The sequence below is a fragment of the Microtus pennsylvanicus genome, chromosome 2, assembly GCF_037038515.1.
Source record: "Microtus pennsylvanicus isolate mMicPen1 chromosome 2, mMicPen1.hap1, whole genome shotgun sequence".
Classification (NCBI taxonomy): domain Eukaryota; kingdom Metazoa; phylum Chordata; class Mammalia; order Rodentia; family Cricetidae; genus Microtus; species Microtus pennsylvanicus.
In genome coordinates this window covers 152,258,985-152,319,932 of record NC_134580.1, presented here as the reverse complement: position 1 = coordinate 152,319,932, position 60,948 = coordinate 152,258,985, and the positions used below count along the sequence as shown (strand labels likewise).

The 60,948-nt window shown below is 47.6% G+C and overlaps 2 protein-coding genes across 3 annotated transcripts; one reads left to right on the top strand and one right to left on the bottom strand.

Moving 5' to 3' along the window:
- Positions 1-762: 762 nt before the first annotated feature.
- On the top strand, positions 763-33,090 carry Tcfl5 (transcription factor like 5). 2 transcript variants are annotated; one of them, XM_075963328.1, is made up of 6 exons: positions 763-1,376; positions 2,223-2,406; positions 2,819-2,981; positions 10,821-11,064; positions 14,102-14,243; positions 32,838-33,090. In XM_075963328.1, exons 1-6 carry the CDS (start codon positions 763-765, stop codon positions 32,958-32,960), a joined length of 1,470 nt encoding a protein of 489 aa, XP_075819443.1. In that variant the 3' UTR covers positions 32,961-33,090. The 2 variants fall into 2 exon arrangements, with proteins under 2 accessions (XP_075819443.1, XP_075819442.1); XM_075963327.1 differs by having other exon boundaries at positions 10,818-11,064.
- A 509-nt stretch (positions 33,091-33,599) lies between these two features.
- On the bottom strand, positions 33,600-58,883 carry Col9a3 (collagen type IX alpha 3 chain). The gene is made up of 32 exons (XM_075963326.1): positions 58,786-58,883; positions 58,182-58,250; positions 57,097-57,132; positions 56,488-56,559; positions 55,720-55,773; positions 54,695-54,730; positions 54,488-54,511; positions 54,205-54,258; positions 53,476-53,529; positions 53,166-53,207; positions 52,104-52,160; positions 51,653-51,706; positions 49,582-49,635; positions 49,251-49,304; positions 48,974-49,027; positions 48,458-48,511; positions 47,688-47,741; positions 46,302-46,355; positions 46,138-46,191; positions 45,685-45,729; positions 45,530-45,583; positions 45,100-45,153; positions 44,500-44,553; positions 44,307-44,378; positions 42,531-42,566; positions 41,902-41,946; positions 40,799-40,831; positions 40,470-40,616; positions 40,254-40,308; positions 39,583-39,765; positions 35,727-35,804; positions 33,600-34,321 (listed from the first exon to the last, which is right to left on the bottom strand). Exons 1-32 carry the CDS (start codon positions 58,849-58,851, stop codon positions 34,131-34,133), a joined length of 2,043 nt encoding a protein of 680 aa, XP_075819441.1. The 5' UTR covers positions 58,852-58,883; the 3' UTR covers positions 33,600-34,130.
- Between the last annotated feature and the right edge of the window lie 2,065 nt (positions 58,884-60,948).

Below are 60,948 nucleotides of genomic sequence, written 5' to 3'. Positions count from 1 at the left end.
AGCTGATTTTGGCCATGCTGTTTTACCACAGCAATAGAAACCCTAACTAAGATACTGGGTATAGAATACAGCGATGCAATCTTTGCTGGGTATAAAAGAGTAGTAGCTCAGCAGGTAAGAGGCCCAAGCTCTAATCCTCAGCTTGACTAAAAAATAAAAAAAAAACTGGAGTGTATGTGGCATGGTACTGCACATAAAGCACCCAAAGTAGGTGGACTCCAAGGCCTAGACTGGGCGCAGTAAAGAGCGTGATAGCACTACAGAAGCATGACTAGGAAGGGGCATGATTGGGTCCACAGGGTTAACTGGTGCATGCATGCAGGAGCTGGCACCAAGTAGCTAGCGCCTTGACAGTGGGGGGGGGGGGGGACGAGCCTGAGCCAGACATTGGGCCAATGAGCGTGTCTTAAGAGGGAGGGCTCGAAACTGGGCGTGGCCACACGGGGCTTGACCTGGCCAGGGTCTGAGCACAAAGGTGTAGGGCACCCAGGACCTGGGGGGGGCGGGGCAAGCGGGCGGGCAGTTGGCAGGGGGGCGGCGGGTAACGGAGGGGCGTGGCCAAAAGGGGGTGGGGTTACCGTTGTGGGCGGGACTGCGCAGGCGCACTGCTCTGGCGGTGTTAAGCGGTTTCCCTCCCCCAACGGCGCGCCCGCGGTGGCCGGCGCGTCGTCTGCGGAGGCCGCGACCCCGCCTCGCCGCCCGCCCGCGTCTGCGTCGCCGTCCCCGCGCCCGCGCCCCGCCGTTGGGCCGCGCCGCGCCGGCATGTCGGGCCCGGGGCCGCGGGAGCCGCCGCCTGAGGCGGGCGCGACGGGCGGCGAGGCGGGCCCCGAGGGCGCGGGCGGCGGGGACGCGGCGCTGGGCGAGCCGGGACTGAGCTTCACGACCACCGACCTGAGTCTGGTGGAGATGACGGAAGTGGAGTACACGCAGCTGCAGCACATCCTCTACTCGCACATGGAGGCGGCGGACGGCGAGCTCGAGGCACGCCTGGGCTCCGCGCTGCTAGCCGGCCCGGGCGCGGGCTCGGGCGCGGCGGGCTCGCTGGCGCCGGCGCCGCCCGTGTACCCAGTGCTCTGCCCGCCGCTGGCGGCCGACGCGCCGTGCCTGGGCCACGTCGACTTCCAGGAGCTGCGCATGATGCTGCTGGGCGAGGCGGGCGCCGCTGAGAAGACGCCCGGCGGCGCGGACGGGACGCGGACGCGGACGGACGGCACGGTCAAGGAGGGCGCGGGCGGCACGGGGCCCGACGGCGCGCCCGAGGCCCGGGCCAAGCCGACCGTCCGCGTCCGTCTGGAGGACCGCTTCAACAGCATGCCAGCCGAGCCGCCTGCGCCTCGCGGTGCCGAGCCCGGCGAATCGGGTGTGGCGCTCAACAAGTGCGTGCGGGGCGCGGGGGCCTCGGGGAGGAGGGGCCGGCTCACAGAGCCGTCTGAGGGGTCGTTCTGGGCGCCTGCAGGGTCTGGGTGGTACCTGGAAGGGGCTCCTGCAGGACCACCTCTTGGGTCTGGGAGGATACCTGGACGGGATCCACAGGGCTGCTTGCCGTGGCTGCGTGGACACCAACTTTCCCTAAAGATCTCTAGGAAGTTCAGTGCAAAGGGGCAGGCACTCTGGGTGCTAGAGAGGTCTTATGCCCGCTTGCTCTACTTCACCTGAGGGTGATTCTGAAAGCTGCACACCGTACAAGCGCTGAGTGACAATTCTAAGGAGTACCTTGGGGCTGCATTCCAAAAAGGAGAGGAAGAGTTTGGGGACGGTTCCCTTTGCTCTCCTGTCTCCTTCCTGAGTACCATGGAAAACTAGCTGCTCTGGCCTCCAGTGCAGACTTGGACCTGTGGAAGGGAAAGGCAGGAGTTGTAAGATTAAGCTGAAACCTGTGGCAGTTCCTGGCCCGCTTAGTGCCCTTCCAGGTAGTTGTTGAAGACACGGACTCAGCAGTTTTCCACTCACTCAGGCTCTGGCTGTCCTGGTCTTGCCTATCCTTGCCAGATTTTGGAGGATGACAGAGATTGGTGTCAGGGAGTGCTGCAGGCGGGGAGGAGGCAAGTGAACTCCACCACCATCGCTGGCCAGTGGATCATACTGGCCATGTCCGGGACCGCTTGAGAAGCAGGGCGGAGTCTAGCGTGACCTGATAGTGGTGGAGTGGGTGATGGCAGTGTTTTGGGAGCCTCTCCACCACCTATTCCTCAGGTTTCTGGGTTTTTCTTTTGTCTTGGCAGTTTGGTAACTCTTATTCGGCATCCATCTGAATTAATGAATGTTCCTCTTCACCAGCAACAAAACAAATGTACGACCTTAGTGAAAAATAAAACTGCTGCTGCCACTACTGCTTTGCAGTTCACCTACCCGCTGTTTACAAGTGCCTGCTCCACTGGTGGGAATGCCAGCCTTGCACAGACACAGGTAAAGCCTTTCGTTTGTGCTAAATGCAGAGTTTGTAGTTTACTGCCATCTTGTCCCAGGATTCTTATTTTTAAATAGAACTGGTTACCTTTTTAAGGTTGAAATATTTGTATTGTTGAGCGTTATTAAAAAGCCTAGTTGAAATGGCTGGAGAGATGATTCAGTGGTTAAAAGTTTATTGGATCCAAGATTGGTTCTGCCTGTTACATCCAGCTTTAGGAGGGGATCCCTCTGGCATCCAGAACACCTACAGTCATGTGCACAACCCACACATATACACAGTGAAAATCTTTTAAAAAAAGGAAATTTTTCAGAAGTCTGAGCATAATTCTATTGAGTAGTTTACTTGTTCTGTAAAGAGCTGACACAGCTACATGTATTGATAAAATTCCTGTTACTTAATATTTTCCAGAGTTCTAGTAATTCATGTTCTATACTGGAAGCTGCCAAGCACCAGGATATTGGATTGCCTAGAGCATTTTCTTTCTGTTACCAGCAAGAGATTGAGTCCACCAAACAGACAGGTGGTAGTAGAAACAAAGCCTTGCCCGAGCAGGTTTGGATTAAGGTGGGAGGTAGGTGATAAATCAGGTGGTGGCTGTGTGTGTACGCTTGACAGTCTGTAGCTGCAGAGTGTTTAGGCTTTGGTGGCGTGGACAGGAGAGGCCCTTTCTGTACACGTGTAAGAGGTCTTAGGGGTTTACTCTACACTTCCCATCCTCAGTAGTCTCCTCTTTGAACTTCCTTCTGAGTTTTGAACATCATGGTTTATTCAAATTTGGACACTTTAAACTTGGAAGCTTTTTCTTAACCGTAAAATAACGACAGACACACAAGGTGCCGTAACCCTGTAAGTACTTTGTAGTTTATTTTACTTCATACTTTGTGGGTGATGATGGAGCCTGAAATCAGCTGAAAGCTCCAGAGAATAGAAATAACACTGTGTCGTGGGGGTGGCAGGACTCAGCAGAGGCCACTGAGTGATCGGAGGTCTGGGGTAAAGAAGCTGTCATCAGCAGATTGCTTCCTTGATGTTCAGTTCAGCCTTTCCCTCCTTGGAAAAGGTTATCATTTTTTTTAATTAATTTTATCTAGTTTTTTTTCCAATTTATCTATTCTTATTTTATATACATTGGTGTTTTGCCGTGGGTGTTGGGTGCCCTGGAACTGGAGTTACAGATTGTTGTTAGCTGCCATGTGGTTGCTGGGAATTGAACCCAGGTCCTCTGGAAGAGTAGTCTTAACCACTGGGCCATCTCTCCAGCTCTAATTTTATTTAGTTTTTACACACCATTCCCAGTCCTCAACCCTCCTCTCCTCCAACTCGCCCCACCCTCATCCATTCCTCAGAGAGGGTAGGACCTCTCCTGGGATGTCAACTAAGTCTGTCCCATCACCTCCTTAAGGCAGGATCAATGCTCCCACACCCTGAGACTGAGCAAGGTATCTCTCCATAGAGAATGGGTTCCACAACATCAGTTTATGCATTAGAATTAGGTCCTGGTCCCACTGCCAGTGGCCCCATTACTGCCCTACCACTGTCACCTGCCATCAGGGGCCTCATTCTGTCCTGTGCAGGTTCCCCAGTTGTCAGTCTGGAGCCAGTGATTTCCCCCTAGCTTGGGTCAGCTGACTCTGTGGTTTCCCCACCATAGTCTTGACCCCTTTGCTCATATTATCGCTCCTCCCTCTCTTTGTACTCTGGGAGCTCAGCCCAGTGCTTAGCTGTGGATCTCTGCATCTGCTTCCATCTGTTTCTGGAAGAGGGAGCTAGCTTCACTGGGGTTGTGGACTGCAAGCTGGTTATCCTTTGCTTTATGTCTGGTATCCACTCATGAGTGAGTACATATTTGTCTTCCTGGATCTGGGTTACCTCACTCAGGATGACTTTTTTTTTGTAGTTCCGTCCATTTGCCTGCAAATTTCAAGATGTCATTGTTTTTTATTGTTGAGTAGTACTCCATTGTGTAAATGGACCACATTTTCTTCATCCATTCTTTGCTTGAGGGCCATCTAGTTTGTTTCCAGGTTTTGGCTATTATGAATAATGCTGCTATGAACATTGTTGAGCACATGTTCATGTGGTATGAGTGCGCCTCCTTTGGGTATATGCCCAAAAGTGATATTGCTGGGTCTTGAGGTAGATTGATTCTTAATTTTTTGAGAAATTGCCATATTGATTTCCACAGTGGCTGTACAAGTTTGCATTCCCACCAGGAATGGAGTAGTGTATCCCTTACTCTACATCCACTCCAGTATGAGCTGTCATTAGTGTTTGTGATTTTGTCTGTTTGTGATTCTTCTGTTGAGACTTCTGTTTAGATCTCTACCCCATTTTTTAATTGGATTATTTGGAAGTTTGGTGTCTGGTTTCTTGAGTTCTTTATATATTTTGGAGATCAGTCCTCTGTCCGATGTGGGGTTAGTGACGGTCTTTTTCCATTCTGTAGGCTGCCATTTTGTCTTATGACTTTATCTTTTGCCTTACAGAAGCATCTCAGTTTCAGGAGGTCCTGCTTATTAACTGTTGCTCTCAGTGTCTGTGCTATTGGTGTTATAATCAGGAAGTGGTCTTCTGCGCCAGTGCGTTCAAGGGTACTTCCCACTCTTGTCTGTGAGGTTTAGTGTGGATGTCTTTGATCCATTTGTACTTGAGTTTTGTGCATGGTGATAAATATGGATCTATTCGCATTCTTCTACATGTTGACATCCAGTTATATCAGTACCATTTGTTGAAGATGCTTTTTTTTTTCCATTTTGTATTTTTAGCTTCTTCGTCAAAAAATCAGGTGTTCATAGGTGGTGTGGGTTAATGTCAGGGTCTTCAATTCGATTCCATTGGTCAATCTGTATGTTTTTATGCCAATGCAAGCTGTTTTCATTACTGTAGCTTTATAATATGCTTGAAATCAGGGATGGTGATGCCTTCAGGTGTTCCTTAATTGCACAGGGTTGTTTTGGCTATCGTGAGTTTGTTGTTTCTTCACATGAACTTGAGTATTGTTCTTTAGAGGTCTGTGAAGAATTGTACTGGGATTTTGATGGGTGTTACATTGACTCTGTAGATTGCTTTTGGTAAGGTTGCCATTTTTTTTTTTCAAGTCAGGGTTTCTCTGTAACTTTGTCCTGGAACTAACTCTGGTAGACCAGGCTGGCCTCGAACTCACAGAGATCCGCCTGCCTCTGCCTCCCTATTTTTAATTTTTTTAATGCTGGGATTAAAGGCATGCGCCACCACCGCCTGGTAAGGTTGCCATTTTTATTGTAATCCTGCCTATCCATGAGCATGGGAGATCTTTCCATTTTCTGATATCCTCTTCAGTTTTGTTCTTCAAAGACTTAAAGTTCTTGTCATAAGGTCTTTCACTTGTTTAGTTAGAGTTACCCCAAAATATTTTATGTTGTTTGTGGCTATTGTGAAGGATGATGTTTCTCTGATTTCAGCCCATTTATCATCTGTATATAGGAGGGTTACTGATTTTTTTTTTAAATTAATCTTGTATCCTGCCACATCACTGAAGGTATTTATCAGCTGTAGGAGATTCTGGTAGAATTTTTGGGTCACTTATGTACATTATCATATCATCAGCAAATAGCGAAAGTTTGACTTCTTCCTTTCCGAATTGTATCCCCTTGATCTCCTTTTGTTATGTTTAGGAATGGTTTTTGTATCCTTGATCTCTCTAAGACCTTTATCTTGAAGGGTTGTTGGATTTTGTCAAAGCCCTTTTAGCATCTAATGAAATGACCATGTGGTTTTTTTCTTCAGTTTGTTTATATGGTGTGTTACATTGATGAATTACCGTATGTTGATCCATCCCTGCGTCTCTGGAATGAAGCCTTGAACAGGGTAGATGATTTTTCTGATGTGTTCTTGGGTTCAATTTGCCAGTATTTTATTGAATATTTTTGCATCGATGTTCATGAGGGAGACTGATCTGTAATTCTCTTTCTTAGTTGCATCTTTGTGTGGTTTGGGTATTAGGGTAACTGTAGCCTCGAAAAAAGAATTTGGTAGTGTTCCTTCTGTTTCTATGGTGTGGAACAATTTGAGAAGTATCAGTATTAGCTCTTCTTTGAAATTCTGGTAGAATTCTGCACTGAAACCATCTGACCCTGGCCCCCCTTTTTTTTTTGGTTGGGAGGCTTTTGGTGATTGTTTCTATTTCTTTATGTGTTATAGATCTATTTAATTTGTTTATGTGGTCTTGATTTAATTTTGGTATGTGGTACTTATCCAGAAAATTGACCATTTCCCTAAAATTTCTAATTTTGGATAGTACAGGTTTTTGAAATATGACCCGATGACTCTCTGAATTTCCTCAGTTTCTGTTGTTATGTTGTTCTTCCTCTGATTTTGTTAGTTTGGATAAAGGTTTATCAACCTTGTTGGTTTTCTCAAAGAACCAACTCTTTGTCTCATTGATTCTTTGTATTGTTTTCTTTGTTTCTATTTTCTTCATTTCAGCCCTCAATTTTATTCTTTCCTGACTACTTCTTTTTGTTCTAGAGCTTTCAGGTGTTCTGTTAATTCACTAGTGTGGGATTTTTATGTAGGCATTTAGTGCTGTGAACTTTCCTCCTAGCACTGCTTTCATTGTGTCCCAGAAGTTTGGGTATGTTGTGCAATCAATTTCATTAAATTTTTGGAAGTCTTTAATTTATTTATTTCTTCCTTGACACAGTGGTGATTTAGTTGAGCTTTGTTTAATTTCCATGTGTTTGTGGGCTTTCTGAAATTAGTGTTGCTGTTGAATTTTAACTTTAAGCCGTGGTAACCTGATAAGATATATGGGGTTATTCCAATTTTTTTTTTGTATCTGTTGAGGTTTGCTCTGTTACCGAGTATGTGGTCAGTTTTTGAGATGGTTCCATGATGTGCTGAGAAGGTATGTTCTTTTGTTTGGATAAAATGTTCTGTAGATATCTGTTAAGTCCATTTAAGTCATAACATATGTTAGTTCCCTTATTTCTCTGTTAAGTTTCTGTCTGGCAGTCCTGTGCAGTGGTGAGAGTGGAGTGTTGAAGTCTCCCACTATTAGTGTGTGGGGTTTAATGTGTGATTTAAGTTTTAGAATTTTTTTTTAACAAATATGAGTGCGTTTGTATTGGGGGCATAGATGTTTAGAATTGAGATTTCTTCTTGATGGATTTTTCCTGTGATGAATATGAAATGTCCTTTATATATTTTGATTTTAGCTTGAAGTCTATTTTGTTAGATATTAGGATAGCTATACCAGCTTATTTCTCAGGTCCATTTGATTGGAAATTTTTTCCTAACCCTTTACTCTGAGGTGAGGTCTGTCTTGTATGCAGCAGTAGGATGGTTTCTGCTTTGTATCCAATCTGTTAGCCTGTATATTTTTCTAGGCGAATTGAGTCCATTTATATTAAGGGATATTAATGACCAGTGATTACTAGTTCCTGTTATTTTTATTTTTGGTAGTGGTGGTGCCGTTGTGTGTGCTTTTCCCTTCTTTGGGATTTGCTGCTATAAGATCATCTATCCTATGTTTTTTTGTGGATGTAGCTGACTTTCTTGGGTTGGAGTTTTCCTTCTAGTACTTTGTGTAGGGCTGGCTATGTGGCTAGGTATTGGTTAAGTCTGGTTTTGTCATGGAATATCTTTTTTCTCCATCTATGGTGATTGAAAGTTTTGCTGGATATAGTATAGTCTGAGCTGGCATTTGTAGTCTCTTAGTGTCTGTATAATGCCTGTCCAGGACCTTCTGGCTTTCATTGTTTCCATTGAGAAACTGGGTGTAATTTTGATAGGTCTGTCTTTATATGTTACTTGGCCTTTTCCTTTGCAACTTTTAAGATTCTTTCTTTCTTCTATTTGTTAAGTGTTTTGATTATTAAGTGGCAAGGGGACTTTTTCGGCTCATTCTATTTGGTGTTCTGTAAGCTTCTTGTACTTTCATAGGCATGTCCTTCTTTAGGTTGGGAAAGTTTTCTTCTATAATTTTGTTGAATATATTTTCTGTGCCTTTGAGTTGGATTTCTCTTTCATCTAGTCCTGTTATTCTTAGGTTTGGTCTTGTCATGGTGTCACAGATTTCCTGACTATTTTTTGTTAAGGATTTGTTGGATTTAACATTTTATTTGACTGATGAATTTATTTCCTCTATCTTCAACACCTATGATTCTCTCTTCTATCTCTTGGATTCTGTTGTTTATGCTTGCATAGGTGGTTCCTGATCGCGTACCCCAATTTTCCATTTCCAGAATTCTCTCGGTTTGTGTTTTCTTTATTGCCTCTATTTCAGTCTTCAAGTCTTTAATTGTTTCCTTCACCTGTTTGATTGCTTTTTCTTGATTTTCTTTATGGAATTTGTTGATTTCTTCCAAATTTTTTGTGTTTTCTTATACTTTAAGGGAATTTTTCATTTCCTCTTTAAGGGCCTAAATCATCTATTTTGTTTTTTTTTTTTTTTTTTTTGGATTTTTGAGACAGAGTTTCTCCGTAAGCCTTAATCATCTTGATAATTTTTTTTTTTGTGTGGTTTTTCGAGACAGGGTTTCTCTGTGGTTTTGGAGCCTGATAAAATTATTTTTAAGGTTGTTTTCTTCTGCGTCTTCTGTGTTGAGGTGTTCAGGTCTTGCTGTTGTAGAGCCACTAGTGTCTGGTGGTGCCGTATTGCTCTTTATGTTGTTGAGTGTATTCTTACCTTGTTATCTACCCATCTCTTGCTCCAGTTGGTGTAGGTGAAGCCTGTGCTTCAGAAGGTCCCTCTTCCTCCAGTTGGTGTTGTTGGGGGCTGTGGCTCCATTGGCGTTCATTTCTCTAGGTGCACACAGGCCCAAGGCTCTGGTGGTTGCTCCTTGAGATGCAGGTGGAGGTGGGGCTGAGGTTCTGGTGATTGCTCCTCTAGACGTAGGTGGGGCTGAGGTTCTGGTGATTGCTCCTCTAGACGTAGGTGGGGCTGAGGTTCTGGTGATTGCTCCTCTGGATGGAGGTGGGGCTGAGGTGGATGCTGGCTGGGCACAGGTGCCCTTTTCCAGAGGAGCGTCTTATGATAGCTTCTGTAACTACTGCTGGAAGCTGCTGCTGCTGCTGTTGCTCTTAAAGCTTTCGGAGCCGCTGAGGCAGGATGAGATGGACACTGCTGCTTCCTGTCAGCCCTCAGTTTTGCTGTGTGAGTGAATATAGGTGGACACTAAGATGGCCTGTGCCCACTGCTCAGGCTAAGGAAGAAGTACCAGAACTTCTGAATTCCTTCCTCTGTCTCTCTTAAGTATTGTCCAGAATTGGTGTCAAGGACAGTTGACTTTTTGTGACAAGTGGGAGAACACTTCACCGGCCCACTCTTTTATCTGTTTGAAGTTGACGTATTTCTGTACTGTGTGTACAATGTGTGCACAATAAAATGCAAAATCTATGATTTTTTTTCTTTGCTTTTGTGGAATCACTTTAACATGAAAACATTTAACTAAACCACTTAAGTTTTATTCTCACGTGTGGTAAAGTATCAATTTTCATATTAGAATTTTATACTCATTAGAATGGACATGAAGAAAAAATATTTTCATCCTAAATTCTAGAAAAAGAAAACAATGTCTTAGTTTCTCCATTCATGGATAGTAACAACTGTTGATTAAAAGAGAGGTGTGGGGTGTTTAGGTTCAGTGTAGGTCGGTGCTAAAGGACTTAAGGCCCTGAGCTCCCTGTAGCTCCATGAAAAAGAGGGAGCAGCTGACCTACTTGTTGGTTGCACTCAGAAGGGGTAGGGTGGTTTAGTTTGGTTTGTGGGTTGGCTTTTTTGTTGTTGTTTGGGACAGGATTTCTCTGTGTATCCCTGGCTGTCCTGGAACTCACTCTGTAGGCCAGGCTTGTCTTGAATTCAGAGATCCACATGTCTCTGCTGGGATTAAAGGCATATACCACTAACCACCCAGTGAGAAGGGGGTAATTTAATTGTGCTGTAGGATTAGAGCTCACTGCTTAGTGCCCAGAGTCTCTGTCGTCATAGCTCCTTGTTTCTCTAATTCCTACTTGATGGTGTTAGAAGCTTGGATTGAAATGCAAAGCATGCGTATGCATGGGTGAGTGCACAGGCACACAGTCAAGAGAGAAAAGAAAAATGACCCATAGTGATGCTCACCTTAGTCCCAGCACTAGGAGGGTCAGAAATTCGCAGACATCCTCAGCTGCAATGTGAGTTAAGACACCCAACAAAAATATTCCACATTAACGGGAATGAGTTAAGAATAAAAACTAGACGGGCGGTGATGGCTCACACCTTAATCCCAGCACTTGGGAGGCAGAGGCAGGTGGATCTCTGTGAGTTCAAGTCTAGCCAGGTCTACAGAGTGAGCTCCAGGACAGGCTCCAAAGCTACAGAGAAACCCTGTTTTGAAAAACAAGAATAAAAATACTAAATGACGGCTTTTTTTCTTCTTTTGCAAAGAAGAAGCGCTATGTAAACAAGCAATCAATAAGAGGAATCGGAGTAGAATCCGCCAGTTGGACACAAGTGTGGAGCGAAGAGCCCTCGGAGAGATTCAGAATGTGGGTGACGGCTCTACAGCTTCACAGGGTACCTGGCAGTCTTCTGAGTCCTCACAGTCAAACCTGGGGGAGCAGACGCAAAGCGGACCCCAGGGAGGAAGGTCTCAGCGTCGGGAGAGGCATAACCGAATGGAAAGAGATAGAAGGTAATAGAGTGATGGACCGTGGGCTCCACCCATACCCATGCAGTTGTCGTAGGTGTGCTGGCTCTCTGTGTGATAGTTCACCCTTTAGCTGGAGACTTAGGAGTCCTCAAGACTCAGTGATCTCTGGTGGACTCATGCTCTGACTGACTACAGTGGCAGGGTACAAGGCAAAATGACCCAAGGTATGTGGGAAGACCTAGGGAGCACAATCCCCAGTGTCTTCTCCCAGAAGGGTACACAGGACCTCCTAATTGATGACTCCAGTATTGTGTTCCCAGGGCACCAACAAGGTGCCACCAAACAGGAGGGCGCATCAGAGGCTCAGAGACTGTTGGTGCCCATCACATGACTGTTTATCAGGCACACTCTAAATACCAGGCTCCCATTGTGAGCCGTGTTGCTTGCAGAGTTGAGGTTCTGTGGGCTATTATTCACTAATCTCCCCAAGCCCAAGTTTCCAGACACTAGAAGATCACTTGTCAGCAGGTCCTTAAGGAGAGTATTGGGTTTTAGGTTAACTGCACAGTAGGTAACATCATAGGCTTCTGTTTTATTTGGGGAAGCCAGGTATAGTGGCATACATTTGTGATTGGGGTATTCAGGAGGCTGAGGTAGGAGGATTGCTTCCAGTTGAGGACAGTCTGGGATATACAGTGAATTATAGATTAGTCTTGAATAGTCTTGAGAGAGAGAGAGAAAAAAAAAAGAACAGGGAGGAAAAAGAAAAAAGCAATGTTGGGAAAGAGGAGGTTAAACTGTTACTGAAATGAGTTTGCCTGTGGATTTTATAAGTGCTCCTCTAGGTAGTATAAAAGGGTAATTTTTCTGTATTGAAATTGGCTTTTTATTACATTATTTAATAGTAATATCAATTTGGTCATTTATGAGTATTACATGTATGTTTTCTGCTCAGGAATAATAGTATTTAATGAAATAGTATTGTGTATTGAAGTTCTATTATTTAATAAGCCAAGGTGATTTATTGCTTTTTAGAGGGATGTGTTAAAACTAAGTAGATATCTACCTTCCTTCCTTTTTTTTTTTTTTTTAAAAGGCCAGGCTGACCTCAAACTCATGGAGATCTGCCTACCTCTGCTTCCCAAGTGCTGGGATTTCTTCTTCATTTTATCAAAAAAAAAATTATGTCTTTTCATTACTTGTGTGCTTGTGGATGCCAGAAGAAGGCATTGGGTTCGAAGCCTAGAGTTACAGATGGTTGTGAGCCACCATGCGGATGCTGGAAGTTGAATCTCTGTCCTCTGGAAGAGCAGCCACTGAGCCTTCTCTCCAGCTGTGTTGTTCTTTGTTGATGAGTTGCTTAAGTGCGTGCTTGGTGACTGCTGTGTCAGAAGATCCCTGGAGTTGGAATTACAGGTGGTTGTGAGCCACCATGTGGGTGCTGGTTATTGAATTTGGGTCTTCTGCAAGAGCAAAACTTGCTTTTGGGGGGTGCTGGAGAGATGGCTCAGAGGTTAAGAGCATTGCCTGCTCTTCCCAAGGTCCTGAGTTCAATTCCCAACAACCATATGGTGGCTCACAACCATCTGTAATGAGGTCTGGTGCCCTCTTCTGGCCTGTAGGCAGACATTCAGCCAGAATGTTGTATACATAATAAATAAATAATTTTAGAAAAGAAAACATCATTAAAAAAAACATGCTTTTTACTACTGAGACATCTCTCCAGCCCCATTGCATTCAGCATTCTTTCTCTCTCTCTCTCTCTCTCTCTCTCTCTCTCTCTCTCTCTCTCTCTCTCTCTCTCTCTCTCGTTTGGTTTTGGTTTTTTCAAGACAGGGTTTTCCTGTAGCTTTGAAGCCTGTCCTGGAACTTGCTGTATAGGTCAGGCTCGCCTTGAACTCACAGACATCTGCCTGTTTCTCCTGAATGCTGGGATTAAAGGCATTCTCTTTTTTTGAGGCAGGGTTTCCCAGACATTTTCTTATACTTGTACGCAGGTCATGGTGTACCTGAGGGACTTGTTTAGTCTCCTGTGAATTGTAAATGAGTACTGCTCACCTGATGTGTGTTTAATTAGACGGATGGGATTGCTGCTCTCCGGAATTCTCGATACCTCCTAGTTTAATGGCTTCCAATAAATTCTGTGCTTCTTGAGTTTCTCACTTATAGGATATGGTTGCTCCTTACAGCACAGACTTGAGTCAGAACTACTTGAGCTGATAGGGAAGAAGTTTAGACTCTCAACTAGAAATTAGAGCACATGCAGAAAGCGCTAGCTGCCCCTTGACTTTAGGTGTAGGTGTGAAGCTGTGTGGAGTGTGCCGTGCCGTGAGACTGTTTGTGTCGGCACAGTGAGGGCTTTGCTTATGCTGGATATAATGTGTAAAGCTTAAAACAGGTGTGCTTAATTCTCTCAAGATTTTTTTTCAGTGCTGGTGATGGAATAATAGGCAAGCACTCTACCTCTGAGCGTCATCCCCAGCCCTAGCCCTAAATTCCCTAAAAATGGACAAGTTTGTTTTTATGAGACAGGGTCTCATTACACAGCCCAGACTGACCTCGAATTCATGATAATTCTACCTCCGTCTCTGAGGTGCTTTATTAGAGGTGTGTCTCATCACACCCCTCTCAGTCTGAAAGCTATGCTTGTGCCTGAGCACGTATTTCTGTGTGTCGAAAGCAAGTCATGATTCCTAAATAACAGTTTGGGGCTGGCTCTGGAGTTCAGTGCCCAGCACTGGAGGAAAAAGAGAAAACAGTGAACAACAACAAAAATACTTACCCAGAAATTTTGTTCTTGAGTTCAGGGATTTGCAGCTATCCCTGGTATGGAGAGCTGACCCATGAGAAGTAAATAGAGAAGGTGTAGGGATCTGGAGACCGCTGGGCCACTACAGGTTCTCTGGTGGCCATGGGCAGCAGTGGCAAAGTGCCCACTAGCTTACCTGAGGCTTCCAGGTGGGACACACCTCCTAGCTTTCAGGGTCAGCTCTGTGTATTCCGCTTTCTTTGAATGAGCAACTCTTGCTCCTGTACTTCACCAGCCATCCTGGGTGATTACTGTGGATTTTGACTGCAGGCGCAGAATCCGCATTTGCTGTGATGAGCTGAATCTTTTAGTTCCGTTCTGCAATGCAGAGACAGATAAAGCAACAACCCTTCAGTGGACCACAGCGTTCCTGAAGTACATTCAGGAAAGACATGGGGATTCTCTTAAAAAGGTAAGTATTCATGAAGTAGACTTCAGTGTTCCTAAATTGTGCTCAGTGAAGATGGCATCTTCTTGATGTGGTGACTGAAAAGGGGGCAGAAACTTGAGAATTTTCTGTTGCAGTTGTCAGTGTTGCCTCTGATCCCTTCTTTTTAGACTGCTCTGGGTATCCTGGACTCTGAGGTCAGATATGAAGTCCAGTATGAAGGGAGTTCTGCCTGTTGATGTCACTTACTAAAGTAATAGTCACAGCCCAGATTTGTTTATGAAATATGGATGATTGTCAAGTATCAATTGTCAGATACCAAATTGAGTACTTGTTATGTTCAGTATATTGTGTTGGGTCTGAATGGCATTCAGGACATGATATTTTCTTCTCATTAGCTCAGTGTTGGGTACAAGCTTAGTGTTTGTTAAGACCTGGGGAGGGGAGAAAAATGAAAGCTTTGAAAGAAATTAAAGTAATAGCAACAATGGAGGTGGGGCTACAAGAAGTAGATAAATGCCAAATCAGTAGTCTGGACTCCCGCCTTCAGGTGGGTTGAAAGGCAAATTATTAGATTTCTGTGTGTTGTAAACAGTGCAGGCTGAGCCTCTGATGCTCACACACTTCCTGTTCCTTGGGGACTGCTGGCACTTTGTTCCTTCCTTCCTACACGTGGGCTGTAGTAGCTGGCCAGTCCTCTTGGTTCTGCAAGGACTGACGCTTGGTTTGGGAGTTGTCTTAGTCCTGGAATGGACTGGTGGAAGAAAGGGAGCAATTGTGGTGGGTTCTGTGCTGGGCTTGGGAGACTCCTGTGCTAGATTTTGACCTCAGAATTCTGGTGGTCACACCTATGTATGGCCTTTGTCCTTGAGGGATAGTGAAGTCCTAGTGTATTAGGGTTCTCTCTAGGAACAGAACTGAAAGAATGAAAGGGAGATTTATTAGAATGACTTACAGGCTGTCTTAGGGTTTTTATGTCTGTGAAGAGACACCATGACCACACAACTCTTATAAGGAAAACATTTAATTGAGGTCACTTACTTAGAGTTTCAGAGGTTCAGTTCATCATGGCAGGGAGCATGACGGCATGCAGGTAGACATGGTGCTAGAGGAATAGTGGAGAGTCCGTATCTTGCAGGCAGCAGGAAAATCAACAGACTGTCATACTGAGGGAAGCTTGAGTAAGAGACCTCAAAGCCCATTCCCACAGTGACACACTGCCTCCTACAAGGCCACACCTCCTAATAGTGCTACTCCCTTTGGGGGCCATTTTCTTTCAAACCACCATACAGGCTGTGGTCCAGCTAATCCAATAATAGCTGTCTACCAATGGAAGACAGAATCTTCCAAGAATCTTCAGTACATGCTGGACTCCTGAAGAAATAGACTCTAACGTCAAAGAGGAAATGGAATTGCCAGCAACAGCAAGCAGGCAAAGAAAGCACACTTTCTTCTTTTATCTTCTTGCTGTAGAGTGCCAGCAGGCAGTGTGACCCACATTGAAGGTGGATCTTCCCAAAGATTCAGATTCAAAGTGGGTTTAGTTAAAAAAAAAAAAATTCCTCACAGGTGTACCCATCTGCTTGGGTTTTAGTTGATTCCAGATATAGTCAGGTTGACAACCAAGAACAGCCATCACAGATCCTCCTCTTGTCAGCTTGTCACACAACCATATCTCGTGTCATGCTTAATTTCCAAATGAAAACAACCAGGTCATACTTAGACCTAACGTGATATAACTATTCCCAAGTATAATTGCAAGTGCATCATATATTTAACCAGGTCATAATTATGCCTAGCCTGATACAATTTATCCTCATATAACCACAAATGCATTATAAATTTAGATAGGTGGCAATGTTTCTTGAGGGACATCTTTTAATATCTCAAATATGATAGCAACTGATATTCTCTTGGTTTTTCAAGACAGGGTTTCTCTGTGTAGCTTTGAAGCCTGTCCTGGAACTCCCTATGTAGACTAGGTTGGTTTTGAACTCATAGCGATCCACCTGCCTCTGCTTTCCAAGTGCTGGGATTAAAGGCATGTGCCACCACCACCCAACACCTTTTTTTTTTCAATTGTGTGAGCTTCCCTATTAGACCTAAACTCTTCACTCAGAGGGCCCATATCAACTCAGCCTGATTCAGTTTCACGTTCCTTCCACCATTATACCACACCCTAAGAATCCATTTCCCCATATCCCCAGATATCCCCAGACTTCTGCTTGAATGAAGTAGGAAACTCACTAGTAGGAAGCTCTTTAGTCGTCTAGTGTACCTTCTCATGGGCTACCCTCTCTACCTCCCCACTTAGGGCCTTTAGCCTTCAGTCTGGTTATAAATCTAGAGGCACCCATTGGTGGGCCCTGGATGACATCATTATCTTGCCTGGCATTTCCTTCAGAAAAAGTTACTGCTGGTTTAACAGACGATGAAGGATTAATTTCCTTAGTCAAAGGTGGAAAAGGCAGTATGTCTCGGGGTGGGGGTGTATGTTCATCTTCTGCAGAGGGTGGAGAAACTACTTCCTCAAATGAGATAAACCCTTGAGAACCTGAAGGCTCAGAGTTCTCCCCCACCAATCCCATTCCAGGTTACAGGATTCCATTCTTTACCACTTAATGCCCTCTAAACACCGACGCTGTCTGAGGCTGGGATTTGATTTTCTCTGAAATTCAGCCACATCTTAAGTTCTGTGACTGCTAGAGAAGATTCCCTTCTGGGCTCCTTAGAAACCTGTAGGCATATGCACGTCTGGAGCAGGTCAGTTCTCTCGCTGAGTTCCTTGTCTCTCACCGTATTCTGAGATGCTAGCAGTTGGCTAATTTTGTTACAGAGCTCATTCTTTTTCTTCGTCAGTTTATCCAGAGATGCTAGGAACAACTAACCACCATCATCATTTTCCTTATTTTCCACAAATCTTTTACCTCTCCCAGTTGGTGAATCAGGGTAATCAAATACATTTGTCTCCTTAAGTTTACAAAATAAGTCACACGATGGGCTTTCAGTACTCTCCAAATTTCCAGAAGAGGCTTAAGTATCTGGAGAGACTTCAGTAACCGTAGGTGTTGACAAATTGGAAAACATATTCCAGATTTCCAGATACTTAAAAATTCATCCTTATACTTCTGTTGCTCTAGAACCACTCTTGACATCAAAATCTGTAATAGGGCTTTCTAGAGGCACAGACTGTAACGGCGTAAACGAATGCAGACAGATTGTAACAATATAATATAGCTTTAATGGCAAAATAGACTTACAGAACCACCGTTCCCGTGGAGACCAGGAAAGCAGAAAAGGGACGGCTGGGCACATGCTTGCCAAATTTATAGGCCAAAATTAGCCCGAGGCGAACACGCCCCCTAAGGGGCGGGACTTACCCCTACATCTCCCCTTTTTGTCTAAATAAGACAGAACTAAACCAAATACAACTATATACAATAACAACAAATAATAAATATAACAAACAATATTGAGAACAAAAGCTTTGCTAAACATTCTATCTCAAGGAGTCCAAATAATGTAGAGAGTAACTACAATTATATAATCTTCAACTCCGTCAAAGATCTGAGAAGGGAATAAACACTACTCAACAAACGAGATATATCCAAAATGTGCAACAATTGACAGAGACAACTGACTACCTGGGCAATCACCCAAAGTCTCGTTTGCAATGTTGAGTCAACCAACTTTGGCTAAGGCCTAACATAACTGACATACCATTATTAAAGGCAAGGAACTTTTCAAAACTATCTTACCCTGTCTTGGCAGGATATGACAGTCCTGTTTTATCCATTGATGCACGCTCTGTATCTCTGTCAGTGGTTGAGGTATGGGCATTTCTTTGCCCAAAGGCCAGTTCTGCCAAATAGAAAGGCTCCAGATGGAGTGTCTTTGGTGCTCAACATTCTCTCGGGAATAGAGCGGTGTTGCCAGGAGCAATTGTGTCTCACTATCACGAAACTCTGAGTTAAATTAAAGGCCATTTTCTACAGTTCTTTGAAGAGGTCGAAGATTATCTATCTATACTGAGTATAATCTCTATATATCTAGAGAACCTGATTAGTCTAATTATAAATGACAAACTTAGATGGCTATTTATCTATATAATTCTCAATATCTATCTAACTTAAAGACTAAGACAATAAACAACTGTGTAACAAATGAGGATAATGACCTCCAAATATAAACACTGTACAAATATACATTGCAATATGGCAAATATATATCAATACACAAACATTATATAAGTATCTTAATCAGAGGTAGAAATGTACACTGCAATATGGTAAATATACAATATATATATCAATACAATATATGTCAATACATAAAAAGGTTTTAAACAGACATAGAAACATGCATGCATACAATAGTCAATATAATTTAACTTTGTATAATATACAAGAATCGATACCAATATATTTGTCTAAAAGCAGTAACTCACAATTATAAATCTATTATCCCATCATTCCCTCTTTTTTTTTTTTCCAAAATGATCCCTGAGCTTATAAAATTCCTCCCCCAACCTCCCAAACCCTAAATGATGTCCCTAAACCTAGGGGTAAACTTTACTGGGAGAGGGCACGTCGTCCTCTAGAATTACTTCCAGCTGTCATGGGGGCGATGTTCTTTCTGGGGGATTCTGTGAAAGTAAAATGATGGTTAAATTTCAAGATCAATGTCTTTTAAAATTGCAAATAGTCTCTGAGTATTTTGTGGAGGTCTGGCCAGAATGTTGTACAAGATGTGCACCATTTCAGATGGTTAAATTTCAAGATCAATGTCTTTTAAAATTGCAAATAGTCTCTGAGTATTTTGTGGAGGTCTGGCCAGAATGTTGTACAAGATGTGCACCATTTCAGCTAACCAAGTTGGGATCGTCTTGTGCAGCTGGTATCCAAAACAGGTCTTGTAGTAGCGCTGTCAGTATCATGACGTCATATCAACCAGGTAGAGTTGTTGTTGTGGGGCCCCATCTTCTTCCTGGAAACTTCAAATGTTACTTCAGGAAAAACTCATTGTTCATTGTGAAAAACTTAAACATTAATCATATAGACATATATAGACATACATATATATATTCAATGAAAGGCATGATAGATATATTCAATGAAAAGGATGATAGATATGAAGAAAAGCAAAGATGTTTTCTGAACTCATATTTCTTTCTGTCCCATATCATGGCTCTTGACATGAGACAGAAACTCCAGAAACTCTGGGTTTTTCTCTTACTAACAGGCTTGGGATTGGAGAGGGACTGAGCCAGAGTCTAACTTCAAAACCAGCTCTATATAAAATGTTTAATAAGACATATATATATAAATTAATACTTACAAAATGTGTCCATCCATCAGTAATTAAATATTCAGGGTCCCTCAATTTCTTTGAAGATGAGTATTTTCCTGTGGAGATAAGAAAAGAACCCTGCCTCCAACCTATCTGTATTTCTTACCATCAGTATGTTCGCCATCCTTATGAAAGAATTGTTATTTATCTTTTCCAAGTGGCTTCTCTTCTTCAAACCGAACCTTTATTAATTTTGATGGTATCCACAATCTTTCCTCACCTGTGGAGATAAGAGCAAAACCCCTTCCCCAACGTAGCACATCTCCTAGCTTCCATTGTGAGGTCAGCACATCCTTGAAATAAACTGGTTGATTTAGTTCAGTAGACTTTTCCATTATCCAATGTCTTTCTGCAGCCGTTGTTCCCTTCTCATTAGCGTTGAGAAAATTCAAGGTTAACAAAGCATTATGTAACCTATTTCTGGGGGTGTTTTCCACCCCTTTCTGTTTGTTCAACATATCCTTTATAGTTCGATTTGATCTTTCTATGACTGCTTGACCTGTAGGATTGTATGGTATACCTGTAACATGCTTGATATTATAATAATCAAAAAACCGTTTCATTTTCCTAGAGACATAAGCAGGACCATTATCCGTCTTTATTTGTGTAGGTATACCCATGATAGCCATGACTTCTAATAAATGAGTGATTACTGAATCAGCTTTTTCTGAACTTAAAGCAGTTGCCCACTGAAAGCCTGAATAAGTGTCAATGGTGTGATGAACATATTTTAATTTTCCAAATTCTGCAAAGTGGAACACATCCATCTGCCAGATTTCATTCCTTTGGGTGCCCTTTGGATTAGCCCCTGCAGGCAGTGGCGTTTGGTTATAGAAAGAGCAAGTAGGGCATTTCTTTACAATCCCCTTAGCTTGTTGCCATGTAATTGAAAATTCTTTCTTCAAACCTTTGCTATTAACATGATGTTTTTTATGAAATTCAGAGGCTTGTAGCACACTGCCAATCAATAATTGATCAATTTCTGCATTACCTTGTGCTAGAGGACCTGGCAGACCCGTATGGGATCGGATGTGTGTTATGTACATAGGGCAAAGCCTGTTCCTGATCAAATCTTGAACCTGGAGAAACAATGAGGTTAGTTCTGTATCATCAGGTATAAATTCAGCAGTTTCAATATGTAAAATAACTCTTTCTGCGTATTGTGAATCAATGACTATATTAATAGGTTCTTTAAAATCCCTTAGCACCATAAGAATGGCATATAGTTCCGCCTTCTGGACAGAATTATACGGACTTTGTTCCACCTTACCCAAGTCTTCTGATTTGTAACCTGCCTTCCCTGATTTATTGGCATCAGTATAGAATGTACGGGCTCCAGTTATTGGAGCATCACGGACGATTCGAGGAAGGATCCAAGAAGTTCTCTTCATGAAGTTAAGCCTCTTGCTTTTTGGATAGTTGTTATTAATGTCTCCCAAAAAATTAGCACAAGCTCTTTGCCATGGTTCATTATCTTCCCATAATTTCTTTAGTTCATCAGCAGTGAAAGGCACTATACTTTCTGCTGGGTCTATGCCTGCTAGTTGACGAAGTCTCAGCTTGCCTTTTATAATTAACTCAGAGACTTTCTCCACATAAGTTTTCAGTTTCTTACTTGGTTTATGTGGTAAAAAGATCCATTCCAAAATAGTATCATCTCTCTGCATTAAAATTCCTGTAGGAGAAATTTTTGATGGTAGTATGACGAGAATACAATCGAGCTCTGGATTCACCCTGTCCACATGTGCCTGTTGTAATTTTTCCTCAATCATTGTCAGTTCCTTTTCTGCTTCAGCTGTTAATTCTCTGGGACTGTTTAAATCTTTATCACCATCCAAGGTTAGGTTCAAATGAATTATTAGATCAGGTGTTATTCCAATAGCTGGTCGTAGACTGGAAATGTCTCCTAACAGTCTTTGAAAGTCATTAAGAGTCCGTAGGTGATCTCTCCTAATTTGTGCTTTTTGTGTCTTAATTTTTTGCAAACCTATTTTATAACCTAAATAATTAACAGAATCTCCCTTCTGAATCTTTTCAGGAGCGATTTGCAATCCCCATTTAGGTAAAAGTTTCTTTATTTCTTCAAACAGTCTGTTCAAGGTATCCATGTTTGAATCGGATAACAAAATGTCGTCCATGTAATGGTATACTATAGATTTGGGAAATTTCTTGCGTATTATTTGCAATGGTTGGTTCACAAAATATTGGCAGAGGGAGGGGCTATTTAACATACTCTGGGGGAAGACGGTCCAGTGGTACCTCCTCGAAGGTTGAGAATTGTTATAAGTAGGCACTCTGAAGGCAAATTTTTCTCTATCTTCTTTTTGCAAAGGTATAGTGAAAAAACAATCCTTTAAATCAATAACTATGAGAGGCCATCCTTTTGGTAATAAAGAGGGCAAAGGAATTCCAGATTGCAGAGGGCCCATAGGTTGAATAACCTTGTTGATGGCCCTGAAATCTGTCACCATTCTCCATTTACCTGATTTTTTCTTAACCACAAATACAGGAGAATTCCAAGGGCTGGTAGATTCTTCTATATGTCCAGCATCTAATTGTTCTTGTACCAGCTGTTCTAAAGCCTGTAACTTTTCCTCAGCTAAAGACCATTGCTTTGTCCATATTGGTTTCTCAGTCAACCATTTTAGAGGCAAGGCTGTTGGTATCTCTGAAGGGACATCAATTGCTTGTTCTTGCACAGCCCGAATGGCCGGTTTTCTCCGTTTGTAATATCTTTTAATATTATTCTCAGAAATATAGGCTCTAGAAGTAGCAGGAATGTTAATTTTGGTATTCCATTGTTGTAATAGGACACGACCCCATAAATTCATTGTGATATTGGCTACATATGGCTTTAATTTTCCTATTTGTCCCTCTGGCCCTATACATTCAACCCATCTCATGCTCTGCCTTACTCGAGATAGGGTTCCAATTCCCAGGAGCTGAACATTTACATTCTGAAGAGGCCAATATGGATGCCAAGATTCTGGGGTAATGATACTTACATCAGCACCTGTGTCCAGCAGGCCAGTAATAAAAATGCCATTTACACACACTCTCAGTTTAGGTCTTTGATCATTTATAGAAGTTTGCCAAAACACACGTAACTTATCTTTCTGATCATTATTGCTTATAACAGTAGGCATGGGGCTTCCTAATTGTCCTGATGAGGCACGTTCTCTGCAGAAACTGGAAATGACTGAACCATGTTTGCCATGGGGGCCTGTGAGGCCCCCCCTCTCATGTTTCCCGACTGTATCAGGTTGCCTTGTCTATCTCTTGTAGACCTGCATTCATTCGTCCAATGTCTGCCTTTTCCACATCTTCTACATAAATCTGAAGGCTGAGTCCTCCTATTCCTGTTATTTCTAGAAGATGCATTATTATTATTATTTCTGAAAGATGCATTATTATTATTTCTGAAAATCCGTTGTCTACAATTCCTTTTCATATGACCCATTTTGCCACAATTAAAACATTTGGTATTCTGGTGTCTCCTTTTACCATTGGAAATTGCTTCTTCTACCCATGCTTCAGTGCCATAATCAAATGTATCAACATTGAGTGTATGCAAGACCCATTCTTCCAAGGGCGCTGATCTGAGCTTTAAAGGCCCCAAAATCCTTTTGCATTCCACATTTGCATTTTCATAAGCCAAAGACTCAATCATTATACGTCTTGCTTCCGGGTCAGATATCCCTATTTGTACAGCCTTAGTTAATCTTTGTAAAAAGTCACTAAAGGGTTCTCTCTGATCCTGTTTAACTCTGACAAATGATTCCATTCTCTGTCCTGGGTCTTGTACCCTGTCCCAAGCCCTTAAGGCTGCTGTAGTACACATGGAGAGTGTGTTTTCATCCAAATTAGCTTGTTCCTGAGGGTCGGAAAAGAGCCCTTCACCTAGAATTTTATCTAGGGAAATGTCAATTCCCTTCGCTTTTTCCTGCTGTTCTAAGAGTCTAGCCTCTTGCCTGAATAAGCATTTCCATTTCAATTGCGGTCCACTCTCAAGTACCGCAGAGCTCAGCTGGAGCCAGTCCGAGGGGGTTGCTCTGCTTGTCGTGGCCCAAGATCTTAGCATCTCTTTAACAAAAGAGGCTTGCATCCCAAAAGTCATGACAGCCTGTTTAATTTCCTTGAGGTCATTCATACGGACAGGCTCCCATGTATCCTCCTTGATGACCCTAGGGTTTCTGGAACCAATCACTGTCTCTGTTGTTATTACCGGAAAGGCAGGTAGAGCTGTAGGTAGAGCTTTGTGGAAATTGTCCCGGAGAGATTTACCCACAGATGTAGTTAAAATTTGCCTTTCTACCCTTTGCTCTTCTTCATCAGAATTTAGAAATTCCTCAATCTTTTCAATTCTATTCACCATTGCCTTCTGCAATGTCTGAATCTCCTGTCCAGAATTATGTTCCAAAGCCTTCACTGAGGATTCTAAAGTATGAAGTTTGTCCGTTAGAGATAACATCTCATCTTTGGACATAATTTTTATGGCATAAACCATGCCTTCTTGTATTGACAATCTTTCCGTCAATCTGTCATAAGCTTTAGACAAAATCCGATTGTCACATTCAGCAGTTTTGATTCTCTCAGTTAATGTTTCATTTCCTACAGAAAGGGACTGAAGCTTACAATCCAAATCAGCTGTTCCCTCTTCCATAGTAATGAATTTTTCCTTAACATCAGCCTGGAGAACTTCAAACTGATTCTTGAGAAGATTGTTATCAGCCTGGAGAACTTCAAACTGATTCTCAATTGTTTTTAAGCGTTCAATCTCTGCCTTAAGAATCCTGGATTTGTCTCGTAAAGACTTTATCATATTTCTATTATCAAACCATTTAGTGGCAATGAAAGCTACGAATCCCAGAAGGATCCATAGATGTGGGGTGATAGACACCTTTTGTAAAATCTCCCACATGGTACAATTAAAAAAACTGTTAAATTCTTGAATACTAATGTGTTCAGACATTTTATTTATAAAAGAAAAAAAATATTACCTGCAATGATCGGTTCCTGCCAGTGATGGTCTCTATGTTTTTGGAGCCTATCCTGGAACTAGCTCTTGTAGACCAGTCTGGCCTCGAACTCACAGAGATCCTCCTGTCTCTGCCTCCCAAGTGCTGGGATTAAAGGCTTGTGCTACCACCGCCTGGCCGGCCTCAAACTCACAGAGATCCGCCTGCCTCTGCTTCCCAAGTGCTGGGATTAAAGGTGTGTGCTACCACTGCCTGGCCGGCCTCAAACTCACAGAGATCCGCCTGCCTTTGCCTCCCAAGTGCTGGTATCAAAGGCGTGTGCTACCACTGCCCGGCCAAGTCACTTTGTATCAGACCAAATCTGCCGCTGTGGCAGCTTTTGTTACAAAACCGCAGGTACTTGAGCTTCTGCTAATTCAGGCAGTGGGGTTCCGCTGCAAACTTAGCCAAGGCAGGCAGAATGGGCCTGTGTGGCCGAGTATGTCTCGGACTTGGCACTGGGGCCGGAGTCACGAACTAAAAAACAGCACCTGGGAGGGTGCTGTGTTAGCTAGCGGGCTACCCGCTTGAGTCGGGGGCAGAATAGCCCACGTTGGACGCCGAAATGTAACTGCGTAAACAAATGCAGACAGATTGTAACAATATAATATAGCTTTAATGGCAAAATAGACTTACAGAACCACTGTTCCTGCGAGACCAGGAAAGCAGAAAAGGGACAGCTGGGCGCACGCTTGCCAAATTTATAGGCCAACATTAGCCCGAGGCGAACACGCCCCCTAAGGGGCGGGACTTATCCCTACAACAGACCTGATAGAATGAGTCTACACACACACACACACACACACACACACACACACACACACACACACACACACACACACACACACACACACACACATATTCTAAAGCTATAAAGGGGGATGTATTAGAATGGCCTACCGTCTGTGGTTCAGCTAGTCCAGCAATAGCTGTCTACCAGCATAAGGTCCAAGAATCCAGTAGTCGTTCAGTCCATGAGGTCTCAGCTGGTCTCCAGTACACACTGAAGTCCCCAACAAGTAGGCTGTAATGCCCATGAAAAATGGACTTGTCAGCAAGGGTAAGAGCCAGCAGGCGAAGAGATGAAGCTTCCTTCTTCAGTGTCCTTTGTATAGGCTGCCAGCAGAGGTGTGGTCTAGGTTAAAGGTGTACCTTCTCCCCACAAAAGATCCAGATTAAAAGTGGGTCTTCCAATATTGAATGATTTAAGGGAAAAACCTTCACACGTGTACCCAGCTGCTTGGATTTAGTTAATTACAAGTGTAGTCAAGTTGACAATCAAGAATAACCACAGGATCTGGAGAGATGGCTCAGCGGTTAAGAGCACTGGCTGCTCAATTCTGAGTTCAGTTCTCAGCAACCAGATATCTGTAATGAGACCTGGTGCCCTCTTCTGGCCTGCAGGCAGAACACTGTATACATAATAAATAAATAAATCTTAAAAAAAAAAAGAAGCTGTCACACCTGGGTACTGATTTTGGACCCATGTTCTGTGGAGCCCAGCAGGAGTGTCCTGGGGAATGGGTTCAGGTGGTACAACAAACCTGGAACCTTGGCAAGGGCCTTGTGAGAGCCTGCTCAGGACCCAGTCACATATGGACTGGACTTCGTGAGTGTCTGCCCAGGACCCAGTCACACTGGACTGGACCTTGCCATGCTTATCCTTGTCCCTTTCTAGCACCTGTGTCCGAGTGGCGTTTACATTGGCGTAACGCAGCATTGTGAACTGTTTCTAAGTACACCTGGAGTGACTTAGAGCGCTGCTGTTTACTCTAATTGGATCATTATGGTTATTGGTAACATTGTTTGCTAGAATAGACCACTAGTCTGTCTTAAAATAAAGCTTTACTATTTGTTAAAAAGATTTAGTCTTTGCCTCTGTGTACCTATTCGTGGTGAATTAGCAAGTTCAAAAAAGTATTTAAAATTTTTAAAATAAAATTTTAGAATATACTAAAAAGATGAGACTTTTAAAACTAAATTTTTTTTTCTTTTTTGAGGTTATAATATCCCCCTTTTGAGGTTATCATTTCCCCCTTACCTTTCCTTCTAAACCCTCTTATATACCCCTCTTTGCTCTCTTTCAAATTCATGTCCTCTTTTATTTGTTAATTGTTACATGTGTGTGTATAATATATACATTTCTAAGTATATAACTTGCTTAATCTTTATAATGTTATTTATATATACGTTTTCAGGGCTGGCCATTTGGTATTGGATAACCAATTGATGTCCTTTTCCCTGGAGAGACTATTACATTTCTAGGCTATTTTTGAAATTCTGTCTCACTGAATTTATAAATGATTTCTGGGCCAGGTTATTGGGCTATCATTGGCCTAAACATACTCAGGTTTGATTATTTCGATAGTAACTTTCCCCCTCTTATTTGCATGTATATTCTTGTTCTTTAGGATTCAATAATGAGATTTTAAATGTGTCCCCCCCCCCAATTTCATTCAGATCTGTCCTAACGTGACAGGCTTCCCAGGGAGAAAGGGAACAGCAGATAAGGAGTGGCAGTCAGGTCAGATTCTGCGTAGGACAGAAGCCCCTCGAGGGCCAGTGGACTGCAGAGGCGCTTTGGATTTGAGTCAGAATGTAGAGGCTGGGAGCTGCAGTTCCACAGATTGTCAAGTGGAGGTGCCACACACATATCATGACTGAGGCGAGCAGTATCCGCAGCCTCACTGCTGGGGCTGGAGGAGACACATGATTGTCTGCCCAGAGTGCAGTAGTTATGGGACCTTCCTAAGAATCAGAACCCCTGAATGGACTTTGGCTGGGAGATACATGGTCAGAGCACATTTTATATTCGTTACTTGCTATTGAGAAGGCTGCAGCTATAGCCCTGGAAACAGACTCAGTCAGAAGGTAGTGGAGGGAATGGCCCCAATTCAATTGCTGTGGTGTACTGAGTGTGGGGCACAGTGGGAAGGTTTAGCTGGGCATGCTGAGCTCTCGGGTCTGGCCAGCCCCTGATGGAGATGCAGCGGTATTGGCAGAAGAGGATATGATATAGGTAGATGACCATTACATAGCAGTGTTCTAGCCAGATGTGTAGAACCAGGAATACATGTGTGGCCATCACCTAACCTCTCAGCTGATATGCTAGTACTTCATCCATGCACATATTTAATTAAAAACATTTTACATTTTATATGTAGGAGTGTTTTGCCTCTATGTATGTCTGTGAACCATGTGTGAGCGTGGTGCCCATGGAGGCCAAGAGAGAGCATTGGATCCCCTGGGACTGGAGTTAATATGTTTGGGAACAGCAATATTGGTGCTGGGAATTGAACCTGGGTCCTGGAAGAACAGCCAGTGCTTTTAACCACTGAGCCCCCCCACCCCCCAGAGACAATTACAGGTTTGTATCTTCCTCTAGAAAGATTTGTTTCCTTTTTTTTTTTTTTCAGGGTGAGGTTGAATATTTATTCAGGGGGTTATGGAGGAGGAAGGGTGAAGGAAGGAGAGAGAGAGAGAGAGAGAGAGAGAGAGAGAGAGAGAGAGAGAGAGAGAGAAGGGGGGAGCGGAGAAGGGGGGAGAGAGGCAGAAGCGAAGCTGCCTCTCCGAGAGGAAGATGGAAAAGAGAGCATCTAGAAAGATTTCTATACAGGCTCCAAAAGACTGATCTCTACCCATGTCATCCCCACAAAGCTGGTGGCAGTGTCTTAAATTTCTGTGAGGATTCTTTTAAGTTTTTCAAGACAGGGTTTCTCTGTGTAGCCCTGGCTGTCCTGGAACTTACTCTGTAGATCAGGCTTACTTCACACTCAGAGATTGCCTGCCTCTGCCTCCCAAGTGCTGGGTTTCATGTTGCATATTATCATCACCTGACTTGGAGTTTTTGTTTTGTTCATCCTGTTTCTCCCTCTCACCTCACTATCCAGCCATGGCTCATAACTTTTGATTGGTCATGTTTGATTCTGCCTTGCCCTTCAGACCAAATCCCACCCCACCCCCCATTTATAGTAGCATTGAGGTTTGAAGAGATCTGGCCAGTGGTCTGTGGAATGTCCCCTTCTTGATTTGGGTTATTGGTGATGATTTTTTAATTGTAAAGTAATTTCAGACATAGATATCATAAGAACCAATCTGGACTTGCTCAGTGTCCCAGGTTGCTTATGTCTGAATGATTTGGTAGTGAATTACAGATGCCATTTTATACCTTAGTTCTCCAGTGTTTGCTTTTTTGTGCATTGTCTTAGATAAGCAAAACACGTCAAGATTAGCGTGTGAAACATTGGTGGGCACTGTTACCTAGAACAATTAATGTCTACATTTTTCTCCTCCCAGTAATGCCCATCTCCACAGCTATTTCCCTGGTTGGAATCCAGTCCAGGGTCACTGGTAGCATTTCATTATGGTGTGAAAGGCTATTAGGGATTCGTGGCTGTGGATTTCAGCAAGGTGCTCAAGGCTGCTGAGCCCCACTGCCATCCCATGCTCATCTGCTTTGCCTTCCTCTTGTTACCAAGGGAGGGGTCCTCTTTGCTATGAAGTCCTACCTTCACTTGAGTACTCCCAGACCCTATCCTGGACACATAGGTCTCAGCCCCAGGCCTTCTCCCCCAATTTAATGAAAACTGCTGTTATTCCTTCTGGTGTCCCCTGCTAGCACTGCCCTATTATTTGTCTTCCTTATTGCTAGCTCAGAGACCATATGATTCTCTAAAGTCCACCCTTCTCTCAGGTCTCCTTCCAGAAGCCTTTAATTGCTGCCCCCACAGTGTTCAGCCAGAGAGGGGTTTGGGGGGCCCTGGAAAAATCCCTTGGCTTTCTACACTGGCTTCTAGGACATCACCCTCCTGGGGGTCCACTCCTCTGAGTCTTTTTTTTCAGCTTCTTAATTATGGGGATCCCCTGGCTCAGTGTGGGAGCCTACAGCTAAGCAGCTGAGGCAGGTGAAGTATCTGCCCTTTGATATGCAGTGTTCACTGTTTAGACAGTGGTGTGCCTTCCTGAGTCCAGAACCCTCCATCAGCCTTTCTATCTTAAACAGTGGTGTACCTTCCTGAGTCCAGAACCATCCATCATCCTTTCTAACATAGACAGTGGTGCACCTTCCTGAGTCCAGAACCCTCCATCAGCCTTTCTAACATAGACAGTGGTGTGCCTTTCCTGAGTCCAGAACCATCCATCAGCCTTTCTAACATAGACAGTGGTGTGCCTTTCCTGAGTCCAGAACCCTCCATCAGCCTTTCTAACATAGACAGTGGTGTGCCTTTCCTGAGTCCAGAACCCTCCATCATCCTTTCTAACATAGACAGTGGTGTGCCTTTCCTGAGTCCAGAACCCTCCATCATCCTTTCTAACATAGACAGTGGTGTGCCTTTCCTGAGTCCAGAACCCTCCACCATCCTTTCTAACCTAGACAGTGGTGCACCTTCCTGAGTCCAGAACCCTCCATCATCCTTTCTAACGTAGACTCAGCCTTTTGCTCTCAGGGTAGAGAAGATGCCCCTTGCAGAGACTGTGCTCAGTCATTTTGAGTACCATCTTCCGTGCAGAGGTTCATGGCAAAACTCTTGGGGATCTGTGCCTGCCACTGATAACTGCAGCCCTTGGCCTACCAGTACTGCAGTGTCCCATGCTGATATGCATAAACCAGAAGCTGTATTGTACATGATGGAGAATGTGATCCATTAAACTGCATCCTTTATGCTCTCGTCCAAGTACAGCCCATACCAGGTAGGTGTCATTCATGCAGCCTGTGGGGTGGATCTGCCTGGTGCCCTGGGAAGCTGAATCCTCTCTACCACTGACTTCACCTGACACTGGGGTTCAATGTGGAGCTGATACAGCAGGCAGTAAACACAGCTTCCCAGAGAAGACTGCCACTAGCCCTGGATGGGCTCTGCAGTGTGGATGACGAACCCAACAGCTAGAGGTTTTGCTGAGGCTGATATAGGTCCATTTGCTACAGCATAGCCTGTTCAGGGGCCTCAGGGTTGGAACTTGTAGCTTGATGACTGCAAGTTTCTAAATGTCCTCATGAGAGCATGGTTGGCACAGGTGGAGCAGTAGGAAGCCAAGAGATAGAGTCACACCTCTCAAATACTCCCAGATTCCAGGGAAGCTGCTGTTGTAGAGGTTCTTCCGTCTTTAGAACATGCCACCAGAAGTACCTGTCAGCCACCCAGCAAGTACCTATGACTTGTGTGTCACTGAGTGGCCAAAACTGTGCAATGCTCTGTTCTAAAAATAAAATGTCTTGCACAAAATAACTGTATTCCTTGTTCTGCTCTATGTTTTCCTTGCCTATTCTGGGCCCCTCCTTGTTGAGGACCATGCTCCAGCTTCCTTGATTATTCTGTATGCATTAGTATTTTTTGGTCATGTTTGCTTTTTATTAATTGAATACCCATCCTTCCTCTGTCCTCAAATTAAAATTTTATGTCTCTCAGTCTCTTCCTAATGAGTGCATTTAAAGCATTTTTTCTTTGTATTAGGATTAGGCAACAAGTCCTCATAGCTCATGTAGGTAGCCCAGGCTGGCCTCAGACTCTGTGTAGCTCAGGTTGACCTTGAACTTCTGGTCTTCCTGCCTTTCCCCCTCAAGTGCCCAGTGTATGCTGGGGATTGCTCCCAGGGCATGAGTACCCTCTCAGGTCTCCCAGAAGCATTTAGTTGCCACTCCCATAGTGCTCAGCCAAAGATGGGCCCATGTGGGCCCTCAAGACATCCCTTGGCTTTCTGCACAGGGTTCTAGGACATCACCCTCCTGGGATGAGTACTTGCAAGGTCTTTGGTTTGTTTTCCAGTGCTGCAAAACAAAAACAGAACAGTGAGGTACCACTTCAATATCAATCAGGAAAACAAAACAAAAAATGAAAATAGCCAGAGTTAGGAAAGATTTGGAGAAATTTTAACACTTGTTTGTGCCCTGATGGTGAAATGTGAAGTGGTGTAGCCCCTGGAGAACAGTACGGTAGTTCTCAGAACATTCCCAGAATTACCATATGACCCAGCAGTTCCACAAAACTAGAATCAAACTGACATTTGGCTGAGCAGTCCCAGTGCTCATCAGCAGAGAGTGGACAAGCAGAATGTTTTGTGGACACACATAGCAGTGTTCAGCATTCTGGCACCTGCTATATGGACACTCCTTGACAAGCTGAGTGAGATAGGCCAGTCCCCAATGTGAGGTCCCTGAATAGATCAAACTCAAAGATGGAAACTTACTGGTGTGTGTCAGAGCAGGCAGTGGGATCCCATGGTTAATGAGGACAGAATTGCTCTTTGGAATGATAAGAGACATTTGGAAGAAGCTTCTGGTGACAGACACAGTATTTAATGTCATGGAATTGTAAACTTGCAAGTGATGAAAACACCAAATTTTACTATACATATTTACCAAAGCAGGGACTTACAAACCCGGATTTATGAATCTAGAACTCTCTATATATATTTAAATTTCTAAATATGAAAAACAATAGAACAGTGAAGGCCCTGAGCCTCGCCTCCTCCCACTTTAGTGAGTTAGAGCACTTCCAGCTATTTTCTTTCATTTGTAGACAGCCATCTCAATGTCTGTCTCTGCACTCACAGGTCTCTAAGCTTGTGTATTTGAATTGAAAACCAAATACTGGTCCCTTTCCTCTCAAGGTCACTTATCTTGTAGGAATTCCCACATTCTGAATCTCACAAATTCATGGAAATGGTTAACTACTTGTTTCCTGCATCTTCTAGACTAGCCTTCCTGAGTGGCTCTCCCTCACACAATGCTTGGCCATCAGACTTGGTAGCTATCTGGTAACATTGATGCCAACTCTGTGTTTAGGGGGCCAGCATTGTCTAGACTTTAGTCCTATGGCCTTTTACAGGGCAGGGAAAGCTGGGTGAATAAGCAGAGACTAGCCACCTGCAGGGAGTTGCTCTTGGTCTCACTGTGTGCAGAGCAACTTCAGGGACTCCACCTAGTCCTTGACTAACCAAGGATCCTCACCAGTGTGTGTGAAGGGACAACACTGACCTGGACATTTAACAGATGATGAAAATGGTATATTTTATGTTTTTTTAACCATAAAAAAGCCATTTTTGGCACATACTCGGACACTGAGAATTTTTTTGGAAAATCTAAAAAAAAATACAGTATAATTGATATAGGGACATTTTTTTTTCCTGTTTTCTCACATACCTCGTACTTTGAGAAACCACATGGCTCCTAATTTCAGCCTCTTGTGCTTTTGAAACTAGCAGCATTCACATCTTTGAACTCAGTGCATTAATGATCACTTCTTGACTTTAGGAATTTGAGAGCGTGTTTTGCGGTAAGACTGGCAGAAGGCTAAAGCTGACCAGACCCGAATCCCTGGTGACCTGCCCTGCACAGGGCAGTCTGCAGAGCAGCCCCGCCATGGAGATCAAGTGACTGGACTGACCCAAGACCTGGGAGAGAACTGCCGTTCTTTCGGCATCGTACACATGCCTGCCATCCCAGAGCTCAGCTCTGAGTCCTCGAGAGGGATGTGGCTCCAGTTGGTGGGACTCCAGTAAGGACTTTGAGAGCACATTTTGTGAAAGTATTATTTAAACAAAATACCCACTATGTCCGGATGAACATTTGAGGATGAAGACATCTTGATAATTAGTAATTTTTCAATTACCTTTCCAACACCATCATGTGTTCTTAACATGATAACATAAAAAAAATTAACATCCTTGGTAATTTCTTGAGTCTCAAGACTAAAGAAACCATTGCCGTTTACTTATTTTGTTTACATTTTAAATATGCCCCTTTAGCAATTGGAAGAAGGTAAATTGTTCTTAACTAGACGAGGTTTGGAAACTTTATTTCATTTGTTCTGTCACCCCCCCTTTCCAGTCTCATGGTACTCTGTATTGGAAGATGCAGTGCCATTTTAAAACTTTTTGCTAAGAATTTTCCAGGGACTTCTTTTAAAGCTCCTTTTGCCCATAAACATTTTCTCGGTAGATTGCTTCAATGCCCACATTTCCATATTGTGAGTCATTGCTTTTCGTGTAATAAACTGCATGTTTGGAACACAGGTTTCCAGTGAGTAGCTTTATTTATTGTACAGACGGTGCAGTGTAGTTCCTTCAATAAATACTGGGAGTCAGAGATGTTCTGTTTGCAATAGAAGGCAGGTGAAACAGACATCGAGTTCCTCACCTTCATCACTGTAGCCAGTGCTCATCTGAAGGTTAGCAGGTTGCTTTATTGGTACTCTGTCATAGGCTTTATATAAATGTTATGTAAACAAGTCTCTTGAGTGTTTTTATCTCATGGAATTGTACAAAAAACAAAACAAAACCTCCTAGGTACACCATCCCTTCCAGATGCTTGGTTTTAAGTCCCCATCCCTAGGGCCTGTGCCTGAGGTATGCTGTCACAGATGAATGGGCTGCCATTAATCCTGCAGATGTGACAGTGACAGCGGGGCCAGCAGATGCTCTTGGGGGTCCAGGCAGCAGGCCAGGAAGGACTAGCTGACTGTAGCTAGCCGTACTGTCCATTTCTAGTAATCATATGACTGCTGCCTGCTGGAGTGAGTTTTCAGTCAGTTCCTGAAGTCGTTGTTTATGAGCTCCGAGGACCTGACTTTTCCCCACCCCCTCCTAACACAGCTCCTTGGCAGGCTGAGGTGTCACAGATCCCTGGGGTTCCCTGAGCACCAACAGATCCAGGAAGGCCAGGATCACCAGGAAGGCCAGGCTCGCCATGAGCACCATCTTGACCATCTTTGCTGATGCCAGGCACACCTTGAGGCCCTAGAAACCAGGAGAGTGCAGTTAGAGGCCATGAGAACTCCAAAGCAGCAGCCACTCACAATCTACTTGGAAGATTATCTACTGGCTTACTTCTGAACCCTTCAAAAGGTCAGAGATGGGACACTTGGGCAAAGTCTAGAAGAACAGAGGCAAGGACTGGTGGCTGGGCAGGAGGTGGGCAGATACAGCCGAGGCCAGGCTAGCCACAGATAATCTCGTGTCCTGAAGACATGGTGCACTTGGTCTCAGAAGGGCTTGTAGGGTGTATGTCAAGAACATATTTGGAGGGGCTGGAGAGATGGCTCAGAGGTTAAGAACATTGACTGTTCTTCCGGAGGTCCTGAGTTCAATTCCCAGCACTCATATGGTGGCCGACAACAGTCTATAACTATAGTCTCGGGAAATTTGATGCCTTTTTTTCTGGTGTGAAGATATACATGCAGACAAAAGCACCTCCATACATAAAATAAATCTTAAAAAGAAAAAAGCATATTTGGGGTTGGCAGGCCGCCTGGGAGGAAGTTGGGGAGCTTTAACTCCATAGACCATAGCCAATTGCCAACATGATATGACCCAAATATGAGGGCTCAGCTGGGAGTGGCAGCTGAGAGCTCATACTTAAGACCACGTAGGAGGAACTGGAGCCTGGGGTTGCCAACAGGCTAGTCAGGACAGGGGTCCCACGAAGAGAAGGGAGGTTGTGCCTCAGGGAGGAGGGTAAGGAGCCTTCTGAGGTGGGGGCACCCTATAAGGGAGAGGGGTTGTGCCTTGTAGAGGAGGCAGGGAGGGTCACCTAAGCGCAGGTCTGGTAGAGGAACCCAGAGTGGATACACAGTTGTAGATGAAATTCCTCAGGGGGCCTGCAGATGGATGAATTCATCCTCCTACCTCAGCCGCCTCCACGCTGAGACCACAAGTGTATGCCACCACACCTAGCCCCCAGCATTCAGTTTTTTACATTAAGACACCGAAGCATGACAGTCAGGATGACTCAGCAGGTAGACGTATTTGCCTATAAGCTGGTAACTTGAAATTAATGTCCAGAACTCATGTAAAAGTAGAGGAGAATGGACTCTGGTATCTACGCGTGTGTTGTGGTACGTGTTTATGCATGCATATATGTGCATACAGATGTACACAGGCACATGCACTCACACAAAGTAAAAAGAAAAATCAATGCATATGTGGTCAATAAGAGATGATTTTCTGGAATAGACATATATTTGGTAAGAAGTTAACCAAACCTACTTAGATACAGGAAAATTATTGATCATTGATTATTCATTATTTCTATATACTAAAGAGATTATAAAAGCAGTCACTAGCCAGGTCCTTAATGCTTTGCCTTTTAAAAACATTTCTTGTCGTCCCCCCCCCCCAGAACTGTGAAATGACAGCGGCCTACCTTGGGGTCCCTGGTCCCCAGCAGGCCCATCCAGCCCTGCGCCTGTTGAACCCTTGTCTCCTCTGTCACCCTGGCTTCCTGCAGTGAGGAAAATACACAGGCATGTTAGAACAGCTTCCTATCCACAGTGATGGCCTTTTCCACCGTGTTTCCACAGAGCTTGCTGCTTTTTAAGTGCTTCCTGAAGTGAGGTTGCTCACCAAGGTGCAGCTTAGGGGAAGTCTGACCAGAGAAGAACACCTGCATCCCCAGCACATCAGCTGACACCATCCTTCCCTCCAAATCACTAGTGGAATTTAGTTTTGTTTGAAATATATATGCCTCTGAAACATTTGTGTTATTTTGTGTTCATGTTTTCAATATCAGTTTTGGTCCATGGTTTATCAATGGACACTTTGTTTTCATTTTATTTTAAGTGAAACAAGGTTTTAGTCTGTGATCCAGGTCTGACTCACTGCAGCCCATTTCTGGCTTCCACTCACAGTGCTCCTCCTGCCTCAGGGCTGGGATGACATCTGGTGTTCAAGTGAGCACCTCAGGAACAACAAAAGGCCAACAGCCTTCAGGGACACAGATACAGCACTGGTTGTATCTTGCTTGATTCTAGGACCAGACACCCGTGCAGGTGAGATTATGGTGCAGGTTTAAAGCTATGGCTGCTTGCTGGACTATTTTATACTACAGCAGTTAGAGTGGTGCCGTGGTTGCAGTCGCTAGTGACCTGGAAGGGCTTTAATGCCTTGGGACACCCACTGGTTCCATATGATGAACCTCAACAGAGGACTCAGCAGTGTTTTCAGGGAGGGAAGAACAGGTACAGCAGTGACCACGGCCTGAGCTTGGTGTCTGTGAGGGCCTAATCAGGTATGTACATTCTCTACAGTGGGCTCATGGATCTGATGCACACTCAGGATTAAAGGTGCCCAGTGCCTCACAGAGTGGGCAGCGTGACATGTTCACTTTCAAATAGAAAACAGGTTTGTGTGGCCATCCCAGCAGGCTTCCTGGAACCTGTGTGTCTCAGTCATGGCCTTTAATGTCCAATTGTTTTACTCAGATCATCTATACTGGCACATAATGCTCTAAATTTTATTTTCAGTCTAGAAGGAATTCAGATCCCTGTTTGGAGGAAATCCTATATGCTTTTAAAGATGGCAGTCACATGACACCAGATGGCATAGACTGCCTGAGAAGGCCGCACTCTGGAGGCATGACCAAGAAAACAGTCATTTGAAAGTTGATTTGGAACAGACACTGCACTGAGACAAGATGAATTCTCCATGCTTGCTCTCCAGTGTTGAAATTCCTCAATCTCCAAGAATTTTAAAACAGGTAAAAATGATATGCAAATTATACTAAATCCATCCACCTACCAAAGTTTTAAGCGTAACCTTGGAGATGACGAGGGACCCACACTTATTTCCCATACAGATTATTTTCTTAAACTTCTTTTGGGGCCCATCAAAGTCCCAGCAAAATTCTTCAAAGATCTCGAAAGAACGGTACTCAGCTTCATTTGGAGAAGCAAAAAAGTCAGGATGGCCAAAACAATCCTGGGCAATAAAAGAACTTCTGGAGGCATCACAATCCCTGACTTCAAACTCTACTATAGAGCTGCAGTACTGAAAGCAGCCTGGTACTGACATAAAAACAGACAGGAGGACCAATGGAACTAAATAGAAGACGCAGATATCAATCCATACATCTTTGAGCACCTGATATTTGATAAAGAAGCAAAAAATACCAAATGGAAAAAAGAAAGCATATTTAACAAGTGGTGCTGGCATAACTGGATATCAACATGTAGAAAAATGAAAATAGACCCATATCTATCACCATGCACAAAACTCAAGTCCAAATGGATCAAAGACCTCAACATAAAGCCAGCCACACTGAACCTTATAGAAGAGAAAGTGGGAAGTACACTTGAACACATTGGCACAGGGAACCACTTCCTAAATAGAACCCCAGCAACACAGATACTGAGAGAAACAATAAATGGGACCTCCTGAAACTGAAAAGCTTCTGTAAAGCAAAGGACACAGTCAACAAGATAAAATGACAGCCTACAGAATGGGAAAAGATCTTCACTAACCCCACATCAGACAGAGGTCTGATCTCTAAAATATACAAAGAACTCAAGAAATTGGACACCAAAAGATCACTTAATCCAATAAAAAAAAATGGAGTACAGACCTAAACAGAGAACTCTCAACAGACAAATCTAAAATGACTGAAAGACACTTAAGGAAATGTTCAACGTCCTTAGTCATCAGAGAAATGCAAATCAAAACAACTCTGAGATTCCATCTTACACCTGTAAAAAACGGCCAAAATCAAAAGCATTGATGACAACTTATGCTGGAGAGGTTGTGGGATAAAGGGAACACTTCTGCATTGCTGGTGGGAATGCAAGCTGGTACAACCCCTTTGGATGTCAGTGTGGCAATTTCTCAGAAAATTAGGGAACAACCTTCCTCAAGACTCAATCATACCACTTTTGGGTATATATCCAAAGGATGGTTGATTGTGCCACAAGGACATGTGCTCAACTATATTCATAGCAGCATTGTTTGTCATAGCCAGAACCTGGAAACAACCTAAATGCCCCTTGACCAAAGAATGGATAAGGAAAATATGGTACATTTACACAATGGAGTACCACACAGCAGAAAAAATAACGACAGTTTGAATATTGCAGGAAAATGGATGGAACTAGAAAACATTATTTTGAGTGAGGTAACCCAGACACAGAAAGACAATTATGACATGTACTCACTCATAGGTGGTTTTTAAACATAAAGCAAAGAAAGCCAGCCTACAAACCACAATCCCAGAGAACTTAGACAACAATGAGGACACTAAGAGAGACTTAGATAGATCTAATCTACATGGGAATTAGAAAGTAGAAAAAGACAAGATCTCCTGAGTAAATTGGGAGCATGGGGATCTTGGGGGAGGATTGAAGGAGGAAGGGGAGAGGCAGGGAGGGGAGCAGAGAAAAATGCAGAGCTCAATAAATATCAATAAAAAAAAACTTCTTTTGGGAAGCAGGAAGCTATTGACCAATCAGTCAGAACCAGGTGGAATCGGGCTTCAAATTTGTCACCAGGGTGATGTGAGGCTTGAGAGGGTTTGGGAAAGGCTGGTGTCCACCAGTCAGTTCAGTGTGTCATCACAACCCCCAGTTTGCCTCTGGTGCCCCAGCTTTCTTCAAGCAAGATGTCTACAGTGTGTGCTAGTAGCTGTGACACCGGCGGACAAGCAGTGAGGACTGACCTGTCTCTTCCTTTCAAAGGGTCCCTGATTCATATCATCTTAAATACAGTGAATGAGTTTTTTTTAACTTTTGCAACTGACATTGTTATGTCCTGCCAGTCAGTCTTCATTGAAGTCTGAACCCGTGAGTGAAAATGGATTCCTATTATTTATTGCTCACATCCCCAACACATTTTGTTCTGGTGATGTTTGAGAAAAATATGACATTTCAGATTACTGTGCTTCCCACAGAATAGTAAGAAATTAGCTGTGGTGGCCTCAAAAGCACAAAGGCCCAGCCCTCTCAGAGTCTCCCTGAATGAGTCCTGGTGTCTTCTTAGCATTTCTAGGTGAGCCATGTAGACAGTAGAACTGGGGAACACTAGGCCAGCCTAAATGTGTGTTGCTCTCGGGTCTCATGACCGTGAGACCAATCAAGGGCAGAAATGGCAGTCTCTCATTCAGGTGACAGTGGACATCTCCCTGGACCCCAGGAGAGACATCACAGCATAGGAGGTCAGGGCTGTGCTGTTCAGTGCTCTAGGAAGCTGGGGTTTCCTCAAGTGGCCGAGGCAGGGCCATGTCTTGCTCTACTTACCTCTAGGTCCAGGATCTCCCAGCTCCCCAGTGGGACCCCGATATCCAGGGGGACCCCGAGCACCAGGGTGGCCGATGGATCCTGGAGGGCCTGGGGGCCCTGGGGGGCCAGCTGGACCAGGCCTGCCGATGGAGCCTGGTGCTAATGGCTTCCTCAGGTGTGCAGCCAACTGGGCGATTTGCTCTTTCAGAAAACAGAGTGCCAAGTAAGTACTTCAGAGAGGATTATCAAAATATCTTCACGAGAGCCCCTTTCTCTCGGAACACCTCACATGCTGAGATGAGAAGCTCAAAGCCAGTAAGGGAAGGAAGCGTACCTCCCAGCCAAAGGGCACAGTGGTTTGTTTCTTCCTTGTAATTGTTTTTTGGTTCTTGCTTTTAAGACAGAGTTTCTCTGTATTCCCCTGTCTGTCTTGGAACTCTCTTAGACCAGGCTGGCCTTGAGCTCAGAGATCTGCCTGCCTCTGCCTTCCGAGTGCTGGGATTAAAGGTGTGCGCCACCACCACCACCCAACTTCTTCCTTGTAACTGTTGCTCTCAATAGTTAGTTGGGGCTTTTCTGAGTACCCTACGTCGTGTTAAGCCCTGGGAAGTGGGTAGCCCCCACTGAGGTGGGAGGACAGCAGCCAAGGGCAGAAGCTGTGAGGGGTGGAGGAAGCGCAGGAGACTCACCACTGATCATCCCCCCACAGAGCTCCCTGATGTGCTGTTCGCTGGCTTCCTTGCCCTGAAATTCACCCAGGTTTATCAGCAGGCAGGGCAGTGCACCAGTAGCCCTGACATACCCAACACCTCACCCCCAAAATAACTGATAGTTCACAAAGAACATGATCTAAACCCAGCACAAGTCCAACACCCATAACACAAGAGAAAGGAAAAGCCACAAACCGGAACTCCGGGCTTTCCTGTGATGCCTGGGACACCCTGCAGGCCTTGGAGGCCCAGTGGACCTGGGGGACCAGGTACGCCCTGGACTCCACTGGTGCCATTGGGGCCCTGGATACCTTTGGGACCCAGTTCCCCTCGGCTGCCAGACTGCAGAAAAACAAGAGGAAGGGGGTCAGAGTGAGCCCTCCTTGGGAAGGCCTGAACCTCAGGAGTGAGTGGCCACCAGATCTCAGGTGTAGGCAGTACCTTACAGGTAACTACCCACCCGGAGGTGGATGGAGCCTGTGGGCTCCTTGGATTCATTGTTGAAGTATCTGCCAGGTACTCACCTCTCCTTTTTGTCCGACGGGGCCACTGGGACCCTGTGAAGAGGAAGTGTATGCTTTAACTGTGGGGTATCTGGGAGTGGCTCTAAAAACTGACCTAATCATGGTCAGTGGAGGACAGCACTCAAACTAACACTCAGGCCCCCCCCACATGAACACACAGGCACTACGTCCCCTTCGCCTACCGATGCTACTTTAACACCTCTTTTCCCTGACATTTGATTTTAGTGGCTGCGTGGTATCTGCTCTTAGTCTGGCTTGCTTCCTCCATCTCTTTACTACAGTCTTAAAATGCTGAGCGGAACATCTCCTCCCTGGAACTCTGGGCCTTTCCCTAGCTGGGGCCTCAGAAACGACTGGCCTCCATGGTGTAAGCGGACTGACTGGGCCCATCTATTGACTCAGTTCACAGTTGTGAGCTGACTGTCCACAGCTGAAGCAGGGAAGGACGGAGGGTGAGGTCCCCACCTGGCTCACCACGCAGAGGTTTCTAGCTGCCAGGGGCTCTGCGTACCACTCCATCAGTTTAAGAGTGATCAGGTGGGGCTGATTCTAAGGCTCTGTCAAGAATTTGCCAAAATAAAGTACAATCAACTGGAACTGTTTGTAAAGGCGTAAGAGGTTCACAGTGGTCAGTGACTGTGACCTGAAGGCAGGATCCCCGGAGCTAGGCTTTCTGTGTGTCACTTGGACCACAAGGAAAGACGTCACTTCAGAGCTGAAATCCCTGACCACCTTGAAGCCAGAAAGGCCTTTCCATTTGAGTTCCAAGGCAGTTCTATTCCTGGTGCCTCCGGGAGAGCTGTGAGTGACCTGGTCAAAGCTGGTCCAAGTTCCAGCTATCACAGTGGGGTTTTCTCACTTCGACCTTAGCAGTGGCTGATTCCAGCAAGGGTGACTTTCTTAGGCAGAATGTAACAAGGCCCCTGGAGAGTCCTGACCTCTCTCTGCCTGTGCCTGGACTCCTCTCCCCCACCACATATACTCTAATGGGATGGCAAGGCCTGGGCTATTCGGACCTTATCTGCCCTCTTCAGATACCTCATCCACAGGACAGTTCCCACCCAGACTGATCAGGTGGCAGTAAGGGGTTCAGACATACTCACCAGCTCTCCTTTGTCCCCTGGAAGGCCATCAGAACCTGCAATGCCCTGAGGACGACACACTAAAGTTACTCTTGGCTCCTCCCCACCTGAAGCCACTGATCCTAAGACTGAGGCCGGAGTCCAGGCCAGGATCCTGTAGTCAAAGGAGCTCCCAAAGCAACAAAGAGAGGCTTCCTGCTAGGTAGCACTTCCAGGGTGTTGTATTGGGGAAGCCCTGGATCACCCAGAGAAGAGGAAGCAGTTGCCGCAAGGATGGATTGCAGCAGCCACCACAGCCCGCTCTCTGAGCTGTTTCGGGGAGGAAAAGGGCTTCAGAGAGAAGCCACACAGCTCTAGCCTGCTTTTGTAACACAAGTCTTAGAGCCCAGACTTCACTTCTCTTCACCCCTTTTAAAAAAGTCAGTTTCCCTAATCAAAGGTAACTTTTTTTTCCCACCCAGGGTTCTATAGTGATCATCTAGACAACTACTTGTACCCAGTAAAGCAGCTGAGTTTGTCCTTTCTCATGCCCAGGGCTGTGCTAAGCAGGGATGGAGAGAAAAAGAACTCAAGGAGCATTTCAAGGGTTTGGAAAGTAAATCCACAGCCAGATGGCTTAGAGATGTCCTGACCATAGGTCTTCTGCTCACCTGGTCTCCTTTAGGGCCTGTGGCACCTCCTGGACCCTGGGGCAGAGAGAAGGTTCTAGATTAGAGGAATCCTGGGGATGCCTACAGGGTGTCACTGCCATGCAGAGCAGAGGCAGGAATCTCACCTACAGTAGGTATAAAAATGTCTCCTCAGGCAGGGGGCTCAGAACCAGACCCCAGCCCCAGCTGCCAAGCCCAAGTCCTCAGGTAACAGCAGCACACAGACTCCCATGCCCCACAGGTCCTTCAAGGGCCAGTTTTCTCAGGATAGCAGCTGCCTGTCACTCCCAGTAGACAGCAAATCCTTTAAATCAGCTATTAATGTCTGTGACTTGTACAGGTATTCTCTCACCACAGCGATTTGCTTAAATGGTGGAGTATGTGCTTAGTGGGCAAAAAGCATGAGGCTTCCTCAAGATCTAAAGGTAAAGACTAGAACAATGGCTCAGCTGTTAAGAGCACTGGCTGCTCTTGTAGGAAGCCTGGGTTTAGTCCCCAGAACCACATCAGGTAGCTCTGTAGCATGGAAGTTTCTGTCCTGCCTGGTCCCGCAGCTGTTCACTCCCAAAGAAGCATACAGAGGCTTATATTAATTATAAACTGGCCTACTAGCTCAGGCTTATTAGTAACTGGCTCTTACAACTAAATTAACCCATAATTCTTGTCTGTGTGTAGCCACATGGCTTGGTACCTGTTCTCAGTGCAGCATTCTCATCTTGCTTTCTGAGTCTAGCTGGTGACTGTGTTTCTGCTTTTCCTCTTCCCAGAATTTTCTTAGTCTGGTTGCCCCGCCTATACTTCCTGCCTGGTGACTGGCCAATCAGTGTCTTATTAAACTAATATGAGTGACAAATCTTTACAGTGTTCAAAGCACCATCCCACAGCACAGCTCCAGGGAATCAGACACCCACCTCTGATCTCCTTGGGCTCCTGCACTCACACAATACACATATGTGGGCAGATACCCATACATATAAAATAAAAATAAAACTTTTTTAAAAGGAGAATTCAAACATGAAAGGCAAGAGCTATCCAAGGAAGAGGAAGTCAGAAAGATGCACCCCAACCTCCCAGGACTGAGCAGGCATTAGCACTGCTATCACTTAGCATCAGCTTCGGGTCCTTGGAGTTGCTGGCAAGCTCCCTAAGCCCTGGAATTTCCTGTCTGGATGTTAACAAAGCACCTCTTGTGCCTGCTGTGTGGTGGTGGTTTCTGTGACTCCCTGTGTCTGTAGAGGTGCCCGGGAACCTCCAATGCCTGAATATATACGTACTCAGAGTGTTTGGCTCTGCCCAGTAGGGACCAAGAAAGCAATCACATAGCTCCTAAGGACTTGGTGTATGGCCCCAGCCCAGACTCCTAACCTCCTCCCAGGACCTGAGGTAAGCCACAACTCCCCTGACCCTGTAGAACACTGAGGTTACTCACTGGCTGCCTTTAGAACCAGCAGCACAGAGTCTTGGAGAGTTACATGTGTGAAACACTGGGGTCATTCATGTCTCCGCTCATACCCAGCAGATAGCCTGGGACCTAGACTCACAAGTCGCCGCCTCTACCCTTGCCCCAATTATTAGTTCTTCTAAGCCTGCATGTGGAGCTTGCAACAGAGCGGTGAGTGTTTTAGATCCCATCTTGCCCAAGAAGAACACCAAAAAGAATGAGCAATAAAAGGACCAAGGGCACCTCTTCACAGAGTTGATGGTACTGTCCCTGCCACCCGTGTGGAAGGGGTAGAGACTGGTTAGAGCAGGGAGGCACAAGACAAAGACACTTACCCGGTCACCCACATCTCCCCGTAGGCCTTGAGGGCCTGGAAGGCCAGGGTCTCCTACATTGCCCTTCTGGCCCTGTGGATTGGATAACAGCCCAGCTGGTCAGCACCTGTTAGAACCTAGTCAGGATCCCGCCTCTGCCCAGTCAACCAGGGCTCACTGCCCTGGCTCAAACCCTTACTCCAGCTTTACCCACCTGGAAGCCACGGACGCCAGGGGCCCCAGGAGGACCTTGTGGGCCAAGGGCTCCCTAAAAGATCAAGTATAAATGGATATTGTGAGGTCCATGGAGGCCCCAGCAGCCTTTGCAGCCCTGAAAACCAAGCTATGCCTCCCTAGGTGTTGTATGGACAGCGAATGAGTCTTGAGCCATGTCACTGAGTTACGAGGTTTGAAGGCGCAAGCACAGCCGCCTTCTGGGGCAATCAAGTGTGGGGAACAGATCTCAGGGCTTACATACAGTCTCTACCCAAATTGTTAGGCTGGCTCAGTGTCAGGTACCAATGCCCAGTGCCTTCCACAGGGCCCAAGAGAAGGTCGAGTCCACAGGTTATAGTACAAGGCTTGGGAATTTCCATCTAAACTTGCCAGGGTCTCAGCTGCACTGTGGCTTGGAGAATCTGAGGCTAAGTAGCCCAGCAACGCACCATTATTCCAAAGGGTGAGGGAAAAAGAAAGTAAGAGTGCCCCCTCTCCAACCATTCTCAGCTTTCATGGACTTGGGCATTTATATATCCAAAACGCTACCCTACCCCTTCTTGCCCATAAACTACGTCTCTCTGTGCCTGTCACTCACCACTGAGCCCCTGTGACCAGCCTCACCACGCTCCCCCGGAACACCAACATCTCCCTGCCAGGAAAGAAAAGGTTAGGGCAGGATCCTTTGACATGTGTAAGAAGAGACAAGACCCCTGTGTCCACATGGAGAGAGGAGCAGAGTCCCCAGGTACATATAGAAAAATGGCAGAGTTCCTGTGTACACGTGGAAGGAAGGACAGGTCCCCAGCGAGCACAGACAAGGCAGAATCTCCTTATACACAGGGGCCCAGTGTACACATGGTGGAAAGAGCAAGGTCTTTCCAAACGTAGAGGGGGCGGGGTTTCACTGTGCACACACCGAAGGGGTAGAGTTCTTGTGTCAACATAGGGAGAGGGAGAGGAGGGGAGGAGAGAGGAGAGAGGGCATGGTCCTCCTATGTACACAGGGAAGGGCTCTGGATACTCACGGGGATTCCTGGCTCTCCAGAGGGGCCAGCTTCACCCAGCTCCCCAGCTCTACCCTGTAGAAGTGAGGAGTCAGAGAATGCTATGTCCCCTCCCTCCATCACCACCAGAGCACTGCCTGCTGTTCCTCCCTTCTCTGGGGAAAGGAGCCACTCACCAGTTCTCCCTTCTCGCCTTTGGACCCAGCTCGGCCAGGGAGCCCCTGCAGGACAGAGATCAGGGTCAGGCTCAGGGTTGAAGTTAAGGTAACAGTCTAGGTCAAGGCTGGAGTTTGGATTAGGGATAGGGATAGCTCTAGGGATAGGGCCAGAGCCAAGACTGCTGAGCCCAGGGAGGGCATGCATGCAGAGAATGTTTGGGCAATGTGCACAGGCCAGACAAGGTGCCCCAAAGGGTAAAGTCTGATGCAGAGCCCCTGCCGGCACTCCCAGGTAGGGTCCACAAGGCAGGCCCCACAATATCCAGGATGAATACAGGCTTGTTTGCACTTGTCCCCCACACAAGAGTACAGATAAGCTCAAGTGGTCCCTGTCCTCCTGCACCAGCATTGTGCCACACCCCCAAAGGAGCTAATCCCAGAGCAGCTAAGCTCCCCAGCTTGGGCACTCACCGGCAGCCCATTGGGGCCCTTCTCTCCTGGGGCACCGTTGCGACCAGCCTCTCCCTGCACCGATAGTGAGTGGGGTGTGAGAGAAAACGATAATGATGCCCAGGCCTGAGGAAGCTGACTTCCTCTCCCTCCTCCTCCCAGCAAGCATCCCACAAGGCACCAACCTTCTCGCCATCAAGCCCTGGCACGCCATCCTGGCCATCCTTGCCTGGCATGCCCTAAGGACAGATGACAGGGTTAGGCACTTCAGACAGAACCACCTTGTCCCACGGAGAAACCCCTTCCTTACCCTCTAAACTAAAAATGTCTCTCGAGCCCCCAAGAGTGGCTTTGTTTTCCTGGCTAGGTGGCTATAGGCTATCCTCAGAGACCTTGCAAGGGAGTGGGTAGACGGTGTGCCCAGAGCCCTCAACATACATATTTACTGGCCCTAGTCTACCATCCTTCCTTCTTAGTGTCAGGTAAGCCTGACCCTAGCCTACCACCTTCTGTAGGGCTATAGCAGCTGCAGAACTACAGGCCGGATGCCAGGCGGTGGTGGCGCACGCCTTTAATCCCAGCACTCGGGAGGCAGAGGCAGGCGGATCTCTGTGAGTTCGAGACCAGCCTGGTCTACAAGAGCTAGTTCCAGGACAGGCTCCAAAACCACAGAGAAACCCTGTCTCAAAAAACAAAAAAACAAAACAACAACAACAAAAAAGAACTAAAAGCTGGAGCAAGAGGAAGATGTGGGCTGTTGTGGGGAGGTATTTCAGGCTGCCGGGAGCTGTGAGGTGCTGCTGAAGGTTTCTGGGAGCTGTTGGGGCTACTGGAAATGTTGGGGGGTCTTCTGGGGAGGTTACAGGTTTCTAGGGCTGCTAGCGTAGTGATGTGGGAGTCCCCTCCCCTCTGTGTGCTGTGATTACCATTAGTGAATAGAGAAACTGCCTTGGCCTGTTGATAGGACAGAACTTAGGTAGGCAGGGAAGACAGAACTGAATGCTGGGAGAAAGAAGAGCGGAATCAGGGAGAAGTCATGGATCCACTGCCAGAGACAGGTGTGCTGAAACTTTCCTGGTAGGCCACGACCTCGTGGTGATGCACGGATTAATGGAGATGGGTTAAACTAAGATGTAAGAGTTAGCCAATAAGAAGCTAGAGCTAATGGGCCAAGCAATGACTTAATGAATACAGTTTCTGTGTGATTATTTTGGGGCTGAGTGGCCGGGACAAACAAGCAGCTCCCTTCTCCTGCAGAGTAGTTGGTGGGTGCTAGAGCTGTTGGGGACAGCTAGGTGCTGCTGTGGGTCCCTGGGAGCTTCTGGGGCTGCTGGGAATTGCCGAAGCACAGCAGTTTAAATGGCAAGGAGGCCCTGCCTGGCAGGTTAGTCTACATACAGTATGGATACTCTTGAGTGGGGTCCCTGACCCATCAGAGGTCATACACCTGTGAGGCCGGGCCCTGTGTATGGAAGGGACTGTGGAAAGAGAACCTGAGAGGAGTAGCAACATTGGGGCAGTTTATGTGGCCATGACACCATCCTGATGCCATGAATACCTGAGATACTCACTGGTTCTCCACCCGGTCCGGCCACTCCAGGGATTCCTTTGGGACCAGGCCTGCCCTAAAGGAAACATGGGATAGAAACAGCTGAAGTTGGGACCCTGAGGAACATCCCATCCTGACTCACGATGTCCCCAGAGGCTCGGCCACACACGCCAGCTTTCAGGACATCAGATAGACTATGCTTCCACTGGCGAGTGCCATGGCTCATCCCAGTCACTGTAGAGAGGCTCCATTACCAGGGCTTCTGGAGACAAGTGGTACCCTTAGAATTTGGGGGTCTTGGGTGGGGAAGAAGAGGTTTGGAGGCTTCCAGAGGCCAATGTGTGCTGACAGCCATTTCTGTTCAGGCGAAGCCTGGGTCTCTCCATAGCTCCTGTCCACACACCTCACTACAGAGTCTCCATCTGTAGCTGGGCAGTCTGAGATTAGTGAAGTGGAGGGAGGAAGCTACCTGCCTAGCTCCTAGGCTGAACTGGAGCCAGGATCTGAGTTCAGTGGCCCATGCCCCAGCCTCTGTCCAGAGCTTCTCACTGCTGGCTGCTCTGGAGTCTCCCATATGGGCTTTGGGTGTTTGTAGGGGGCAGGGGGAGGGCTAGGACCCTTCAGGTCCATGTTTCTAGCATCACACCCCTTTTCAGAAGAGGGTCTAGCATGAGGAGCCCCCGTGCTCCTGGCAGGGGCTCTCTAAAGTGTCCTCCACCCCCAACTCTAGTTAGGAACTAGATCGGGCTCTTTCTCAGACAGGTCCAGAGAACCAAGCTCCTTCTCACTTACCAGGTCACCTTTAGGGCCTCGGAACCCTTCTGGACCCCTTTCGCCTCTGTCACCCTATAACAAGGGGGTAGGGCCAGTGTTAGCAACACAGAGAAGGCTAGGAAGCTGTCAATAGCGGCTGAGGCCCCTTCCAGGTTTTGCCTGGTTTAGGCCTCTAGACCTAGGCAGAGGCTGCCTGCTGCTGCAGAAGGTCCCATGGGACAGCGACACACCCCCATCCCCAGCTCACAGCCAGACAGTAAAGGAGGCAGATCTCCCATGAAGGTCAGATGCCCCATGCTCCAGCTGTGCTGGCACTCAGGCATGCCACATGCTACTTCTCACGTGTGCTGGACCTCACAGATACACCCACCCCTTGGTATGTCCTGGATGCCCCATGTATCCTGGGACGGGGCTCGGGGAAGCGCAGTGGACAGAGGGTAGCATTTGTGTGAATTAGTAGCAGGATGGTGGGGTCGAGAGTCAAATGGTCTGGGCTGGTGTGAGGTCAACCTTCAAGCCCAGACAGATACATACCACTTTCCCAGGTGCTCCTGGGATCCCAGGGGGGCCCCGGAACCCAATGGGACCCTGTAGAGGAGAGAAGGCATTTGCAGTCCTTCCACAGAAACATACACCCTGAGGGAAGCTCCAGCCAAGCCTCAAGTTGCCAGCCAGGAAGAGCCTGAGATCCTGGAGGTTAGGCTCTTTCATCTTGAACCCTAGTAGAGTCGGGATAGGACAATCCCAGCCACTCAACTACCAGGACTGACCTCAGCTGAGCCACAGCCTTCATGGAGCCAGCAGCACTTACCCGGTCCCCAGGTGGCCCAAGTGGCCCTGGAAGTCCTTGTAATCCTCGTGGGCCCTGAGAGAACAGAACCAGAGCTACAGGGGCCAGATGGCACACGTACCCCAACAGTCACCATAGGCCTGGCCTCTGAGTCCCCCAAGGCCTTGGTGTCTCCCCTAGAAGTATCTGACTTCAACTGAAGCCCCCGGAGGGAGCAACACTAGTCTTGGTGTCAGCCTGGATGGGACCTCTCTCAAGAGCTGGTTTACAGTCCATGGAGTCTAAATTAACTTCCCTTGGGGACCATCAAAGGGGCTTCCACCTCACCACCCTGCTCCCTTCCTAGCCTCACCTGCAGTCCCACGGTGCCTGGGATGCCAGGAGGCCCAGGGGGGCCGGGATTACCCTACAACAGAGAAAACAGTAGTCAGCTAGTTCATCCCAGTTCTTCTAGCATCTTTGATTGTCCACTGGTCCTTTCCCATGAGTCTGAGCCATGAGGGGCACCACTCCTCCTTCACAGCTGAGCCATGGAGATTGAGTGAAGGGGGGGGGGTACTTGCTTACAGCTGGAAATAGGCCACATAAGTCATGGTGGCCTCAACACCCCCTGGGAAGGACCAGGGGTTTGTGTTCAAGCAAAGCCCCCAGACCTTCTTAGGCACCTCCCTCCTGATCAAGTGGGAGAGTGCCCACTGCACACCCAGCTGTCTGCCCACTGCACACCCAGCAGTCTGCCCACTGCACACCCAGAAGTCTGCACACTGCACACCCAGAAGTCTGTACACTGCACACCCAGCTGTCTGTACACTGCACACCCAGCAGTCTGCCCACTGCACACCCAGCTGTCTGCCCACTGCACACCCAGAAGTCTGCACACTGCACACCCAGAAGTCTGTACACTGCACACCCAGCTGTCTGTACACTGCACACCCAGCAGTCTGCCCACTGCACACCCAGCAGTCTGCCCACTGCACACCCAGCAGTCTGCCCACTGCACACTGCACACCCAGCTGTCTGCACACTGCACACCCAGCAGTCTGCCCACTGCACACCCAGCTGTCTGCACACTGCACACCCAGCAGTCTGCACACTGCACACCCAGCAGTCTGCCCACTGCACACTGCACACCCAGCTGTCTGCACACTGCACACCCAGCTGTCTGCACACTGCACACCCAGAAGTCTGCACACTGCACACCCAGCTGTCTGTACACTGCACACCCAGCAGTCTGCCCACTGCACACTGCACACCCAGCTGTCTGCACACTGCACACCCAGCTGTCTGCACACTGCACACTCAGAAGTCTGCACACTGCACACCCAGCTGTCTGCACACTGCACACCCAGAAGTCTGCCCACTGCACACCCAGCAGTCTGCACACTGCACACCCAGAAGTCTGCACACTGCACACCCAGCTGTCTGCACACTGCACACCCAGCAGTCTGCCCACTGCACACCCAGAAGTCTGCCCACTGCACACCCAGAAGTCTGCACACTGCACACCCAGAAGTCTGCACACTGCACACCCAGAAGTCTGCACACTGCACACCCAGCAGTCTGCCCACTGCACACCCAGAAGTCTGCCCACTGCACACCCAGAAGTCTGCACACTGCACACCCAGAAGTCTGCACACTGCACACCCAGATGTCTGCACACTGCACACCCAGCAGTCTGCACACTGCACACCCAGCAGTCTGCCCACTGCACACCCAGCTGTCTGCACACTGCACACCCAGCAGTCTGCACACTGCACACCCAGCAGTCTGCACACTGCACACCCAGCAGTCTGCCCACTGCACACCCAGCTGTCTGCACACTGCACACCCAGCAGTCTGCCCACTGCACACCCAGCTGTCTGCATACTGCACACCCAGCAGTCTGCACACTGCACACCCAGCAGTCTGCCCACTGCACACCCAGCAGTTTGCACACTGCACACCTAGCTGTCTGCACACTGCACACCCAGCTGTCTGCACACTGCACACCCAGCTGTCTGCACACTGCACACCCAGCTGTCTGCACACATCAGACACTCTGGCCACCAGAAGAGCATCTCAGGCCTCTTCCCAGCATGCAGTAAGAACAGGCAGGGGCCTTCTAGGACAGTGGCTACTGCATCAGAGTGGCAGAGCTCCTATAAACACTTTAGGCCCAGAGCCAAGTGCTCTCAGGGACTCTCAGCACACCAGGAGTTTCCATGTGAGGTCAGATAGGGAAGGATTTGTTTACATGAAAGGACTCTGTTCCAGGCCACCCAGTTCTGACTAGTCAGGCCCCACCGAGGATATACCAGCTTCCCAAAGGTTCCAGCACCTTCCCCTACGATTTTCAGGACCACAAGCCACCAATTCAACTCCCCTTCTCTTCCTCCTATGGCTGCCACCTCTAGGTCAGTAATCCTATGTAGACAGCATCTTACCTTCTCACCGTCTTTGCCAACTTCTCCTTGTTCCCCTTTGTAGCCAGTAGGCCCCTGAAAACAAGCATGGAAGTCACCGTCCCTAGACCCGTGGATGCCCCCGATCTGCCTATGCAGAACCAAGGACTATACGGCCAGTCAGACGTGAGATTCAGAATCCAAGGCCAGAACCAGACAGGGAAACTGAGGCCCGGGAGAGTTTGTGACTATGCTTCCCAAGGACCCCCAAGAAGTAGGGTTTCTGACCTCTCAGACCAGGCCTAGCCTGGTCACATCAGCTTCCAGTGTGTCATTTGGATAGAGAAGACAGGATGAGCTGATGAGTATATTCCCCCCACAACAAGGCTGAGTCTAGGCTCAGACTTCCTAAAACCCCAAACTCCACAGCATGAGGGGACCCAATGGCCTCTGTCAGTGGAGAAATGTGCTCAGCCTACAGCTTCCCACTCACCTTGAACCCTGGCATTCCTGGGGGTCCAGGAGGGCCTGGAGGGCAGATGGCAGGACACTGTTGAAAAACAGAAGGGTTAGACCCGAGACAACTGGGGCAGGATACCAGTGGCAGGGGGTGGGGGGGCTGAAGAGGACCTTTTCACCAGTGAAGGGGACCGTGGACGAGCCTCAACAGGGCCCCATTCAGTGCTGGGCATGAGGTGTGGTGAGTGACTGTGGAGGGCTGGAGGGTATCCAGCCAGCCACCTTCCCTCACTCCCTACAGACAGACTCTCGATTCAAAGCAGCTGTTTACATCCTGGCTGTAGCTCCACAAAGGGGCGGTCATGTGACCAGGCCCCTGGAGGCTGTTAGGAGGGATGCTGTGTGAACCCAACCAGTAGCACCACTGCTCTGGTTTGACAGCAAATCCTGCGCCAGATACCAAGGCACTGTTGGAGGTTTCTAGCTCACTTCACGCTGAACTGGCCAGGGCAAGCCTGGGTATACAGTGGTACTGACTTCCAGCCCATCTCAGAGGCTCAACACTACTCATCTGGAAGAACCCTCCTTTCCCCTTCTATGGGATGCTGAGTGAGGGCGAAGAACAGAGGGCAGCTGACCATCAGGGTCAAGCGAAACTGCATCGGATGAGGATGAAACCAGACACAAACCACCTCCTAGGGACTAGAAACGCCCTGCAGCCGACGAGGCCTGTTGGCTCCCCAGAGCAGTGGCTACTTACCACATATAACTGAGAGGAGCTGAGAGGACGCACAGCTGCCACCCGATAGAACTGTATTGCCTAGGTGTCACCTCCCCGTGACTATTAGCTTTGTGGGGGACCACACAGGTGCAGAGGGTAAGCAGAGAAGATGAGGCCAGGCTTGTGCCTGGAGCTATCTGCAGAGAGTCCCCAGGGAACTCTCTCTGGGGCCTTACTGATAGGGAGGGAAGCAGGTCCCTTTCTGGGTAGGAACTCTGTCTTGGAACCCCACCCCCTAGCAGTGGCTTCCAGCAAGACTCCTCCTCCAAAGCAGGACCATCCCTCACAACCCCCCATAATTACCCCAAAGCTTACTTGAAGATCAGTAGCACCTTCAGGGAGGACTCCAGGGTTTCCCTTGAACATACAAAGAAGCAGTCGGTGTCCATCCACCCCCCGCCCACTCTGTCTCCCCAGTGCAACGCACTGCTGACCCCGCTGCAGCATAGGTGACAGGTGACGACAGAAACCAACTGTCCTTGGGGCAAGGTGACCTTGAATGCTGTACAGCCCACCTCTCACTTGCTTCTGGGGAGTGGCACAGACCCTGGGCAGGGATGAAGGTGGGGTCCAGCCTAGTTAGTCTCGGCTACCTGACAGAGACCCACCCCTCCTCAGTACTTACAGGAGGTCCAGGAGGTCCTGGGGGACCAGGCAGGCCTGGGAGTCCAGAGGGTCCCTGCAGAGGATTCATGGCTCAGAGCAGAGCCTGCCCCACTGAGGGCACCAGCTTTACCCAAAGTAGAGGATACTACAGTTCCCCCCTTTTTTAAAAAAAAAATTATTGATTTATTTATTATGTATACAACATTGTGCCTGCATATATGCCCGCACGCCAGAAGAGAGCACCAGATCTCATTATGGATGGTTGTGAGCCACCATATGGCTGCTGGGAATTGAATTTATTTATTATGTATACACTATTCTGTCTGCATGTATCCCTGCAGGCCAGAAGAGGGCACCAGATCTCATTACAGATGATTGTGAGCCACCATGTGGTTGCTGGGAATTGAACTCAGGACCTCTGGAAGAGCAGCCAGTGCTCTTAACCATTGAACCAACTTTCCAGCCCAAGCTCCCTTTATCCTCCATGGATGAAGCCTGTGTTGGTATCCACCTGTCTGTTTGCAGCCCTGAGTCATGGGTGCCTCTCTGCCTGAGCTTCAGCCAGTGCCCACCAAGTACGGGGGGGGGGGGGAAGCAGGGGGGGAAGGTAACAGAGAGGAGAGAGTGTACAGGAAAAATGGAGGGAACAGGGTGAAGGTAAGCAGGGGTAACAGGGAGCCTCTGGTTAAGTGTGGGCACTAAGGCTACATGCATTCATGCAGTGGCAACACAGGAAACAGTCACTCACCGGGGGACCTCGCAGACCAGCTCCACCTGGGAGGCCACTCACTCCTGCCTCTCCCTGGAGGAGGTAAAGAAGAGAGAGATGGGCAGCCTGTGACCCTGACGGAGGGAATCCTACCAGGGCTGTATGCCCTTTGAAAGACCAGGACTCCAAGTGTGAAGTGGTCAGGTTGCGCCCTAAGAAGACCACTGTGCCGAGATCTGGGATATCCCAAGGTGGGCTTCAGCAAGGGCCGCTCTGGGAACTTACATTCTTGGGAGGGGCCAAGGGGGCAATGAATACTCACAGGAGGTCCAGGGAGGCCTTTGCCCTGCAAAGCCAAGAATGCACAGGTTGGCCCTGCCACCCCCAAGGCAATTTTGAGGTACCTGATTTGTGAGAACCACACCCACTAACGCAGAGGCCATAGCCTAGATAAAGCCCAGGGGAGGCTGCAAGAGACCCCCAAAGATGCCACCTCACAATGACTATATACAGAGGGGTTGGTACTTACCCCAAGTCCTGGTGGCCCCGGGGGTCCCAGACTTCCCTGAAGAGGAAAATAGGGGTCTGAATACACAGGGAAGAAACTCTGGCCTTTGTTTGCAGACCCATTTTTCCCTCTCTGGAGCCTAAGTCATAACTCTCACGAGGTGGGGAGCAGGGATGGAAACCTGTATAGAAAGAAAGGTTCTGCTGTCCTAGAACCCGGGTGAGTGTGGAGGAAAAGCACGGCCAAGAAAGTTGCTAGTGGGTGGGCAGAACCAACAGGAGGGTAAGACATAAAGACAGGTGTGAGCCACAGTTAGTCCCCTGGACTGTCTTCTGGGAAGCTGAACCAACACTAGCTTGCAAAGCTGCTGAGATCACCAGCTGGGCAGACAGGGTCTAAAATGACTGGTTTATCAAGAGTGGGGTACACTCTGTTCCTCACATTGCAGTCAAAGTGCCCCCCAGACAGCCTGGGACCAGCCCACCCCCGGCTGAACCACAGTCGCAGCCCAGGTGGCCACTAGCTTTCATTCAGGTACCCACACATCTGAGTACCCCATGCAGTTCTCTGAGCTCTGTGCCCATGGCTCCCTCTCCGGCGGTGAAGAACTTGTGAACCGATCTGCCCTCAGAAGCACCAGGAAGAGAGAGCCAATTTGCTAGTAAATGGGGGATTCAGTGAAGGTGGTCAGACTCAGGGGATGTGTAGCGGCTCCTCTTGGGCTGATTCACCCAGGGTCCTGGTGTCCAGAGACACTAAGAGGAGGGACATCTGGGGCTCACCCACACCTGTGCCCCCAACACCACACCAGCTCTCCCTGCCAGGGTCTGAATGCCATGATGACTCTAACCAGGGGCTGTGGGGTTGCTGGAGACAGGGAGCTAGGGGCTGTCCACTCGGCATCCTCCCCTGAAGTGGAGTTAATGGAACAGGGACTGGCCAGTGCAGTCATGGACGTCGTCCGCAGAACCTTCATCCTGATTGCCCTTGTGGACCACCTGGGAACCTTATCTCTGGGCTGCAGCCATTGGAACTCAAACACTTACCCGTTCTCCAGGGGCACCTTTGGGTCCTGGGGGTCCATCCCTCCCGGTCAGGCCCTGGAGAGGTAGGGAGGGGGTGGGCTCAAGAAACCACCAAATGAGAAGCACATGTCCAGGAAGAGTGAGCCACAGGCACTTTTTTTTTTTTTAAAGATATGATTTCTGTGTATCCCTGGCTGTCCCAGAACTCACTCTGTAGACCAGGCTGACCATGAACTCACAGAGATCCACCTGCCTTTGCCTCTGGAGTGCTGGATTCTTAACTATGAATCCAGAAGGCAGAGACCACTTTTAATGGTCCCCGGTGTACATGGTGCACCCAGGGCACGAGGAGGGCGTGGGGCCAGTACTGCTACCAAATCCCAAGATGACAAAACAAACAGGTCCAGCAGCCCAGCCCTCAGATCCTGCTTGGCTAGTCCCAGAGCCAGGGCCTTGACTACACCACTATCCATCAAGACGTCAGGGGGGGCTTGGAGGAACACCCATGCGGCCAGCATGGAGCAGGACCTGACAATGGGCGCTTGTTCTTGGATCAGTAAGACCTGATGCGACTTCCAGTCACTGGAAGCTGGGTCTGTCCAAGCCAGAAGCTGGCAGCGTCTGGGATGAAAGCCAGGGACCCCTATTGGGAACTACCGCAACTTCTGTCAGGACAAGGTTTCCTGCTTGAATAAGCCCAGCTGCAGAACAGCAAGGAAAGCCTGACCCTTGTTTGGGCTGTGACAGGGGTGAGGTGAGGTAGGGATGCAGTAGGGGGGTAACACTCACATCCACACCAGGCAGTCCTGGCAGTCCTGCCTCTCCTGGCTTCCCCGGCTTCCCTGAGGTCCCTTTGGGTCCCTGGTAGGAGGAAAGGACAGAGTTATGCAGGAAGTACCTGGCTCTAAGCTCTAGCCTCCATCAAGGAAGTCAAGTCCTCTCCATGTCAGCTGCTACCCAGCCACGACGATGGGCTCCTCGCTCTGCTGCTCCACTGGGCCCTGGAAGGTTGCCCCACCCCCATAGCATCTACTGAATATTCACCGAATGGATCCAGCCTCCCCAGCAAAAGACCAGCAGGTCACCATATAGGAACGCCAATGGGCTCAGAATCTTCAACCTACCCAGACACAGTGTAGAGAGACCTATGGGGCTGTACTATCTCCTTTCTCTGGTTTATCTGGACACTGGCACAAAGAAAGCTTCCAGCCAGACCCAGCACAGAGTCCCCTATGCTCCCTCCCTCCTCCCCCACTGCCAGGCTCTGGCCTCAGGTCTCCCCTGGGACAACACAGGCTTATAGCAATGAGGGCAGGGCATCAATGCCCTTCTGTTTTCTGTGTTCATCTCTTCGTTGCAAACTGGAAAAGCCTCACTTTTCCAACCAGGGACACTTACTGGAGGGCCAGGCAGACCTGGGGGGCCAGCTTCTCCCTGCAAAAATGAAAAAGACCACATGTAACCCCTGAGAATAGGAAACCCACCTAGAGCTGGGCCATTCTCCAATCCAGTACTGGAAGCTGGACCCCTGGAGACATTATGGGGAGGGGATCCCCAGACCCTCTCATTTATATCTGGAGGACTCTCCTCTGCAGGCAGGCAAGGATGGGATGAGCTAGAAACAGGCTCAGCCACACAGCATTTGAGGGTCACTTGGGAGCACTCCACAGGGCTCCTCTGCACTGACCTAATGGCTTTGGAGATAAAGTAGCTGTGGCTAGCTAAGCGTCTTGACCCCATCTGTCTGGGAGATGGCAGTTCCTCCCTCATTTTCCAAAAAGGTGTCCCGGGAGCCTCATCACCTGTGGATACCTACTAGGGTGGCTGAATCTTTCAACTGAGACTTTATGACTATTTTAAGTAGGAGCCTTAAAGCCTGGATGCTCAGCTACAACAGAGGGGGTTCAGAGGGTACGGTCCTAGGCAACCCAGCTCCAACATGGCGGGCCAGGAAGGGTGTGAGGGAGCCCATGGTCATTTTGGCTGAGCTAGATACTGGGACTCTTGGGGATACTGAGAAGAGCTCAGGGCACTCGTGGTAAAGCTTCCTATACCCCTCTATGGTGTCCCCAGGAGAATAACATGAATGACCGACTGGAGGCTGCCCTTCCTGGAGAAGACCCTATGAGAAGCTTTTCATGCCAGATGATGGGAGGATGTGGGGTGGACGATTTCAGTTGTCTCCCCAAACTGTTTGGGCCGTAACTGGAACCAAGACTAGCTCTATTCTCAGACCCAATAACAACCCCAGGTCCCCCAGAGTAAACCCTAGAATACGGGAGCACATGCACCTTACGGCCCATACTTTTAGCCAAGGACCACCCTACTATCGGTACCCCAGGATCTACTCCAAAGACAAATGAGGTCTTTTTAGCCCCACTAGGGGTACCCTGTATCACCCTAGCTCTCAGAGGAGGGGCTTGCATTTGTGGTCACAAGGCCATGAGTCTCAGGGTACCTTCCCCATTCCTCTCCCAACTCACATCGATGCCATCCTTGCCGGGCTTCCCAGGAGGCCCTTGTGGACCAGGGGGGCCTCGAGGTCCCACTTTCTGAAATTAAGATAAGTTATTAGGTAGCCCTCCTTTCCACCATGTCAGCCTCCCCCTCCCCGCCCCCGTCTCATCTTCCCCAGACCAAGTAATTCTGGGGCCTGTGACAGTGGCCCTTGACCCCTATTCCTGCCCGCTAGAAAATCCCAAAGTCTCCAAAGTCGCCTGGCGCGGAGGTACAGTTTATCCCCGCTAGCTCTGAGTGGCTGCGGGCCCGCAGAGAGTCTCCAGGAACAAAGGCAACATTGTCCTGAGCTAGGTGGTAGCGCCGGCAGCGGCTTGACCCGGTTGGGCGAAGACAGTGGGAGTCCAGGTTCATGGTCCTCTTGTTCTGATGTCCAGGAGGCTCAGCTGCATCACTAGAACTCGCTCGCCGGAGCGAGGCGGCGAGGAGGCTGCCATAGATGTCCTCGAAGGTCCGCGGCAGCGGAATTCAGGGTTTGGCCCAGGAGGTTCGAGCTGGCCCAGGTTATGACGTTCGACGTACAGCCCTATCTATCCCCGACCCGGTCCGCACCCGTGGGCTCGCGCTCACCTGCGCGGAGGGGGCCGTCAGAAGCTGCCCCAACAGCAGCAGGGCTAGGACGGGAGCTCCGGTCATGGCTGACTGGCGGGCGCTCTGAGCGGCTGGCGCCAGGCAGCAGGGTGGGGAGAGGGGCTGAGGGCGGTGCGAGGCCGAGCGCCCCGCCCTGCCCCGCCCCGCCCGCGCACAAGCCCCCCATTCAACTGGGCCCACCTGGGCCGGCAGGGCGCCACATGGGCTGGAAAGAAAAAAAAAACACCCAGAAACATTTTCCGGCCCTCCTCTGAGTTAAAATTATCCTAGGACAGCGCGTTACACACACGCACCTTTCAGCGCACAAGAAAGACTTTTTTCTCTCCCACTCCTCTGCCAGATCGTGGCCAGGAAGAAGCGCCACAGTAAAGGGCATCTTTTGAGAACTGCGAAGGGCACGCCCAAGCTGCCCAAATCCCAAGAGGATCACGGTGGGTAAATCTCCCTTGAGGATGCCTACCACGGCAGACAGCCCAGCACTTCTGGCTAGCCATCCCTGCCCTCTCTCTTAAGCTTGGATCCAGGCTCTAGTTGGGGTAGGGGTGGACCGGTTCATTTCAGCCACCACTGGAAAGCCTCATAATTATGCTGCACCCCGTTCCCCAGGAGGGAGCAAGAAGGAAGAGGAAAGTGGCAGCCTGAAGATCAAGGCGATCAGGGCTGCGGAGAGAAGGACCCAGTGTTAGGGCACGCCTGGAAACAGGTCTCCACATTGGTGGTCTGTCCTTTAACCTAACTTCAGATTATTTTACTAAATTATGTATGAGTGTTTTGCCTGCATGTATGGTGTATGTATGTGTGTTATATGCGTGTCTGGTGTCCAGAGATAGGAAGATACAGATGTTTGTGAACCTCCATGTGGATGGGGGGGATGGAATCTGAGTCCTCTACAAAAGTAGCAAGTGCTCTTAACTGCTGGGCTAACTCTCCAGCCCCTTCCTTCATCTTTCAGACATCTCAGTCACCTATGGGGTTTGCCAAAGCTGCAGGATCCCAGCCTACCTGTCCTTTTCTGGGAATCTGAATTCCCTGAGTAACACTGCCCTGGGTTTACAGGACATGGCAGAAGCTCCAGCTGCAGGCAGGGATCACGTGACAGAAATGAACAAGAACAGAGTAGACAAGGGAGGGAGGGAGGGAGAAAGAGGGAGAGGGAGAGAGATGGGGGGGGGGGGAAATGGCCCCAACAGAAGCTGTGGCTTTCACCTGCCAAGTAAGGTAACAGGAGATTCTCCTTCCAGTATCAGGCACCCCACTGCCTTCTCAGCCCTACAGCGGGAGTTTGTGAATGAACACAAACTGAGGAAGCCTTGACAAGGGGAGAGAGCAACTCAGGCAGCAGAAGCCCCACCCACATGGTCTGAGACTAGGATCTCATGGCTCCGGTAAAGGACCTCCTAGCTGACCCGGGTTCCTGGGGCACCACAGTCTAGGTCTTCCTGCCCCCTCAGCTTCCAGCATGTGGCACAGCTGGCCTTTGGGTTGGGTCTGGGGAGCATTTTTGGCACTTGAAGCAGGGTTTGTCTTCAGCACCCTCACACCCCCAGCCTCACATCCTAGACCTCTCAGGTCCAGGCCGCCCAGCGCTTGCCTTGGAGCTGTGCAGAGCTGAAGCTTTATCTACCTGTTTTGGCACACTATTGTCCTGAAAGTCAAGTGAGTGGAAACGGCCAGCCACTCTAGAGCCTCTCCTCACTTTCAAGTGTTGATATTCCCCATCTGACCTGAGTCTCAGCCATTTAGTCAAAGATGCTTGGTCACTCCAAGAGGGACCCCAGCTGGAGTAACGAGATGCCTTCTCTCCATCTCAGAACATCTATTTCCATTTCATGATGGAAACCTCACCAATGAGCCAAACCACAGCTGAGGGTCCGGAGGCCCACAGCCTGGAGCTAACCTTGGGAGGGCACTGTCCACAGCATCATACAGTGACCTTGTCAAGAAATGACACCTGACTCCTGTGTTCAACTCAGGGAGAACTGTGATCCTCTCCCCAAGAACACCCAGGACTGGACTTGGTTGCCAACTCATTTGCACCGAGGCGTGTGTGGCCCTCTCCTCAAGGTCCACAAAACTTCTTACGTGACAGATAGGCACCGGGGAGCGAGAAGGGGAGAAAGCCCCAGCAGAGAGAAGCTGCAG

Coding starts and splice junctions, on each gene's coding strand:
- Tcfl5 (XM_075963327.1), top strand. CDS start 763: ATGTCGGGCCCGGGGCCGCGGGAGCCGCCGCCTGAGGCGGGCGCGACG. Junction 11,065..14,101: donor CGAATGGAAAGAGATAGAAG/GTAATAGAGTGA, acceptor TTTTGACTGCAG/GCGCAGAATCCGCATTTGCT. Junction 14,244..32,837: donor ATGGGGATTCTCTTAAAAAG/GTAAGTATTCAT, acceptor TCTTGACTTTAG/GAATTTGAGAGCGTGTTTTG.
- Col9a3 (XM_075963326.1), bottom strand. CDS start 58,851: ATGACCGGAGCTCCCGTCCTAGCCCTGCTGCTGTTGGGGCAGCTTCTG. Junction 54,259..54,487: donor AAGGCCTCCCTGGACCTCCT/GTGAGTATTCAT, acceptor TACCTCCTCCAG/GGAGAGGCAGGAGTGAGTGG. Junction 40,617..40,798: donor CCGTCGGACAAAAAGGAGAG/GTGAGTACCTGG, acceptor GTTTTTCTGCAG/TCTGGCAGCCGAGGGGAACT.